This window comes from Strigops habroptila, chromosome 3 (assembly GCF_004027225.2).
Source record: "Strigops habroptila isolate Jane chromosome 3, bStrHab1.2.pri, whole genome shotgun sequence".
Lineage (NCBI taxonomy): Eukaryota > Metazoa > Chordata > Aves > Psittaciformes > Psittacidae > Strigops > Strigops habroptila.
The window spans coordinates 75601228-75672839 of NC_044279.2; the positions used below are offsets into that span (position 1 = coordinate 75601228).

General features: G+C 50.1%; 1 protein-coding gene across 1 annotated transcript; it reads right to left on the bottom strand.

Annotated features, from left to right (window-relative positions):
* Positions 1-6468: 6468 nt before the first annotated feature.
* ELFN2 (extracellular leucine rich repeat and fibronectin type III domain containing 2) lies at positions 6469-59550 on the bottom strand. The gene is made up of 3 exons (XM_030479003.1): positions 59048-59550; positions 42089-42269; positions 6469-9832 (listed from the first exon to the last, which is right to left on the bottom strand). Exon 3 carries the CDS (start codon positions 9189-9191, stop codon positions 6765-6767), a length of 2427 nt encoding a protein of 808 aa, XP_030334863.1. The 5' UTR covers positions 9192-9832; positions 42089-42269; positions 59048-59550; the 3' UTR covers positions 6469-6764.
* Positions 59551-71612: the final 12062 nt, after the last annotated feature.

Consider the following 71612-nt stretch of genomic DNA (forward strand, 5'->3'; position numbering starts at 1 on the left):
CACACCCCAGAAGGAAGCTCAGAAGCCACGGTTAGACCCACCTGACCAAAGCTGGATGTGCAAGGGCAAAAGAAGAAACCTCCTGAGCCAAGCAGCCGTATCAATCTTGGGAGAAACCAGAAACAACAACAAACAGGAGGCAGAGAAGATATGCAAGGGAATGGCTGCTATGTCACCATACACAAATTGGCCTAATTATGTGTATAAATGCACCAATAACCACGGATTAGCTGGCTGTATTCTTGACTTTAAATATTGATGCTTAGGAAGACCTGAGATCAGGATATCTGCTGGTGGATTAGGCTACAGATTGCTCAGTCATTACCCATGGCTGAATCACCTGGCTCAGACTGCCTTCCTCCAGAGAGTTCCGGAGCTTGGGCACAGGACACCTCTCACCATCAAGTGAGGATTTGTTGTGCAGGTGATGGGCGAGGAAGCGCTGCCCTACACCATGCCCAGAATGGGGCATCAACTGGGTGCTGCAGGAGACCAGTATCACGGCAGAACTGAGGACTCAGTAAAAATGAGGATGTGTCCAAACAAAGTGATATCCAAGGGCAGAGAAACAGTGTGTTTGGGGGTAGTAGATGGCTACAGGGTGCCTGGGAGAACCCAGAATCCTTCTCTCATGCCCTGACCCAGCTTTCTCAGTTTTTCCCATACCCCGTTCCCTCCCATCCCATCCCACCTCCTCTACAAGACAAGGCTGGGACAAATGGACTCAGAAGCAGCTTTTCATATTTTTTGTTTGTTGTTTTTTGGGTTTTTTTGTCATTTTTTCTTTTTCTTTTTTTTAAATAAGAAATTTATTGCAAATATAGAAATTGATTTTCTCCATACAGGAATCTCCAAGTTGAGGAAAAATGATTTCGTGCCATTCAAAACAGGAAAAGAAAAGAAAGGAAAAAAGAGGGAAGAAAAGAAAGAAATACAAATCCAAAAGAAGAAAAGAAAGAGGAAGGAAACAAAGAAATAAAAAGAAGAAGAAAACGTAACTCCAACTCAAATTTGTCCATACACAACCAAGGGGGGTCACAGGGTTGTTACGGAAGGAGGAACACCAAAAGAGGCCACAAGGAGCCAGTCCCAGCAGCTGCCTCCCAGGCCCTTCCTTACATTCGAGGGCTGATGCCCCCAGCTCTGTGCCTGGCAGTTTGCCTGCCCCTTCCCATCCCCTCGCCCCAGGTGCTGTGCTTGTGGATGGACCAGTCGTACCAGTCCTGGAGGGTCTGGACTGACCCGGCTGGCCTCTCCCAAGGTGGAGAGCAGGCCACGGGGGCAGGACACCCAGGAGCAAGGCCTCACAGTGGCGGTGGTAGTTATGGGGGAGGCAAAGGCCAAGCCAAACGCGTGAGGATGGGGCAGACAGTGTGGGGACCATAAGGGCGAGAAGGGGCAAGGAGGACAGGAGGTGCCCACGCAGTGGAAGAAGGAGAAGCCGGACAGAGACTGCCCTCTCTCCACCCCAGGGACAAGGGGTAGGGTTGGGGCAGCCCTGGGGAGAGCTGCCCTGGTGGGACTGCATGTGGAGAGCTATAGAGACGTCTCTCCACAGCAAGAGGAAGGGGAGGGGAGGCAGACCGAGAACACCCCTCACAGTACAAGGCTGGAGGGACGAGGTGTGGGAGTGCGTGTGTGTGTAGGGGGAAGGCGACAGACGCTCCCCTCAGCCCCTTCTTCACAGAAAGACCCAAACCCACCTGCCCCCCAGCCAGGGTGGGCAAGGGGCAGCTGAGCTGGGGCAGGCTCCCACAGCCCTACTAGACACCCCACTCAGTGTCCATCCCGCACCAAGCCACCTTCAAGATGCTCCCTCCTGCTCAGATAATGGGACAGCAGCAGGCTGACTCCAGCAAGAGGACATGGGTCCATGAGGCTCTTCTTGCATGGGGCTTGTGCTGAAGGAGGTGGTGGTGGTGATGGAGAGGGCGTTCTCCAGGCTCCTGGAGGCTGTGTGTCCTTCCAGACGCAGCTGAGCTTTCCGGTCAGCAACAGGCATGGCAAATGTGCTTTTCAGGGCCTTGGGTCCGGCTCCTGCCCGTGTGGCAGCTGCCCACCCTGTAGCGCTGAGCTCTGCCCTACAGAGGTCACAGCTTCTACACCATGAAGTCTGCCCAGCTTTTCTCTTGGGGCACTGCTAACCCCACCTCCTCTCAGAGAGCCTCCAGCCCTGCACTCAACCCTTTCTCTCTCTGGTCCCTTTCTCCCTTTACCATTCCATTTTTTCCAGTATGGCCATCTCTTCCCCTGTTCTTTGCAGCCTGTCCCTCTTCTTCACCCTCTCCATCTCCTTCTACCTGTCCCTTCTTTGTCTCACGATTTCTTGGTCCCCCCACACCTTCCTCACCCCTGTCTGCCCCTCCTCTTTCTTCCTCAGCTCCTTCTTCCCGTTCCCTCCTGCATCTCCCCCTCCTTCCTCCAGGCCCGTATGGCAGAGCCTCCTCCAGGAAAGCAGGCTGATTAGCATTGCAAACACACACAGGCCTCCTCAGCCCAACATAAATCTTCATTTGTCAGTCATGAATATTTCACACCTGCCTCGGGAGGGATTTATTCAGCATGGAAGAGTGGGGAAGGGGGAGAGGGAAACGGCAGCATAAGCTGGGGCAGCACCGGCAGGGATGGGGAAGAGCTCTGCCTCATGGAACAGCACACCTAGGGTCTCACCTTCACTCTTCTGGAGGAACCCACCCCAGGCTCCCCGCCAAGCCTGTTCCTGGGGGAAGAGGGCAAGTCAGCACCCAGCCTCTTTCCTCACCCTTCATGCTTTCCAGTGAGGTGAACTAAATCCCTGCTTTCCATGCCAAGACTAACCAACCCAGAAATAAAGTGTGAAAGGGCTTGTCCTGGTTCTGCCCAATGAATCCACTTTGCCCTGGGAGAAGGCAGAGGTGAGGGACTCTTGCCAAAGCCAAGCCACAGGGGGCTTACGAACTTCAGGCAGTCTCTCCATGCTTTTTACCATCACAGAGGTCTTAAAGGTCTCATCATGCCCTGCCCTCTGCCAGAGCCACCCACAGGAAAGGAGGGGTAGGACAGACCTAATCCAGAGCTCCCTGCAATCAATGAGAGGAAGGTGGTGGGAGGTCTTCAAGTGATTGCAACCAGCTCCACATCAAGCTTTCACTGTATCAGAGGTTTCCCTGCAGCTGAAGCACTCCTTATGCCCCCAAGAAAAGCCTTGCTTGTAGATCTGGGAAAGAGCAACCAGGGCATGGGGATGGTAGTGACCCATTTTCATAAAAGAAATGATCCCATTTCTTTTATGAGATCTATCTTGATTGGCCTCACTCCTGTTTCTAAATAATTAGGAGAAATTATGACCACTAGAAAGAGCCAGCATTTGGTATATGACACATCCCTCTTCACACACAGAACCCTGAAAAGCAGCTGAGAGACCACATTTGGGGTAAGGGAAGGGAGACACTGGAAAGAAGGAGGAATATTTCTTATGCAGCTGATTGGGTTGGGTTCTCTTTGGGGTGTGTACCCTCCCAAACTGGTAGGAGCCTCTCATAAAATCACATCAGGGATGAATGAAAGGAGCAGGGAAAACAGGGACAAGGACAGGAGAGACTATGGGGGAGAAGGTTAAATTCCAACAAACTGGCACATACACAACAGGTGTTTGCTCAGAAAAATACAGTAAAATCGTCATGCAAATAGAACGTTAAATCTGCTTTCCTCCGACAGGGCTGGCGCCACTTTGCGAGCCCTTGTCCCTGGGGAGGGAGCAGGACAAGGAAGAAGGGAGGAGGAAGGAAGGTGAGACTTTTTTTTCCCTTCCTTGCCCTCTTCCTCCCACAGAACAGTCCATCTTGTGCAAACTTCACCCACTGGTTTGGAGTGGGGGGCTACAATTGGGAGAGAAATGGCTTGTCCCTCCTACCCAGCCTTACTCCCACTGCAGGCAGAAGAAGGGCCTGGTGATAGCTGTATCCCTGACCTTTCTTTTCTGCCTCGCTGGGGTGATGGGGGAAGTGAGAAGAAACTATTACAGGTTAACACTCCCCACAAAAGTGCAGACTGAGCAGAACTGATTACAAGACCATACAGCAGAGAAGCACAGGGAGGGAAGAGGTGGGGAGAGGAACAGCACTCCATCCCCCCAGGCCTGTCATTCCCCTTATCCTGTCCAGTTCTGTGCGCCAGCCATTAGTCTTTCCTGCTTGGATGGCTGACATGCTGGAAGACCACTGGGCCTGCTCCATGTGGTAGCTGGAGAGATCTCTGCTGTGCCTAAGCATCACTCACAGCATTTACCTGTCTTGATTTGCTGCATTGTCCCAACATGGAGGGACAGCTGGCAGCAGTGATGTGACTTCCCTTCATCTTCCTGCACACACACACACATTAACAGACACAAACGTGTGCACACACACCCCTTCTTCTGGGTTGGACTGGCTTGTACAGTGTGGAGTCAGTCCCATGAATACTTCTGGACTCAAGGCAAAATGATGCTTTGACTGTGGGGAAGCAGGCTGACAGTGAAGGAGGCTGAGGCAATGGGATGAGGACCTAGCTTAGGATTGTTACCATCAGCATCCCTGCAAGGAAGGAACACCATAGGTCTTCACAGGTTTAGATCTTGGAGATCACCCCTCTGGTTTTCACACACAAGTCTCTGCCTACTGCTGTTCCTCACTTGCAGAAGATGAAGTCATGTCTCCTGTGGCATAGAAACCAGCTGGCATAGAAACCAGTTGGCAGTGCTACTGCCTGACAGGCAGGTTTTCCGCAGGCAGCATGGAAATCCCTCCCATGGAAGCTCCTACACCCTTATCCTTCTCCCAGGTCCCCCAGAAAACTGGGTCTTCTCAGAAATGCCTCAAAAAGGAAACAGCCACATAGGAAAGGCCAACTCAACACAGGCCCTCATCCTTATCCTGACAGAGGTGAACAATTATCGAGAATTGGGGTGTGCAGCTTATGCAGAGGAGGACCACTGTCCTGCATAAAGATGCACTCAGCAGGCAGCATCCCTGCCTGACAAGAAAACTTTGGGGAGATGGTGCCAAGATTGTGCTTTGTTGGGCTGCTCAGAAATGGGATGATGTGGAGAGGGCAGTAGGTTCATTCCCAACTCTGTGACAGATCTTCTATCCAAGGGACGGAGGTTAGGAGCTAGCAAGTAAAACTGGGGTTTTGCCAAGGCATTAAAAGATCCCTAAGAAAAGCTTGTCATGGCTAAATGTGAGGAGGTGGAAGATTTAGGAGGTGATATGTTGTTCTGACTCTCACAAGGAGAGGACACTGTCATCCAGAGGCTGGTATGCTCTTCTATCCCAGCACACACAGCATGGCTGCACAAACAAACGGAGTTTCTTTTGGAGCCATCCCTCCTGACCTATTCCCAGGCCTCATGCTCACATCCCTTTTGTTTCCTGTGCTCCTGCCTCAATCCTAGGCCGTTTCCTATCCATGCCAGAATGTCCATGGCTTATTCAAGAGGAAGCCACCTCATGGCTTTTCTGTCAACCCAGTGAGATATGCAACTGAAATCCTATTCCTCACATCCACCTGCAAGTGAGAAGGTTGAGTGACGCTCCTATGAACAACCACCCACCCCACACCCCTGGTGTAAGTAAGTCAGTTGGGAAGAGCTGCAGAAGCTTCGTGTAGAGCTTGTTCTACTGAGTTCCTCTCCAGGTGCCTTCCTCATAGTAAGGGAGATATGAACAGAGAGTATCAAACCTACAAGGTAGCAGTAGGTTTGCCTGAGCATAGGTGTGTATGGTGGGGACAACCTCTGACCTGTAACATTCATGAAAAGATGGGAACCCTTCACACCTCTGAGAGACCAGACCTTCCTGCCTTTTCCTCCACCACTCCTTGAGGACCTGGTTTGCCATGCCAAAGAACACATTCATACCCTGCCACCAACTGTCAGAAAACTGTCTCTGAGAATTCTGGAGAATGCCCATTACTCCAGAACTGCTGGTGCTCATCAGCAACAACATGGTGGGAGAAGGGAAGGAGGAAGAGCAGCAAGGGCACAGAGCGTGTTGTATGGCAGGTCCTACCTCCCATGGTCCTTCACACCTCCTCTCCTTTGTCTGAGGAGGATGGAGGTTTGCAAAGTACCTAGACAGAAAGGGTGAGCCTAAGGACCCTTAAGCAGAGAAGGGTAGGGAAGAGCGAAGGAAAAGAAGCGAGAGAACTTCTTCCAACAAATCCCATCTATCTTGGAAGGGGACAGGAGAGAAAGAAAAGACTCCACTGCCAAAGGAAATGAGGGAAAAATTAGTGATGGAAGATTTGGAAAAGCAGGTGTATCAGGAAGGCAGAGAAGCTTTCTAAACCAAATCCTCTCCTCCCACCCAAAAGAAAAATCATCCCTCAACAGGAACAGAAAGAGCAATAGTTCACAGCTGATTTTCATGCCCAGTGAGCGTCCATCCCTGCCTTTCCCCTGCCACCACTGCCACCCCCTCCCGGGCCATTCCCACCCACCCACACTCCAGTGTTGTTACCACAGTGTCAGAGCAGGACGCTCCTCCCAACCATCTGCAAGCAGAACAATGGTCCCCATAACACAGTAGAGACAATTCGGCATGTGTGTGTGTCTGTGTCTGTGTCTGTGTGTGTGAGAGTTTTCTGCTGTTGTTGTTGTAAACTTTAAGAAACGATTTTGTCAGTTTTGTATTTTCAGGAGTATTTTGTTGGTGGTTTATTTTTCACAGTCAAGTGGCATTTTTTTTTTCTGGTTTTTGGGGGGGGGTCTTGTTTTGTATCGTTTCCTTGGAAAGAGCGAGGGAGAGTCACAGCTTCTGCTGAGCAGAGACTCCTTTCCAGTAATCCAGGATGTCATGCAGATCCTCATCCTTGGCAAACTGAACTTTCTTCCGCAGGGCATGCCCAGCTGCCATGTAAACCTCCTCCCTGTGGTGCTTCTTGTAAGGCCGGAATCGCTCCCAGATCTTGTGGGTGCTCTCTGATGAGTACTCAGGGCTGGAGGAGTAGCCTGAGAAGTAGTGTCTGGGGGAGAGCTGGGAGTACGTGGAGTCTCGCTTGGACCGGGAGAGTGGCTTGAGGAATGACACCCTCTGGCTCAAGGTGTCAGCACTTTCCTCATAGTACAGGGCTGGGAAGGAGTGACGGTGCTCACTGCAATGGTAAGAAGGCTTGACCTCCAAGTGGTGAATGGCGCCCGGGGACACCAAAGGAAGACGATCCAAAGGGCTGTTAAGTGGACTGCCCTTCTCAATGTATTTGGAGTCAGACTTGCTGAGTGGTGGGTGGTCAGGCACATCCAAGCTGAAGACCTTGGCGCTCTTGATGGAGCCACTAGAGGAGACACTGCAGGTCTTTCTGGCCACGGCAGCATCAGCACTGAGCTGGCGCTGCAAAGGGTGGTGGGAGCTTTCCTTGTAGGGTGGGGAAAGAAAGCTGGGCCGCTCTAGCCCACCCGAGGAACTGGCTGGGATGGACTGGCACTCAAAGGCCATGTCTGAGTCAACACCAGTTCCACCACCCAGGAAGGAGGCTGTGTCCAACTTGAGGGCATCAATGCAGTTGTTGATGATCTGGTTGACCTTGTCTACCTCCTTCGCTATAGTAGAGATCTCAGCAGCTGAGCCTTGCCCATTATCAAGCTCCCTCAGGTCCTCATCCCGCTGGGTTCGCTCCAGCCCATCCCCACCACCAGTCCGCACCTCAATGTAGTTACCTTTAGTGGTGACTTTAGGAGTCTCCATCCCAGTCTCTATTGACTTTGATGGGGGCAACTTCTCCCCAATCATGGAAGGGATGGAGGACATCCGTGAGACAGGGATGACTGGTGGCTCACCCAGCTTCTGGGAAGGATGGACCATGGTACTGGTATCAATATCTGATCCATAACGCATTTCCAGAATGGTCTTTTTGACATTGAGGGACTTCTGTTTCTCCTCCTGCATCCTCCGCTTCCGCAGGCAGTAGTACACCACCCCCAGGACAATGACCATCCCAAAAAGGCAACCCAGGGTGGTCATGATATAGTGGGTAGTGGTGGAAGTACTGGAAATAGGGTCCTCCCTGCCTTTGCTCCGGGTTGCAAAGGTCAGGCAAGTGTGGTTGTAGCGCCTGTTGTTGCGGATGGACGCCACACAGAAAGTATAATCAGTGTGGGCCTTCAGCTTGTTGACAGTGACATATTCCTTCTTGCTCTTCAGCGTTGCTATGTCAGAAACGTAGCTATTGTTGTATTGGACCAGCACATACATCTTACTGTAGGGCATGGGGATGGTTACCATCAGGATAGCTGAAGTGATGGTGACATCATGGAGCTTGATGCTGGGACTGAAGGAGGAGTCAGTGGTGGAGGATGCTGGAGGCTTGACTGAGAGGAAGTCCCCAGGGCTGATGGCTGAGCCCTCATCCAGGTCTCGCTGGGAGTCAGGGGTATAAGGGGTGGGGTTGACCCTGGAGAGGGAGGGGATGGTGCCACCTCTGCACATGGACTGGAAGATGGTGATGGCGTTGCGGTTGTGGTGAGGCCTAGGTACCAGGAGCGGGTACCCAGCGAACTCCCGTGGACTCTCACACTGGAGCCGGTCATAGTTCTTGGTGACATTGTTGAAGACCGCCAGCCAGTTAAGAAAGCTGTAGAGGCTACAGTCGCAGTTGAAGGGGTTGCCAGCCAGCTCGCACACCATCAAATTGCTCAAGCTGGTGAAAGTGTTGCCCTCCAGTCGGCTGAGACGGTTAGATGACAGGTCAATGCTAATCAAGCTGGGGCACTCAGAGAAGGCAGTAGGGGTGACCAGCTCAATTAGGTTGTGCTGCACAAAGAGGAACTGGAGACGCGCCATGCCCCGCAACATACCCTCTGTCAGGTTGGTGAGTTTGTTGTAGCCCAGCTGTAAGACCTGGAGGTTCGATTGGCCCATGAAAGCCCCATCCTCAATATAGGAGATCTCATTCTTGGTCAGGTTCAGATCAGTCAGGTTGCCGAAGCGGTTGAGGGATGAGTACAGCACCACTTTGAGCTTATTCTCGTTCAGACGCAAGTCGTGCACCGTGCTGTTGATGTGCTGGGGAATGGTCTCATATGGGGGCTGGTTCTGGCTGCAAATGGCCAGCCACACATAACCTTTGTCCCCCTCAATCAGCCAGCAGTCACCTCGCACGGTGCCAGGGGAAAACAAGCAGAGCAGGGCAGCTGCCCACAACCCCAGGCACATCATGGTCTGCAGTGGTGCCCTCATCAGGATGGGAAAAAAAAACCCACAAGGAAGAACCCAAATCTCAGGACCACAGCAAAAAGAAACTGAGGGGCAAGGGGAAGAGAAAGGGGCAGTAACTGGGCTTTAGCAATAGAAGGGAATGAGCACCCCAGTCCTAGTGGGTGTCGTCACCATTGTTTCTTCTTGCCCTCTGGGTCAAGCCAGGAGCATGGAGCAGGGGGAACACGTGCAACCCACTTCCAGCACACACAAAAGCTGTGACTGTGAATAATTGGTCTGGAAGGGAACTACCTTGTGCTTCTTTTCTGAACAAAAATTCAGACCGAGGGTAATGAATCTTCTTTGATGCTCACGAATGACTCGCTCACCTTTCCCACTTTTCTCCCTCCCACCCACCCCCCACCCACACCGAACACACCCCAAAATCAACCCAAGCCCTCCCCCCTCTAGTCTTCCCTTGCCCCTCCACGGTGTGATTTGGAAGAACAAGGCAGGGTTGCCTCCTCTGTCGCTCACGCTCCCTCGGTTCCTTCTCCTTCTCTTCCTTCTTCCCCAGGTTCCCTCTGAGACGCTTCAGAGCTTCAGATCAAACATGTCGAAAACAAAAATACAGAGAGGGAAAGAGCAAGTGCATATGAGAGAGATCCATCTGTCACTGGAATCTGGAAAAGAAAGCACACAGGAGACAAGAAGAGGCATCAGTTGGAGGGGTCTTTGAGATAAGAGTATAGACAGCAAGGTTTCATGAGAGGAGGGAGATGGGGAAGAAACAGCATTATGGGGGATGCAGGCAAGAGAGGAATGATACTGTCTGCCATGCTGATAAGCCTTTGAGAAGGGAACCTTCATGACATATAATCCCTTATCAAGGGTATGCAGAAAGGTACCAGGGCTCCCTCAAGTAATGTGATCACAGCTAGGGACCTGTGGGAAGGCAGCAGTATGGGGGGAGAAGGGGAAGGGAAGGAGGAAGAGGGATGGAGAACATAAGGCTGTTATTTCAGGGGCTCAAAACTCCCAGGGTAAACAAAAGCAAGCCCCAAGCACAAGCCAAAGCTACAGATTTCCAGCCACCTGAAAATGATGTACACGGAATGTATGAAGCAGAGAAAATGCGGACAAGTCTTCCCTCCTGGAAAAAAAAAAAAGAACAAAACACTTTTTTGTTTGTTTCCTTCCTTCCTTGATGCAAAAGGGATAAATAATTCAAGTCATGTGTAACCACTGTGCTCTAAAAATTGTTCCTACCTCTTGATGCATGGACAAGGCTCTTGAGGTGAGCCAGCCCAGCCTGAGCATGCTAGGGGGCAGGGTGTAGACATTGTGTCGAATACCAACCTCTCAGCCAGCAATGCCAGCAGTCCTGAGCTGGAGCACATCACCCATCTACCCCCTACACATCTCCCACCTTTGTAGTTTGCCACCCACCTCTCCTCGGGGCTGTGAACACTGCCCCTTTGTAGGAAAGGACACCTTGCAGGAATGCTTCAATGCATTTCTGGGCTCGGGGCAAGCTCCTGGTCCTGGCTGGGAAGGGCAGCCTGGAGCACCCTTCCCTCCAGCTACAGCTTCAAACCTTCTCCCACTGTGCTGAGACACGAGCCTGGCAGGGGTATCCTCAGGCAGCACAGAGGAAATGATTTCATACAGCAGATAAAACATGTGGGCACCGCACTCTCTTCATTTATTTATTTATTTTTATGGGAAAGACAATAAAAAACAGAGAAAAGGATTCTTAGTTAATGAAAAACTAAGGTCTCCTCTTGCCCCTTTTATTGGTGAGGGGAGGCTGCTCACTAAAGACAGTGACAAAGCTCTTGCTGAAAAAGCTGAACCGATTTCTAGCACAGAGACACAAAAGGCAGAAATAAAATGAAGGAAGATAAATGGAGGAGGAGTGAACCCTTGAGAAACAAGGCTTACAGTTGTGGAGAAATCTGAGCTGATTTGGGCCTGTGGAATTACCAGGCCAGCTGGATTAAAGGATCAGAGATAGTGTCATAGAGAAACACTTAAATATTCAATAATCCAAAAAGTAAAGCCAAGATGGAAAAGGGGAGGGGGAGAAGAGCTAGACCAATGGAAAAGGCAGAGAGAAAGCCTCTGTTCCCTACAGCTCATCATCTAAGGCCACCAAACTCATGTCACTTATGGTTGTCATATGATGGCCTCCAGCTGCTGCCTCAGCTTTGCATCAGTCAGAACTGCAGCAGAAGGCAGAGGTTTTTACAGTCTGTTGCTTTGTTCCTCAGCCTTATAATCCAATGAGAAATAACTTCCTGACACTATCTCTCCAGATACATCAGATAGGATGCACATCTGGCTCTCCACAGGTTGTGACCCACAGGCATCTGATACTCCTCAGTACCAGTCCCACCTTTTCCAGAGGTGACTCCATATAGAGATACAGCCAATCCCCCATACCATCTCTGTCCCTTTACCTTTCTTTCTAACGCTTCTTCACTTTGCCCAGTCTCTTCCACTGAACAGAAGAGTGATCCATACTATCACACTTTTGCCCATTTGTGTCCAAAGTATGTCCATCCCAGGAGAGGCTGGGGCATCATTTCATTCACTAAGCTAAGTGAAAATCTTAGCTAAGGTTTTAGCCAGCATCCATCTCTGAGCATTTTGCTTTAGCCTGTCTGTCTCACCTTGCCAAATACGATGCACAATACCCAGCTCCACAGAGGAACATCTCAATCCCCTTGATTTGACCCCTTCTGGTAGAGCAAACTGCTCCAAAAGCTGTGCTGAATTCATCATTGCCTGCTGTATCTTGTTCATGGTGCACAGGGAGAAAATCTGACGACAGGACTGCATTGCTCTGCAGCAGCCCCAGCAATCGCAGAGAGCCACCCCATCCTACTCAAGTTGCTGCACACAGGCAGCACAGAGAGGGCTTGGAAGAGGAGATGTCCTAGCAGCCTGGAAAGGAAGGAGGTGGCTGCGTTAGGGGCTGGATGGAATGAAGGTGGTGTTTATCCTTGCTATGTGTCAAAATCAAGGGGACCATGCAGAGAAGACCTGCTCCCTGTCTACCTTCCACCTTGGCTGTGCAACCTTGCCTCAGCCACAGACCAAAGGAAGGGCCAAGCTATTCCTCAAGCCAAAGTCATTGGTCTCTTGGGTCCCCAAGGTGGCAAGCAACTCCATCCCAGAGGAGAGACACAAGCAGTTGTGGAGAGCCTGGTTTGGAGCGGGGCTGTGGTTACAGGCAAGAGGAACAGTTGGGATATGGGATCTGTTTTATAGGGCACATGAAAGGTCACCACCCTCATGTGCTGGGCCTACTGTCTGTAGAGTTCTGATGGTCTTCAGCGTAGCTCAAGACAGCTCTTAGAACATGCCCTTGGCTCCTGGCCATCCTCACGAATGCAAAAGCATCAAGTAACAGTAGTGGCATTGTGCCCATGAACGGCTGTACCCTCCTTGGCTGGCACAAAGTCAACCCATCAGCTCCGAGCTCCCAACGATTTCCCTCTGGTTTATTCCCTATTAATGGATGCATCAATGTTATTGGCATTTCCTTGCACCAGAGTGTTTGGAGAAGAGCAGGAGGCCATGGGAATGGTTCCCCTGCTCAGAACGAAAATGGAGGGAGGAGACCCCCAGATCTGAGTCAGGAGCTGGATGTTGTGACAGACACAGGCAATTCTGATAGCCTTTGGCTTGAGGATCAGGGTGGCACAGACAGTGACACAGGAGTACAGTCACTAGTTAGACGGCAGGGTATGAGGGCGGCTTAAAATACAACCACTAAAAGTGTGGACAGACATGATATGAGCAACAGAGACGAGCTGGGGGCTGAGGAGGTGGAAAGACTATGACTGAGAAAGGATACAAGGTCTAGAGGGCACGGTGTAAAAAAGCAACCAGAAAAGACTCATACAGCAGCAATTTGGGCCTGAAATTCTGACCTTGTCAACCTTGTCCTCCTGGGGCCCAGTTCACTGGGAAAAACAGCACTTAATTCTACCATTGCTTAAACGGTGCTAAGAGCCTCCTATTAGAAATGCATGCATTAAAACCTGCCAAACACTCTTGGTTCCTCTGGGGACACCCCGAAACCAGGCCAAAGCTCCTGCTGCTTTCTTAGGCTTTGTGCTGCAGCTGGGCATCAGCCTTCTTCCCAGCTCAGCATGCTGCCTGCTCCCAGCAGGCCGCAGGGCACAAACACCATCTCCAAGGGGCTCTGCCTCCCAGGGTTTCTCTACTCACCTCCTAGAAAGGAGGCCTTTCCCAGGGGTGCCTGGTACTGAGGGCTGGTGCCTTATTGAAGGGCCTCTCCACATCTGCTGGATAGTTCCTATAATACACACTGGTCTTATGCATCACTGCAGCTGCTTCAAATCACCACCCAGAGATGGCCTTTGCTTTTGCCCCTGGCTATAGTGAAAGGACAGCGCCATGGGACAAGTTCACAGCACAGCTATGGCTCTTACACAACAGCAGCCCAGCAGCCCCTTTCCTCTCAACCCTGCTGATTCCAGGGATGCTCCCATTTATCCCAGGAGTTACCATCAAGTCACTCAGCAAAGAACCTGTGGCTGTGCCCAGAGGTTCTCCAGAAGGCCTGAGAAGTTTGGGACCAAGAGGAAGCCTGATGACCTGTGGATTTGTGACAAGGAAGACATGAGAGAAGAAAGAGAGTGTCTTACACTGCAGCTTCTCTGATGTTCACCAAAGGTTGAACTCACACAGCACTCTTTCCTCTAATGGAGCTCTGTTAAGGTTTCTCTCGCACTTACTCCCTTCTCTAATTTATGCCCCTATTTTCATGAAACACAATCAGATCTCAGCATCTCTGAAATCCACTCCAATGTTACATTTTTTTGAAATTGGCCCTGTAGCTTCAAAAACCTAGAGGTCAGAGGAGCTGGCTTAGGCAGAAACATAAAAAGGGGGAAAAGAGCTGTAAGGCCACCCTAAAAAGTCATGCAACAAAAGGTGTTTTCATTTCATTAACCAGACAAAGCCTTCATCCCTTACAGGAGTTGAACTGGTATCAGTGCATCCTGCTGAAGGGTGACCACTCAGTGTTAGAGGCTCTGTGAGTTTTGGCAGAGTGCTGTCACAAGAGAAATCTTGTGCTTCAACTCCGGGCAGGTTCATTTTGCCACATACAAATCCACAGTGCCTGCTGGGAGGAAAATCATCCCTCTGAAAGCCGGGGTGGCCCTGCCATGAGTGAGGAGGAAGCTCACAGCTCCCAAACTCCAGCTGTACCTGACACAAGGAAGCCCAAAGCACCAGGATCCTAGCAGGACACTGCAGTGGGGAAACCCATAGAACCATAAAGGATCTCAGCTGCTTCTCACAGGAGCTGCGAGGATGCTCACAGTGCTCCAATTCCAGTGAGCAACTATGGGCCCCTGCACAGAGGAAGGGCAGAAGGCTGCAATACAGGCTGTAGGACTGTCCCAAAGATATGCTCCTCTGCAGTCCTGCCCTTCGGCAAGTTCTGGACACAGGAAGCATTCAGGTGTTAACCCAAAGTTACCATCTGCTATATATGTGCACATATATGTGCTCAAGCAAACATACAAACATTGACTCCAAACCTTTGCTGAGCCAAACAGCTTAAAGATTAACCATGAAAAAACCCAACATAGGGCTGTATATAAAAGCCCTGCCCTCCCATTGAGCCTCCCCAACAGTGATTAGATGCCTAATTTGTTAGGCAGCAAGAAAGAGAGAATGGGAAAGCTCAGGGGAGAAAAATGAAGCTGCTCAGAAGCATGAAAGGAGAGAGAGAGCTTTAGAAGCGTAAATCTTATTTTCGAGTGATAAATACTGGCAGAAAGGTCTTTCATATGCCAGTGGTTCCCTGGCAGGCCAGAGAGCCTCTTTTGTTTTCCAAAGTGAAATTTTATATTAATATGATTATTGAAGATTAAGGGTGATTTGCATCAAGCCAGCTCCACTTAGCCCATGGCAGCAGCCCACAGGAGTGCATGCGTGGGGTTAGCTGGGGGAACAGCCTTCTCCAGGTAGAATAGGCTGTCAAGAGATTACAGGTTCCATAAAAAATACTATGAGCAATAAAGCCGCCTTCACCAGTCTCCCTCCAGGGGTGAGGGGGGCCTGGGAAACATCGCTCCCCTTGGTGTCATCTCATGAGCCCAGACATGAGGCAGTGGAAAAGCTTAGAAATAATACCTGTTGGTGATGGGGAGGGACTGTGGGGTCTATGCGTCTGCAGGGACCTGCCATAGGGAGCACAACAGCAAGACTGGCTCTGCCTGTGCACATGGATGGGTATGCGTGTGTGTGAGTCATGGTAGAGAAAGGGGTGGCAGTTTTGGCTCTGGGGGTGTGAGGTAGAGGAGGAGTATGTGTGGAGGAGTTGCTATAGGTGGATGTAGGGGGCTGGGTGTGGATGTGGTTGATCACTCTGTGAAGCAGAGAATGAATGCTGGCTCCTCAAGGGAGGACGAATTGCCATGGGGAACCAGGCAAAGCGCTGGTTGTGAGCGTATATGTGCGTGCGCATGTGTGTTTGCATGAAGCAGTCACTGTGGGAGTGTTGACTGTGTGTGAGGAGCCGTAGGGAGCTGGGTGGGAGCACAGGCTGCAGGTAGGCGTGCGTGGATCATGGGAGACAACCACGGCGAGTGTGTGTATGGGAGAAGGGCTGTAGGAAAGGGGTGGGAGCACTCCTTCTGTATGTGTCCCCCAACGTGAATCACAGCAGAGAGCAGGGTCTGAGGCCTGGCTCTATGCATGTGCCCGTGGGAGAGAGTTGCTGTGGTGGACAGGGAATGACCTGTGCTCTGCATGACTGTGTGTGTGAGCTGCTGCTGGTAACAGGCCAGGAGTAGGGCTCTGGGGACATGGAGGGAGCTGCTTGTAGGGAGCAAGGTGGGTGCACTGGATCCGTCTGTGTGCAAGGCATTGCTGCAGCAATGTCCCAGCACGAGGCCAGGAGAAATTCTTGCACTCTATGTGATGTTACTGCAAAGATCTCCATCCCCTAAGGGTCACCATGATGCCTCTGCTGTCCTGTGCTGGCCTTGCTGCCCTATTTGCTACAACAGCAGCTCTTGGCTTTCACTGAGCTGGCTGCGAACAGGTCCACAAGCAATTTGAGAGATGCCCTCACTCAAACCAAGCATACCTCCAGTATATCTGAATGCTAAATACATCTCCAGCGACCAAGTGGTACCAGTTTGGAGTGCCCCCAAACATGCTATGCTGCAGGTAGAGCAGCAAAGGGGCACAGAGGGGGTTAGTCCTTGCACTGCAGCTCACTAGTGTCTCTTGCTGGAGGGACTCAGGCTCACATAGGTCCTGGGCTGGCTGAGGGTAGCAATCACTTTACAAGGTGCACTGGCAGCCAGTCATCCTGTGGAGGATACCTCCAGGCCTGGAAACTCCTGCAGGGCACAAGCATTGGCATTCCAGTAGCTTCAGTGTGCTTTTGCCTTCCAGTACAACTCCAGATTGAAAACTCCAGAGGTCAAGCCACCATTCCAGTGACAGAAAGGGGCTGCCCTTGCCTGGCCTTCTCAGCCAGGGTCTCTGACAGTCATATGTTGTTATCCCAAGTCATTAGTCTGCAAAACGTCAAAAGATGGGGCAGCGCCTGTGCTCAGCCTTCCCACAAATGGACAGTCAACCAGAAGCAGAAGCTCCTACAGATGGTGGTTCAAACGCAGCAGATGCAGTCCTGATCTGGTGTGGGGCAGAAGCAGAGGAAAGGTGTGGGGGGACATGGAGGAGCTGTTTCAGGTGACCCAAGAGTGAAATACTGTGGCAGCACAGGCTAATGGGAACACTTCAGCCCCGCAAAGCTCTCCCTCCCATCAATGCATGCCTGAATTCAGGAAGAGGAGTAGCCCCATGCATTATGTTTCCACACGGCTGCTTCCACCTTCACTCCATCCTCCACTTCCAAGCACTGGCACAGCTCAGCCCCGCTGGGGAGGGGCCCTCCTCCCAGCCAGCTCGCCTACCTATACTTCAGGCTAGATCTGACATGCATTTTGACACAGCCGTGCCTCCCCTCTCTTTTCCCCACTACCTTACCTTGTTTAGAGCCTGTTTTTTTCTTCCATTGCCAAAACACAATGACTGTTATAATTAACAGATTATCTCAGTGCGACAGCTGCAGTCCTTTGAAAATTAGGTTGAATAACAGGATCCTGCCGTATGGTAATTTCTTTTCATCTCTCAAATATTTTCTCTCTCTCACTCTCATTTCTGTCTTATTTCTTTTTCTCTTTCTTTTCTCTCTCCTTTCTCCTACCTTTCATCAGCTCCCTGACTGCATGAGTGATACCTTTGGGGTGAGAATGTCTGAAGGGCTCTTTCTCCCTTCATCAGCTGTTTTCATTCCTCTTCTTTTATTATCACACCTTGCAGAGAGGCAGTGTTTGCAAGTCGGATCATAAACATGTCGGGAAAAAACGTGCCCACCAGAGGCCATGGTCAGGGGCCCAATAGCTCAGAAACGCTGCCTAGGTAATTTCATGGGAAGGGGAGAAACCGGGATGCAGTAACCTGAACACTTCCTGCAACTTTCCCACGAGGAGCTGAATGCAGCGTTGTGGCTGAGTGGTTAGTATTGAGCTAACCCGGGAGCTCTACCTACCCACCTACCCACCCGCCTTCTTGCTGACTCAGCATCTGCCCCTGACTCACCACTTGCTCACTGAATGGGGACTGGCAGTACTTATACGGCATCCTTCCCTCTCGCTAAGGCAGTAGCTCTACCACTTACCACCCCCTCTCCCCATTATCCACCTACATCTGTCTCTCTATCGACTCAATCAACCCAAGCCAGCCAAAAAAGCAGCTTGCTGGAAATTCAGGGTTTCAAAACCAAAATAAGAACTAGTGCTGCTCCCAGCTGGACCCAGATTCTGGGCTCTGGAAATCTGCCCCTCCAGGACTGGAGATTCCCTGGCCCCTGCTGCAAACTGGACTGATCCATTCAATGAAGTGGCAGGACTCCTTTGCCTCTGCTTGGGCAGACATGCTAACACAGCGTTTCAGGCTGTGAGGATGACCAGCCAGACATGCGGGACAGGTCTGCTGGGATGGTGCCCTGGATTTGGCAACTGAAAGGTTTCAAGTTCAACATGTTCTGGACTCAAGAAATTTGCAGCTTTGTCATCTACTGCACCAAGAGCATTAGTTAATTATTCTCGATGCCTGGCTTGAACTCCTGCAAAATGCCTTGATCCTGCACTGCTCATTTCAAGCGTGTCCGTAATCTATACAGCATTGTCTGTTACAATTAAACACTGCTTTTTCCTTTTGAAAAACAGGGCAGTATTCCTCCACACCACTCATCCATCACAGCCTAACCCACCTCTGCAGAGACCAGCATCAGCTGAGTCCTGGGCCCCCCTCTGCCTCCTCATCACAGCCATTTCCTCTCCTCTCATGGAGTTCCACCTCATTTATTTCCTTAATCCTGACTCAGTAGAACAGAAACATGTTGTCACCATTATTCTGCCAAAAGCCAAGTAGAGTCTTTTAACAAACACTCATCTGTTCCATTGTGTTTCAGCAGTCTCCAGTAATGCTCCTCCTCCTTGTCCATGATCTCTCTCCTTTCATCCTTTGCTACCCTCACCCTGCATTCTCCCTTTGCTTTTGCTCCAGGCCCCATGTCGGCTCGAGGCACTTATAGCGCATCTCCTCATTCATTCACTGTCACTTACCCAAATGCTACCTTCAGTCATTAATTCTCCGCTTTTTCTAGTAGCATCCCTCCTCTGGGTGCTCTGTACAGTCCTACTTACGTATCCAATAATAGTATTTTCCCAATGAGTGAGTCATATACCCCTTTGCTGACATTTAGAATTCTCCTTGTTCTTTGAAATACGTTTATTCATTCCCCCTCTCTACAATTATATATGTCTACTCATGATGTTGCATTTTCTACAGCAGCCATGCAGCAAACACTTCATCCATGCAAATAACTCAACAAAATAATTGTCTCTGCTGGTACCTTGTCATCCTCCATTTTAATTATGTAGGACAAAGCTAATTCAAGCTATGAAGCAATCAAAAATAGAGGACAACTTAATTTAAAAAGCACCCTACCCTTTCCTTTGTTCTTGCTCAGTCCAGATTTCAATCTTTTTTTTTTTTTCCCCCCACTTATTTACTGCTCTGCTTCTTTCAATGCTGTTAGTAGCAGAGGCTGCAATGGATATCGAGCCTCTGATTTCCTAGGTGCTGTAAATACCTTCAGTGAGAAACAAACTTTGCTCCAGACTATTTCCAAGCTGAAGGGACAAAACAAAAGGAGTACCACTCAGCTAACGGGGACACGTAAGTGTCTTACCTGCTTACCCAGGTAATATACACTCCATGATCGGGGAGTGATACCACATCCCCCTAAATCTGTCTCCAGGTAGCCCTAGCAAGTAATTCATCTGGCAGTCCCTCCTCATTCCTCACCATAGCCCTTATTCCTTCTCCCACGCTGTTCTTTGCTTCTCTTCTAGTCACCCTTGCATATGCCATATTTTATTTATTCCTTACTACTCCTCTTAATCTGCACAGGCCAAACCCTAAACTCTGTAGTCACCCTGACTCACTTCCTACCCAGGAAAAGCAACAATATAAATCAGTGGGAAAGCCTGTGATGTCAGTCTGGACAGAGACTGATACTGCACGGGGACTCCTGCACGATTATTTCTTGTTCTCTTCTCACTCATTCAGGTCTCCATTTATCAACATACTTAAGCATGCACCCAACTGTAAACCTATGCAAGTCTCATTCAGCTTCTCCATTGCCTTATTCTGCAACATCTGTGTTGATGGTTCCCACATCTTCCAAACACAAAACAGATTCCCCTTCTGTGCTTTCTCTTTGTAACCCACCCACCAACATCTTTAATCTTGCTTTGAGAAATTTAACTTTTCCTTTTTTTCTCCTTTGCTTGTTTGGATTTTCTTATTTTCATTGCTGCCTGAAGACTCCAGCTTGTAATTTCACCTCCCTTTTCCTGAGATCACGATGTTGAATAAAATACCACCTTCCCCCTCTGCTCTCCCGTATTCTGAAATACCGAATTGGACCACTGAGGAGAAAAGCTATTGGCTGGGACTGCTGTCTCTGATATTGAAACAGAGCTGGCAGTAATATTTACAAGCTACTTTGAAAGCTCCAGGGATGGCTTGTGGCCAAAAAAGATGATATCTACTCCCTCTTTTTTTTTAATGATGTCTTCCTATGACTCAGTCTGGTCCATAAGTCAAAATGAGATATTTTTTTTTAACCATTCTCCCTTTAAGCAATGAGAACAAGAGCCTAAGAACAGAATGCCATAGCATCACGGACAGGATGGGTTACGTCACGAATAATGCAACTTTTGGGGTGTCCTTGGTGGCTTTAAAAGAAACAGAACAAAAGGCATATGTCCTCTTTCCAGAGAAATGAGTCTTGGCAGGCTAAACCGGCAATTGCCTGAGTTTTCTAAACTTAGTTTGATCTGTAAGCAAAGAAAGAAACACGCGGGAAGCGGGGACACCGTGACCTCAAGGGGCTCATGACTACCTGGGCTCAGCAAGGAGCTACCATGCCCTTTATTATCCACCATTGTACGGAGGCAGAACCTTGAATAGAGGGGATGGTGTAGGGGGAACCGTGGCAGCTGTTTCCAAGTGGGGCTGAGGCGAACCAATGCAGGCTGCCCACACACTCTTACCTCTGCCTCCAGCTATACAGTCTGCAGCAACAAACAGACATTCAAATGGTTGATAAATGAGCAGTTCAGCCGGAGACCACTTAATTTGCTCCTTGCCTCCTTTGCCTGCTGGTGGCAGGGAGAAAATGCATGTTTGGAAATTGGCAGTGGTGCGTATAGCATTACCAAGCTGGAGTTATGCTGACTGATATTGAAAAAAAGGAGAAGCGGAGAGAAGAAGGGTGCGGTGGGAGCAGGAGAGAGTCAGGCAAGGAAAATGGGAGAGAAATGAGATGGTTTTGTACCCAAGACTAGATGCTATGATGATGAGGACACCAAGAATATGATAGATAGGCAGGAAAGGAAGGCAAACAGACAGAGGCAGGCACAGAGAAAGAGACAGAGGCAAAAGAGGGAGGGAGAAGGAAGACAGAGAACCAGAATTAATTTAGGAGGAATATACTGAAAAACATAATCTTCTCAACGGAGAGAAAATAGAGAGAGAGAGAGAATTAAACAAACAGTGACAGGAAACTGGGAAAGAATAACTTTTTTTTTTTATGAGCTTGTTAACATTTGTGAAGTTAAGTAACCCTAAATTTATGCCATTAATTTGCATGTATTACATTTTTTTTTCTCTGCTGCCAGTTTATAGTCTCTGTGAAACCTTTAAAAAGTGGCTTTTTTTCCTCCTTTTCACTTCACTTGTGTTAATTAAGGCTTGTGATATATGTATATTTTTACACTGCTGCTGTGCTTTAGCATTTAATCATCAAATGGCCCTTTTTGCTTTTGCTTTGTGTTGCTCTTGCCTCTTCTTCTGCCATCCACAGAAACATGAGGAGACCTGTGGGTCCCTCCATCCACAATGATCTGTAAGCATTCCTGGAGCCAGGCTGTGCTCCCACCAACCATCTCCCTGTGAAACAAGGTGTCTTTCACAACAGGGAGATGTGGGGAGGATCTTCAGCTGCTGAAGAGTTAACAACTCAAATCCATTCAGGCAATCACATTGCCATGCTGAAGCACACTGTATTTACACATTCTCAATCACTGGCGAGCCTTAAAATCGGATTCTCAGGGGAAATCCAAAGCCAAAGAACACAGTGAGATTCCTAATGAAGTCAGTGGCGGCCAGAGCTGGGGGAGGCACAAGTGATGGATACGCTGCCTGCTGGCAGAAAAGGGGATGCAGGTCATCCTCCAGCGCTTTAGTAGCACCCAAACTAGGATGCACGTAGAAAGAGCTGCTGTAGAAAATGCAAGTCCTGCTTCTCCCCTGCTCCCAGGGGACTGCCCCACAGATGTTCCAGAGACAGCCATCCCTCCTCTCCTCCTAAGGACTCTCCTTCCTGGGCAGACAGATCTCTCTCTTAAGCACATCACTGACTTTGGAAGTGCCCAAGGCCAACACAAAGCATAGCTGGTGGAGCCCTTTTGGCAGCTGTCCCAGCGAGCATATTTCTGAGCTCAGCTGGACAGGAGTCTTGGTCCTAAATGTGCTTTGATTGCTTTGCTCCTCTCTAAAGGCTCTGTATCTCCCAGCTGTAAGCAGAGTTTGCTGAAGCAAGAAGCAGGTTGCTAAGTCTGGTTTGGATGCTGTTTGGTCTCTAGTGGAGCTGACGGGACTTGTCTTGTTAAAAGCCAGCTGAGCTGAGACCACGAACACTGAACATTGACTCAGACCTAAACACCCGCCATGGGAGACACAGCAAACGGAGCAGGGAATAAGGATGATTGCTGGTCACAGAAAAGATGGCATTCCCTTCATGTCCTATGGAGGAGCTTTGTGATCTCCTTGGGGATCTGACAGACATATGACAGGTCTCTGGAGGGTCTCTGCTGAACTGGAGTTGGGAAGGAGGGGTAGGGGAGACAGACCAGCCTTTCCATACTGTCACTATTATTTTGCCATATGGGGGTGTTGAGCACCAGAGAGGATATTCTGATTTACTCCCTGGCTTACTGTTGCTGTGGCAACGGGAGAAATACAGGCCAAACCAGGCTGCATCTGCAATGTGGTGGTAATAGGGAGTTTGGGTTCCCATGTGTGTTTGTTTGTTTGTTCAGCTGTTTGCAGGAGCCACATGGTAAAAAAGCACTGTCGCGATGAAAAGGGAACAGGGCCCAAATTGTACCCAGACAAATACGCCCTCCTCTCATGCAACAGCAAAACAGTCATGCATGCAGTCATATTCACAGCAAACAGCCTGAGGAACACTAGCACATACACATCATCCCTTCCTACCACACATACACCACTGGAACTGGGGTTCCCCTGGCTATTCTCCCCCTGTCCAAGAAGCTAGACTTTTTGTTTTCTACGTATGAAGCCCCCATTCACCAGGCACTTTCTAGTAGGGCTCTGAAGTGCAACAAAGAGTCTGGGGCCCACCAGCTTGTGTCAGCAAGAGAATCTCCTCTGCTATCAGGTCCACACATCCCAGTTAGCCATGATGTTAAGAGATCACAAACCACCCATTGGCTGCTGAGAAAATATTCCCCCCTGAAAATGCTCCTCCAGCACATCATCGTGACTAGTTCTTACCTCCCCAGGTGATCAACAAAACAGACTCAGCGCCGTCCCAACAGTCATATCCCCAGTTGGGAGAGATGTCCTCCATTCCCAACATCAGAGCGAGCCCTCGAGCCACATACATTGGCCTGTTGCAGATGCCAACCTCCAGCTGTGACATCACCATCTTTTGAGTCTGCCAGCACAATTCCCACCCCAGAAAGCAAGCTGTAAAGTGGAGTTAAGTACTCCCTCTCCTCCAGCCTGCTGGGACCAAAGTATTCTCAACTTAAACTGTAGCCTTTGGAAAAAGGCTCAATGTCCAATCTATCCAAAGTGCTGGTCGCAAAGATCTCCTTTGGATCAAGTGGAAAGAAGAAGATAATTCTTCAACTACATTTTACAGCCTCAAAGCTGCTCCCTGTAGAGCTGGAAGCACAGAATAGCCCTACAGCAAGGCAAAGTTGCTATTCAGTCACACCATGTTCTGTTCTTTATCCCACAGACCGTAACAGGCTGAGGGTAGCAAGGGGGCAGGGGAGAAATGGACTGATGTCAGGGCAGGAGCAGGGTTTGCTTAGGCATAGGGGCCGTGGTGTTCCTGGAAATCAAACTCCTAATAAGCTTTAGGAGTCCCGTGTTGCCAGCTTTCGCAGTGGAGTGGCAAAGCCCATGGCAAAGGAGGGCTGAATTTCCTCAGTCAGGCAAGGCTGTGAGGTGGGATGTCTCTATGGGGACAGTGCACATGGAGCTGAGACACTGCCAAGACAAGGGGTGGATTTGAAAGGGTGGTGATGCCTGTAACCTGTTAGCTGCTGCTAGGGGTGACTTGCAGGACATCGAGGTAAAAAAAAGGGGGGGGAACGAAGGGGTTAAAGTTGAGCTGGAAAAGAAGAGGTGATGGAGATGAGAGGCTCTGCAGGCATGAAAAGCTTCTACAGAACATTGTGCAGAGAGAAGTCCATCTCAATCACAACAAGGACAAGACAGCCTCAGGGCACATGTGGTGGCTGCATGTGTGCTACAGGAATGCTATGAGCCTGCATAGCGCCTGACCACCCAGGGCCCTGTGCATGCAGGAGAGGCGAGGTGGGGCACAGGTTCCCCTCCTTTGACTCCTGGCTGCCTTTTTTCCCATCATTCCTGAGGCTCCATCTGGCTCCACTATTTTTACACACACACACAAAGAAGAGAAAATAAACACTTAATTTCTAACCTAATCAGCCCTTCTCTCACTAATTAGCACCCTCTGAGCACATCCACAGGCTGTGAAAGATAACTCTGGAGCTGATAATGACCCCCAACCTGCAGTTGCATATGCTGAAGGGTCAGCAGAGCCAAGAGCAAGCCAGAGGGAGGCAGGGAGCAGAGCAACCTTTGCCATTTGTTGTTTTTTCCCTCAAATCTGGGATGCTGGAAAGGGGATGTCTCCTTTTTTTGGCAGGATCCCTTGTGTGCATGTGTTTTTTGGTGGCAGAGAGAGTGTGTGTGTGCACGCGTGTGTGCTGTGGAGGGGGGAAGATGGAGCGTTTTGGAGGGAGGGGACTGGCACTGAGCCCAAACCCAAAACACATGCCAATTTGTGTCTCTTGCTGGTGGTAATGAAGGGCTCCGTTCAGGACACACGGGACACTAATTAAGGGGCTTCAAAGGCGGCTTTCTGCAGAGTGCTCTCTGAAGGGGGGCTGAGGGGAGGAAGGAGCACAAGAGGGGGGTGTTCTCCACTCAATGGAAGACTTCTGGCTCCTAGTGCTGCTGGGGAAGGCACTTTTACTTCCTCCCTGTCTCCCATAGCAACTCCTACCCATGAGAGCTGAGAAGGTGCAAGCATCTGGCAGCTCCGGACGAGCCCTCAGCAGCTAGCAGGCAAGGCAGGCTCCTGTACAGAGTGTGTGCTGCCATGGGGAGGGGAAAGCTCCCTCTGAAAGTGAAGGGACACCATGCTGAAAAGAAGCAAAGATGGACAAGCAGCGTGGCAGAAAGAGAGAAGGGAAAGAGCTGGAAGGAGAGAGGCAGGGACTCCGTATGATTTGCAAAGGTAGCACCTATAGGAACAGGAGTTGCCCTTAGCCTCCAGGGATTTGGAGGGATAAAGCTTTGGATCACCACGGATCCAGGTGATCAGGTTAGATATAAGGAAGAAGTTCTTCACAGTGAGGGTGGTGAGGTACTGGAACAGGTTGCGCAGAGAGGTGGTAAATGCTCCAATCCCTGACAGTGTTCAAGGCCAGGCTGGACAGAGCCTTGGGCTACACGGTCTAGGTGAGGTGTCCCTGCCCACATCAGGGTGTTGGAACTAAATGATCTTAAGGTCCTTTCCAACCCAAACCATTCTATGATCCGGATGATCTGGATCTGTGGCTGAGTCTTGTTGACTGCATGCCATTGGATTATTTCTCATGAAAGATTGGATGAGGCAAACTCTGTGAAGAGGACAATGGGAAGGGCTGAGAATGTGCCTCCAATTTGTCCATCTGGGCACAAGGCTCTGGGCTTAGCTGGGCACTAAAGCCCTGCATGGGCACCCAAAGAGCTCTAGCCCACTTCCACAAGCTTCACAGACTTCAGCCCTACAACCTCTAAGCATTGCAGATTCACTCATAGCTATAGCATTCCCATGTCAAAGGGAAGGAGCCAAGCCACAGAATGGGTGATGTGACTCAGCCATGGCCATCAAAGAGGTCCAGCTCGGCTGTCCTGCTTCCTCCCTGGTACTTTAACTGAACATCTGCCCACCCTCGCTCCATAGGAGCAAACATGAAACAGCAGCTCTGGTGGAAAACAGGCCTGTGCTGAGATTGATTAAACGGGGACAGAGTGTGGGAGGAAAGAGAAGAATAAATTGGCAGAGAGAGCAACAGAGTGTTAGTGAGAGACAGGAAGAAAGGATGAGTGAGAAAGATGGTAAGGAAGAGAAAAGAGAGAATGGAGGGTTATCTATGGATTATATTCACTGGGCCTTGCACCAAGCACACAGAGAAAGTGAGGGAAAGAAAAGAGAGGTGATATGAGCACATGAGAAGAAGCGTGAAGAGACTCACAAAGAGCAAGAGAAACAGCTTAAGAGATAAGCAGTGCTTCACTGATCCTGCATGACAGCATGCTCCCTGCCATCACTCACCATCCTACAAGCTGCTAGAGTGCCCCACAGTTCCCCTTAGCTTCAGAGGGAGCTGCCTTCTCTATGCCAGGCTGTCTCAGCACTATACGTGTATCACTTGGACACTGCTGTTTGGGAGTCAGGACCAGTCCTGACATGGTGAGCCATGGTTAACACAACGTTTAACCAAGGTGAAGCAGAAGGCTAGCTGAACTCACCTTCCTGTAGTCCTCTAATGCTCCTCCATAATTGTCCAGATCCTTGGTTTTTCTGAACTTTCTGCCCTCTCCTGTTCACTACCCTCTTATGCACCAGCCCACACTTAACCGCTTATTCTGGTTGACCTGCTGCATGTCTCCTGTGTTCAGTGTCACTCAGTCAAAAGCACTGTCACCTGCAGCCCAGAGCAGTTCAGCAGGGCTGTACCTACCACTAGAGACAAACAGGGGGAAGACTTACCCTGGGAGAAGCACCTGGGCCCAGGCTGATTGAGATGTGGCTCAGCCAGCAAGGAGAGCAGTGCAATGCAGTCCTTAACATCAGATTTTGGGCAAAAGTCTTCATGTGCTTATCCAGCAATTCCCTTACTACCTTCTTACTACTGCCCAACCATGACTCTCACTGCCCAGCCTAAGCAGTTTCTGAGAAGAGGTGGTCAGATTCCTAAGCAGACAGAGTCAAAAGAGTTTGGATGCAGAAACACATTATGGTGCTGGAATAGGCCCCACAGCAGGTCTTGCAGCTGCCTGGGCTGAGGAACATCTGGGGTCTAAATAGAATCTGCAGAGAAAAGAGGTCAGCCTCAAGGAGGTGCAGACACAATCTCAGGTGCAATTGCATGACACAGCCTTGGAAGGGCTGAGCTCTGTCACTGACTCTTGTCTCCTGCAAGTGTAACAACCACAGCACAGTCCAGACAAGTCCGAGGCACTCATGCACCCTACCTCCTTCCATCTCACAGACCACCAACCACTTCCCATCAGCTGCTGAACCCTTACTAAGAAAACTACAAAAGATCTAAATCAAATAGGAGAACATAGCTGATTACCAACCTCTTCTGACCATGGGGGAAAAAACAGCCAAGACTTTCAGATTCACAGGAAGATGCCAGCCTTAGTCTCTATGAAGAGAGGAAACAGGGGCACTCTCCAGCCTCTCCTTTCCTCTCCCAGTTCTTCCTTTTCCCCTCCCATCCTTCTACCCTGTGCAATCCAAATTGGATGCTGTGCCAAGGATAGATGAACAGGCAACTAGTGAATCACTCCATTAAGTTTGAACTGATTATTATAAAAAAAATCGAAAGAGAGGGAGAGAAAATCAAAGCTGGGATTACAGGCTTAGCAACCATGAGTGCATATTCAGCCTACACTGTTCTCTTTGTGCCTCTGTCACACCGGTAGACTGCTAAGAGAGTTATACCATTACTAACATGACAGCATTGTCCTACCCAGCCTGGATTAGAAATCCCAGTGGCTGTGTGGAAGGGAAAAGTCCCTTGGCAGTGGCAAGCACTTGGCCTCATGATGCCTTCTACTCACAGCATGCTGGCCAGGCAGGGAGAAGTATTCAATTATCAGACAGGCTCTGCCTTTTCCTAGGCCAGCTTTCCCTTATTGTCTGAGTGCTTTCTCCCTGGCCAGCGATGCTTGAGAAGTCTGTCACGCAAGAGAAATTCAAGATGGTCCAGGCAATTCCTGAATCAGGCGGATTTCTCACAGCTGAACCCCAGAAGCTGCCCCACCAGAACCCCCCCTCTCCTCCTCGCGACTGCACAGTCTTCTCTATACAGATAGGCTGCTCAGTCCGCAGGGGATGAATATCTCCTTCATCAACACAAGACCTCCAGCAACTGCCTGGAAAACTGGATCTCCCTGTTCCCTGCTGGGAGCATCAGACGGTTCTGATTCGTTAGTGCTTCTCTGGCCTAAAATCGTCTTACAGTCACACAGCTAAGACTGATTGCCCTCATTACTTTTGCTTCTTAAGCAGGATCCAACCATTTCTTAAACACATTAAAGACATTTATGTTGCTCTGATACATTTCTCAAACATTTCCTATTTCAGGTAATCCCCTTATAAACACTATCCAAAACACCGTAGCAATCAGACCATCCACTCTCTTATCCACTGCTTGTACCCTTATGATGTCCCTGGGGACTGTGTTTCCTCATTGGGACAGTGCGGTTACAGTGTGTCTGGCACAGGCTGGCAAAAAAAGGCAGTTTGCAACAATAAATGCATCACCTCATCCATCATGCAGAAAGAGGTAAAGGTCATTGAGTAACGTGGTCTCTCATTGCCCTGGCAGCAGCAGAATTTCTGCTAATGCGGTCACCAATGCTGGGGGACCAGCTTTGGTACCACTGAGACAAAATTAAATGGATGCTGTGTGAATTGGCAGTGGCAGTCCACAGATCTTCAGAGAGGGAAGGAGGAGCCGGGCTTGGAGTGAGAAAGGCGATGACATGAGAGCAGGAGAGAATTAGGTATGCAGTGCCTGGAGGGTGAGGGTCAGGACCAAGAGCAGCAGAAGGAGCTGCCGAGGACAGCTGCTCACCCAGATGGTCTCCAGTCTGCAGCCTTCAGATCTTGTCTTAGCTCCAGCCCATAGCTGGTACTTGTGGACTCATCTCCCCACATCCCTGTTCTGTAGCCACTAAAGCTACTGGTGGGGCAGGCGTTGTACTACTGCAGGAAGTGGGACAGGGACCATTCCTCATTCACAGTACACCAGTACTACTTCATCTGTCTCAACCCAAAGAGACAAGGGAATAAACACACTTTTTTTTCTTTCCAGAGCTGCCCCAGGGCTAGACTACAACATTTTATGGCCCAGTTCTTAGCCTATTTGCATTTTGTATTTTTACTTCAACTGCTGTTTGTTTCCAGGCATTTGGGATGCCTAATGATTTTCAAAGCACTGTTTATTTTAATCCCTCTAATTTATTAATACATTGGTTGGCCTCAACGTGCTCGGGAAAGAAGAGTAAGGAACTTGTAACCAGCGCTTTGAATAAAGCATCAAACTGTCATATGATCACATCAAAGCAGCAGCAAGCAGCTCACTTTGTTGGCTACATCATGATACAGTCCCATGGGTCCTCCGGTTTAGTGTCATGTTTCCTCATGCATGTCACCCTGCAACACTACCAGGATCACCAGCCCCAAGGATGAAGTAAAGAAACAGCAATGCCCAGAGGCAGCTCTTCACGAAAAGTCTGATCCTTCTCAACCTCCCGTGTGTTGCAAGGATGTAACACACCACCGTGGTGCAGGTAATATAAACCATGCTGACATTCACATGGATTTGCAGGCAATGTTGCAATCTTCCAATAAGTCAAGGATGCGCTTGGCCGCTGCTCTGCACTATACTCTCTTCAGCACAGTGTTCTGTGGTGAGGATAGTCTCACATACAGGGCAGTCTGAAAGAGCAGTGAGCATAAATACTGCTAATCATGCAAATGAGAGGGCTTTGAATCTCTTCTAGTCAGTCCCAACAGGAAAATGACAGATTTCCTCAACACCAGAAAGCAACTGACAGGTCCTGAACATCCTAGGGGCTGCCCTCAAATAACTTTTCATCTCTCCAGGAAAGCAGTGAGTGTGCCCCATCGTGCATTTATGAACCTCCCCTCCTCTAAGTCAAAGCCTGAAGACCACTGTTTTTTGCAGCTGACAGCTTCCTAGCATCCTTACAGCTGCAAAGCCTGTGTGATTTCAGTGGTCCCCCTGGGCTGAAGAACCCCTTTCTTCCATCTCACACCTGCTAAGAAAGCTCACAGCAGCACAAGTTGCCTTACCCATTGCCACTGGTACAGCTCTGATAGCTACCCTCTCATGTTAGCCATGGACCAGCACTTGCCAGGGACACACCACTTGCAGAAAGCAGAAGCCTCTCTTGTGTAGCAGCATGGCTTCCTGCAAGTGTACATCTTGTGCTAAAGGGCTGAGGTGATCCCACAAACAGCTCTGTGAAAGCAGCCTGAAGTTGCTGCTGGTTGTCATGATGCGTTAGTTGTGCTAGATGTCCTCCAGAAGCACGGTTCTGCCTGGGAATAGACAATGACTACTGTTTACAGGGGATGAACACATCCTGCCTGAATGAGCTTATTACAACAGCCAGCACGGCTGTCTGGCAAGGAGAGGGGCAGCTGCACCAATGTTCTCTTTGCACTTGTGGATAAACCGATAGAAACAGAGGTGCCTCAAAAAAGACAATGGTGGGACAGAAGCTCTTTCCCCCAGGATGCAGGAAGGACAAAAAAGCTTTTACAGTGCCAGTTGCAAACCCATTTTTGGAGTGGCTCCCTTTGCTGAGATATACAGGCTCTGTCAGTCCGATGCAACCAACACAGAAGCGTGCCCCATTCTCACTGTGTACCCCTATAAAGGCAGGCCCTGCATGCCCAGCAGCTCAAGCGGAATACGTTTGCAGGACAAGTATATCCTCAGCAGTGGCAGGTCAGACACCGTCCTAGGATAAGAGGTCACAGCAATAGATTTACTCCCTTCCCCACCACAGATGAAGCCTGCACCTCCAGGTGTAGCTCCAGTTCCTGCCCAGATATCACTGCTGATTTCTCACTGCATATTGCCACATCCCAAATCACTATATTAATGTTTTTGTTTCTAAATCCTACTTTAAAAAGCCCCTCTTCTCTCCAGGATGCAAGTCCCAGATGACAAATGGGAACCCAAGGACAAGGACTGTCTGCCACAATAACCGCTCGATCCCTGCTGCTTCGCGGGTGCCAGCCTGCCAGCAGAGCATCCTCCCTTCCCGCCTCCTCTCCTTGACTCCCTGCACTCCCACCACCTCCTGCCAGCACAAGAGGGCCTCCTGGGGAGGCAGAGAGACTGCTCACTCTCTGTCCTAGCTGTTTCCTCTTTCCCATCTCCTCCTCCCCCTGTGTGGAGGGTGGCATCTACCCACTCACTGGGAGGGACATCAGAGACATCCTGCCTGCCCTGCCCCTGGTGCTCAATACTAAATACCTTGTTTTGAGGGCACTGTCAACCACTCCAGCAGCCTTTCCCTCCCACCCAGCCCTTCAGAGTCAACAGACAGCGACCCATGCTGTATAGGAAGAAAAGGGATAGCATGAATCCCAGCTCACTGCTCCATGTTGTGGATAGGCATTATCTTCACCCTACAAAGAAAGGGTAATTCTACCCTTGGCTTGCCTGCGAGCACTTAGTTGATAAAGTCAGGTTATTGCCTGCCCTGGCAAGGCATCTTGCTCTCCCTCCTGCCCATCTTCCCTGGGGCAGGGAGCTCCCTGCTTTAGCAAAGCCTGATCTCCCAGCCATCTCTCCTAGGCTTCCAGAGGAGATAAAAGATCTTTGAAGCAGGATTTGAATTGAGTCCTCAGATTGATGATGTCCCACTTAAGAGAAAGCCAGCATGAATTAACCCTGATCTCTGCTCTCAACAAGATGCACCAACAAGTGATGAGGGCTTCAGAGAGGGATAACAGAGGGACAGTAGACAAATCGGCCCTCAGAGCCTTCCTGAGAGGAGCATAACCAGCTCATGTACTGAAGGCCAAAACCCTTCTCACTCCCCTTGTAGGTCTCTTCATGTCTTTTCTTCCATTGCCCCTATGATGCCTCAGCAAAGAGCACAGCCTCGGCAACCCAGTCCCAGCAGGGAAGTCTACAAAAGGTCAAACCCCCCAGGATCATGCCTCTCTTATCTGAGGGCACAGGCAAGGGCCATCTGGCCCCAGGATGCTTTTTCCAGCAGTGACAAACACTGAGGCCTTGCTGAAAGGAACAGAACCTGGCCAACATATAGTGACGCCTCCCCAGGTTGCTCTCTCAGACAAGTTGATGTGGGTGGATTTTGTGAGTTGGACAAAATCCACTATGAATTTACTACACCTCACAAAACTCTTCCATAAAGATCTTGCCCATTCTCCCTGTTAACTGCACCTTACAGTTACACTTCACAGCTACATACGAGGTGCGTTGCTGGTGGGAAGAAAGGAGACAGTAGAAGGCCCATTCATGAAAGAAGAGACTTTTTTGCAGTCCTCCCACCTCAGTGTGTCTCTGTAGGCATGGACCTGAGGGCAGGTCTTCCTCCTCCATGTTCCTCAGTAGGAACAAACACGCTGGGAAAGGTCAGCATCACTACGGTGAGGCATATGAGTCTTTGCATAGGAGAATGCCAGCCAAAGTGAAGAGACCATTACCGTGTTCATTCATGTTTGATGTGTCCTCAAAACTGGCTAGTGGATGTTCACGTGTGACAGGGTCCACACATGTATGCTGCCCGGCTGTCAGGGAGCCTGCCCACTGGGGAACCTTCCATGTGAACCAGCTGACAGCTGCTCTCCTGGGTTTCCTGGACACCAATAATGTTTTCCCGTTTCTAATCTCCTTGATGTAAATCCATTCACAATGAGTGCCTAGAGACTTTTAATTCCATCGGCATTAAACTCACTAAAACCTCTATTACCAAAAGCTTTCAGGATTTTCCCCAGAATCTACAAGTCACATTTGTAACATGACAGAACTCCACCTCTCTAGGGTGCCTGAGAAATTAATTTGTGCTTTCTAAATGCCAGGATCACTGACTGGACATTCAAAGTATCCCTCTTCCCATCAGTAAGCTCCAGTTGCTGATATACCATGGCCATTCCCAGGTGCTGAGCTGTCTTCTGAAGCATCCATAACAGTGCAAGAAGAGCTTCCACCCTGTAATATGCAAGAGCAGATTGTCTGCCACAGCAGAGCAGCACTAGGGGTTCACAGATACTGTATTACAAGTGGAAATGGTCTGTTGCAGTGGTCCCCTGCTGCACTCATAGAGCAAAGGGCTAGAAAATGCATCACAACACCGATGTTCCCCAGTACGATACCAAGTGAAAAGGTAGTGTGGTCTCATCTCAGCGCTACTCACAGTTAGGTACTGTAAAAACACAGGGATTATCCAGCTAAACCTCACTGGAGAAGGTGGCTGGTGCAGAGACAAGTTAAGGTGGTGGAAGAGGGGTGAAGACAGCTGTGAGTCAGTGAGCGAGGTTTCTAAATGCTATAATACTCCAGAGATGGCGCATTTATCCTTTGGCCCTGGAGGTTCATTGGTTGCTGTAATAGAGCAGAGAGATGCAATCATCTTCCGATCCCAGAGGTCTTTTTAGGTGCCGTAATAGAGTAGTGGTGATCAAGCCATCTCCAAAGCCTTGGGGTTGCTGGCACGCAGCAGGGGTGACGTCAGCGTCTCTCAGCCCCTGCAGCTCCCAGATTCCAGATTCCAGTAGAGGTGCTGGAGATGCTTCGTCCACCCCAGAGGCTTGCAGAGGCTGTGACAACGTCAGCGTTGTGACACTGCCAGAATTCCCTCTGGCTTTTAATCCTGTGGAAAGGTGTGATGCTGACCCAGGTCTCTCCGCACTGGGACGCCAGCCTGGCGGCTCCCACTCTATCCACATCAGCTGCCGTGGGTGTAGCTCTGAGCTACCCACCAAAATAAACCACAGCTCTAAGAATACATGAGAACTCCCAGATCCAGCAAAGAGCAGCATGCGAAGATGACCCTCACTGTTTGTTTTTCTGGCTTAAAAACACCTCCCTGTGCAAGGAGTCACTCCACTCACACCTCGTGGGCTGCCCAGAAGAGACATACTTACGAGGAGCCTGAGATTTGCGTGTGCTACACACTGATAGCTAGAAATCAAACTCTGTGAACAGGATCAGTTAGCCAAGCTGTTAATAATGACTTCAGCACCCTGTATAATGTCCCAAGAACTGGGACTGTGCTCCTGGATAGGGAATGCTGTAGGACAAGGAGAAGGTGTTTATAGACTCAGGTCCTTACACTGAAGAGAGTAGGAAATAATCAGATAAAGTTTCAGAGTTTCTATAGGCTCAGGGATTTCTCTTCTTCCTTCAGCCCGGAAGACATTTAATTCTGGGTTCCAGCTTGACCTGGCAAATGGAAAGGCTGCAATACGCCGTTATCCTGGCACCGATTCCCACATCCATAGCTCAGTCAGGAGATGGGGGCATCGGCAATCTCCCAGGAACTTTCCAGCTAAGGCTCCTGTTTCTCAGCCAATTTCAGGAGTTTAGGTGGCTTTGCATTTCTCTGTGTATGTGTTGTTACATTTTCACTGGAATTGAGTTCAAAATCAGAGGCTGAAAACCCTGCTTCTTACTACTGAGTTTGACATGATTATGCCAGTTTATGTTACGGGAGAATCTGACCCCATTCTTCCCTGAGCGTGAGGATGCTCCTGAATACAAGTGATGCTAGGAAGAGTTGGGACATGAACAGAATTTCAGTGCTCTTGTCCCAGCAGGTGTTATTAAGGTATGGGGCATGCCGTGGAACAACCATTCCAGATCAGAGAGATGTCCACACTGACTCTCATGAAAGACATCACCAGGTTTGGTGGGGCGGGAGAAAGGTGGAAAAACTTCAAAGCAGACAGATGAGGGACAGTGTGCTCCTATCTTCATTTGCTTATTTGCTGCTATGAGTTGAAAGTTAATATAGACTTTGAAGACAGAACTTCAAGGTTCACGCTCCAAAATTGGGCTCGTCCTGAGTTAAAGCTCATTTGTGCATTCTCGCTCTTCACAAAAATAAACAAGCCTGATTGTGCCTAAATTCTTGGTCCTGACAAAATCTCATGACTTAGAGTTCCACAGCCCTTGCGAACCTGAATCCCAGACATTTTAATTTCACTATGCATTCCCTCGCTCCTGTGTCATGAGGACAGGAAGGACTGGTGTATTCATAAGTCTCACAATTTCATTTCCTTCCAACATCCACTCTCATTCTGCTGTCTGACACGGGCAACCTCTGTCTCCTCCATCTCTTCACTTGGATGTGCTCATAGGCTTTCTGTCCCACTTCAGAGCCCCTTCAAGTCTCCAGCAATCCTTTGGAAACAGGCTGACTGCAGTTTGGTGTGCAATTCCAAACGAGGCAGCACCGCAGGTGTACCAAGAGCCTCACAGCTCTTTCAGAGCACTCTCTACCCACTGCCTCTGCAGCCAAACAGCTACTTTGCCTGCTCGAGGGCAGCATGACATGGGTCAGAGCTCTCCAAACAGCTCCCTGACATTCGCCCACACTTTCCTTTGGCTGATACCCTTCATTCAGGACCTTTGGGGTTATCTGAAGTCATGAGTCTGTTCTGCAACACACATTATTTTGAATTACTAACACTGAGTCTCGTTTGCCAGAGCACAGTGCCTTCACTTAACTTAGCTCTCCTTCCCCAGCATTTCTCACAGCTCTTTCTGGCCACAGCCAACTTAATAACTTTGTCTCATCTGCAGATTTTTATACAGTATATATATATCTCCTCCCACCTTTTCAATTTATTAAACAATACATTAAACCACATGGGATTTAGAAGAGATCTTGGAGGCCGTGTTAACCTTCCGCCATGGTGAAACTTGACTGTTTAATCCCCTCATTCTTTCAGTCTCCTACTCAGTTTTTGATATATGTCAATATTTTATCTCTCACTGACTACTTAGCTTCTTTAGTAGCTCTTGTGCAGGATCTTTCAAAAGCGTTTTGGAAGTCTAAATACATTATATCAATCGGTTCTCCTTTATCCTCTGCTTTATTGACACGTTCAAAGAGTTGCAGGAGATTAGCAAGATGCAGTTTTCTTCTGCTGAACCCGTGCTGGTTAGGCCCTATCAGACCACAATCCTCCAGATGTCTCCAAGCATTGCTTTTTAATTATCATTCCCACCAGTTCACCAGATACAGATGCAGAGCTTACTGATCTTTAATTCCCTGGATCATCACTGGAGCCTTTTTTAAATATAGGTACAACATTTGGTGTTCTCCAATTCCCTGAATCAGTAGCTTTTTCTTTTTTTTTTTCCACAAGAGATTGCATATTTTTGTTAGCAGCTCAATCACTTAAGCTCCTTCCAAACTCTCAGATTTAACCATCTGGACTTGATATCTTATTGTTTGGAGAAAGGGAAGGGGGGGAGAAGCTTTGTGTTTTACTCAGTGGGTTTTGGGTTTTTTATGATTGGCTTTGTCCCAACACCCATTATTCTGCCAGCATGGTTTCCATCAGTTTCTCATCTAAGCAGATACGGGCAAAGAATCTCACAAACACCGTTGGTAGGGACAGCCGATATAAGAGAAATCATAAGAGAATTTAGCTCCCCAGCAACATCCTAAAAATGGAGTTACTGAGTCACTTTAAACACAGGAGGTGACTGGAATTGATCAGTGCGAGTTTTCTTGGATAACTTCCACCCTGTTCTGACCAACCAGGCTACTTCTGCTCATTTGTTTGGGTCTCTTGCTGAAGAGTGATTTCCGTCTTGACCCCAGAAGATTCAGGGCAGGAACGGAGCTAGCTTGATTATATACAGCCTAAAGTGCAATAAAAAGAAAGCGACCTCAGTGCTGGGGGATGCATGAACCTGGGAGGAGATGAAACCCAGCGAGGATGAAAAGAAGTAAATCAGAAGGTGAGCAGAACAATGCTGAGCTGTTAGCTCCATTGATTGCTTTTCAACTGAATCAGCCACAAGACATGAAATGCAATGGGAAATGCTGGGGAACTCAAATAAGTAGCCCCATTATATGAGTGTTTTTCTTTTTGTGCTGGGCTGCTTCTTGATAGCTGTCACCATGCTGGCTGGCTTTAAAAGGCATGGGAGTTCAGATGAGGGCAGTCTGATGGCCCTGATATGCCACTGACTTCAAGCCACATGGGCCATTGGTCCTGTCACAGGGCGACATGGAGGAAGCTCAAGATGGGCCAGAAGCACCCACAGGTTTGTGTCGCAGTGAACACACCACAGTGAACATATGACCGGCTGTGGGTACATGTTCACCTGCAAGCCTGTCTGCAAGACAATGCAGGTAATCCAGCTTCTGGAAACTGCCACACTCCCATCAGAAATGACACTCAGAACACCTGCATGAAATCTACCTACCCTATGACAGACCTGGCATACAGACCTGACAGATGTGTTCTCAAGTATATTTCGTAAAAGAGGAAGAGAAACTTCCATAAATACCTCTTATCTAATCGCTGCTATTCAGTGCTTATGGGATATGTTGATGGGGCAATTGTAGAAAGAAAAATCTGCCTCAATGTAACACACTGAATTCATTGCCTATGTGAGGTAATGGGACCATAAGCACTCTAAAGACAAGTCTGTGGCTCTAAGACATCACCCACATCCCTTCAGTACAGAGCAAGACAATTCCCAGCAGTGCTGGGCAGCACACTCACCTATGACTCCACTGGGCTAGGGCCAGGAGGACAGAGGACATGGGGAGGGGTTTCTCAGCCACACTCCCTCCTCCATATCAGAGCAGGAGAACATTCACAAAAGACAGCTCAGAGCAGGAGAGGAGCATCTCAGGCTGGTTATTCCCTGTGTTAAGGAGGTGGGTGGGAGATGAGTGGTCCCCCATGCAGAGCTGGCTCTCCTGCCACACTCCATGCCCAGTACGAAAATGGTCAGGTAGAGCTCTAGCCTGAAGTGTCTGTATAAGAGACTGCCACACCACATTGTCACCCCAAGGATATGCTGCTTTCTTCCTGCCTCCCTCTCCACCCTTCCCTTCCTTTGCTGCTTCTGCCCTTTTTCTGTCAGGTCTTCCCTCTTAGTGTCTCCATCCCCTCCACACTCCTATGTGCCTCACAGTCCCCTTTTCCTCCATGACACCTCACTCCACTACCTGCAGGTCTCCACCTCCAAGAAAAAAGGCAGGGCTCACATCTGAAGAAGCACAGCAGGGATGAGATGAGGGAGGAGCTCAGGGGAGGAAGAGATCTTCTTCATCTCCTGAGTTAGCCCAACACGACCTCCCAGCCTGTGACCCAGCCTCACACACCAGGCACAACCCAGTTGAAGGTGCCTACCTGGGCTGGGATGAAGCAGCATGGACACAGATGCTGTGCTACCTTGTGCGGGCTAAGCCAGGCAAGGAGGTAGCACAAATCCCATCCAGCTGCTCTTCTAGCAAGGCTTTTACTTCTATCTCTCTTCTCACGCTCATGGGTCTGTCATGTGTGTGCATCTTGAGCCTGTTCTCGACTGTGCAGGGGGAGGTGAAATGACAGGGGCTGGGGATGGCCGGCCACTAGTCATGGCCTGTACCAGGGTCCCCTTTTCTCCCCTTACACACATACAAAGACACGCAGCGTGGCTGCTCAAGGCCAAGATTCCCCACTGCATTCAGCCCTCCGCCACTGAATCCCCACTCTGTTTCCCAAGTGACAAGCCACAAACTCCCTTTCTCTTCCCAAACAGAGGCTTGAATGAATCGCTGCCTCGGCCCTGGCACACAGCACCCCAGTCATTACGGATGCTCCTCCAGCATCCAGCCCCCTGTGAACGTCAGCGTGCAGCCATGTCAGCAGAGTCCGCAGGCTGCACCTCTCTTTCCCCACAGCACCCCTCTGTGCTGCCCGAAGCACCATGCAAACAGTAAGCATACCTTCACATCCCTCCTCCCCATCCAACTCCCTCCCCCAGTGTTTGTGGCAACAGCCTGCCCCATGTAAAAGTAGGGGAAACTGAGGCACAGCGTGCTGGCCAGTGAAAGTCGTTGCTGGGATTAGTATTCAGGAGTCCTTAGCAACAAAGTTGTGTATGCAGTGTCATCTCTTGCCTTCAACCCCAAAAGTTAATCATCTCCTCCTTATCACCACAGACATGCACATGTTCACACATAAGCATGAGGTGAACCATCCCTCACCGCCTTCCTGCCCTTTCCCCCATTCCACTCAACCAAAACCACTTCCCTCAGCAACACAAGCACCTGAGTGACTGATCTGGAAGGACTGTTACCCTGCAGTAACAGTAAGGGTTTGTGCTCGTACTCTGTCCCAGGTGAGCACATTGTCTCAACTTCCACCCATGGCGCAACCCCGTTTTCTGCCAACATAATCCTATGAGGAAAGATAACACCTCTCCTGGGCTCCATGCAGTGACCATGGGGCTGCGGGATGGTCAGGGCTGGAGAGCAACATCCTCTTGCTAACACACCACTTCCTTTTCAGCATGATGCCTGTCCTCCTCCCAGCTGGCATCCTCTCATCCCTGCACACATGCTCTCCAGGGCAGTGGGCAGCCCTTTTCAGTGTGAGGCACTACTGAAAAGCCCTTGGGACAGCCAGGCAGAGATGTGGCCACCAGCCAGAGGACATACTTATCCCTCTAGGATGTTGCTGGACCCACGCTGGTGTTAAGAGAGATGGAGCTACGGAAAGCTGGGTTTCTGTCTTGCCATGCATCACTTCTCAAGACGCCTGGGACACCAGAGCTGTTGTAACTCCTGAAGGGGAGGGCAGCTGCCTGGTGTGGGGCATGGCTTGCCCCCTGCTAAGACTGTAATTCAACCCTCTTTCAAACCAGCTTGCCCAACAGGAGGGACTGAAGCCGCCTGGCTGCGGTGTGCAATTGCATCTGTCAGATTAGCCAAAGCACACACGATCCAGCGTACGTGCCAGATGTAGAAGGACAAACACTTGAGCCAGCATCCAGCTAGACTTGTGCAGACAAATATTACCCAATGTAACATAAACCTTGCCAGTACAGAGTTAAGCCAACATTGTTTTCAAACAAATCTGAGCAGTAGAGTGAGTTCATACACGATCAGCATTTTCTACCGTGTAGCAGCAGCAGTTTTGACCCAGTACCAAGCTCCCTAGAGCTGGATTTATTGTCTTGTCCACCCTGAGCTGGTGCCAAAGCCATGTCCTGAGAGGGCTGAGGAATTTAATGCATGCCAAATGGCTTTGGAGGCTCCATCAGGAAAGAGCTTGCTTTCTGCAAACTCCCCAGTAATGAAACCGAGAGCGACTGCATGGTGTTGCTCCCTGCCGGGCCCTGGCCAAGAGGAACAGTGACACATCAGCATCATTACAGTCACTCCATCACCCACAACACACACACATGCTCACGCACCAAAGGGTGTGAACCACAGGGGAAAAGATCACTTCACAGTATTGTCAGCTGGCAGCAGCATCCAGAAACAATCCTGCCGGGGGACATCAGCCCTTCCCGAGGATGCCCAAAGCTGCTCCTACTCCTGCACTGAGGGGTCATGAGGGATAAGGAGTGCTGGAGAGGGAGCGAGGAAGGGGTGCTGTTGAAAGAAGGAGAAACAGAGTTCAGAAGTAACCCCAAAGAGGAAGAAAGACAACTGGCACCACTGGACAGAAGTTGAAGGCAGTAGTTCAGGTGGAGGGGTAGTTGCCGGGGTAGTCAGAGAGGGGGCATCGAGGAAGTGAGGGCTGATGGCAGGGTCCTGCCACAGCAGTAGGGAGATATAGAGAAAGATGCACACTACTTGCCGGCATCATCAGGTGGGACCTGGGCAGGAGGGGAGCAACCTACCACCTCCTTCAGGGGACACCACACCAGTACCACTGCCAGGGCTGCACAACAGCACAGACCCTACCAGCCGCTTCACCTTGGAGGAAAGCAGCAGCCCTAAAACCTGACACAGAAACCCTCAGAGCCTGTGCACAGCCTGAATCCTCAGCCCACCAGGTGTGAACCCCCAAACCTCCCCTCTAAACCCCACTCTCAGCACGCCTTCTGCCTGCCACCTTGCCAGCAGCTCATTGCTTTAGGGTGTTATTCCGGGGAAAAGCATCTCCAGGCACGTCCATGCTCCTCAAGGGCCGGCGGCGCATCTGGGCCTGCCCAGGCGATGGGAGAAACAGCTGCTCCCTGCTCCCATCCTCACGCTGCAGCAGCATCAGCAGCACAGAGGCATGCCATGGAACTAGTGCGGCTGATCTTCCTGCCTTCCCTGCAGAGGAGCTGGGGAAAGGGCCACTGAGGGCAGCCCCAGGCAGCAGGAGGCCCTTTCAGGTGCTCCCAAGAGCTTTGCGCCCCAAAATGGGTCAGGCTCGGCACAGGGCCCCTCCACTGCCTGTGCAGAGCACACAGTGTTCCCAGCTTATGAAACATACTGTCTCCATCAGGAAAACATCCCTCCTAGCTGGGCAGGAGCACCAGGGGACAGCAGCTAAGCAGTGACAAAGACCATGCCCATCACCCCAAAAGCTGTGCCAGGATGGGCTGCGTATTCAGAGGAGGTACCTGGCTAGGAAATGGAGGCCAGTGCCCTCCATGGGGAACTGGGATACCCAAAATATCCATGAGATGAGGAGGGAGGGGGAACCTGTCCCCTGCACGCCCCACTCCCAGTAGCATGGTGCCCACTGCTGCTCTGCTGCAAGCTGCATCCCCAAGGGGACTCATTCCAGGGCCGCGGAGCCCAGCCATGCTGCTGGCCAAAGCAGCCTGCTGCTCCGCTGCAGCAGCGTCAGCTTGGCTGCCCCTTCTCCCGAGAAACAGGGGAAAGGCAGGGAAATGCAGTAGGGAGAGGAGCAGACAGGTGTGTGCCAAGGGAGGGATGGGAAAGGAGGGGAAATCACTTGGGACTGCGCGCAGGGGACCCACAGCACTTCCCCCTGCTGCTCGGCAAACATCCCCTCCCTGCACACACATGCAGAGCTGCAGCAAAAGGGGGTCGGAGAGAGGGAGCAGCTCTCCATTACGGCGCGGGGGGGGTGCTGATGGATGCCTATATTTTGTTCACAGCATAGCAGAAACCCCTGCTTTTCCCCTTCCTCACACCTCTGGAGAACAAGGAGGGATGGAGAGAGGTTGGCTTACCTCGCAGTGCCAGTGCTGGGGGTGGCCGGGTGTGTAGGAGGTAAATCCAGGGCTTTGCTCTCCTCGGCGAGTGCTGGGAAAGGCCTCTCTTCAGTCACATCAAGGAGTGGCCTGTGAGTAGGTGCTCCAGCTCACCGCTTGATCGAAGCTGCCATGGATTCATTGCGAACGACTTCGCCTTCTGTGAGGAGAGGAGGAAAGGGGAGGGAAAAAAAAGGGAAAAAAAAAAAAAGGGAAAAAAATCACCAGCTTAAGACTTGGAGGGTAGATTCACTTCTTTCTTAGGTTTCCAATGGCAACTGAATATACCACAGATGAAGATCCAGGGTGCGTGTGCATGTGAATGTGTGTGTGTGGGAGGGACGGAGAGATGCACAGCTGCTGAGTCCACAGGCAGTGTGAGGTGTGAGCTGCTTGGGGCGTACCGGTGGTGATGGGCACAGACAACTGGACACGAGCAGCAGGGCAGACAGACAGACGGATGGAAGTGGATCTAAAGGATGGGAAGAGGATGGGCTGTTTCCTAAGAGCCTATCTGTCCCACTGCATGCAAACAGGAGACAGCCCCCGGCCCTGTGCAGGATCAAGGTGAAGCGTGCCTGCACACGTGGCCGCACGCACGCAGGGATGCCGCCTCCTGGCCCTGCTCACATCACCCCCCTGCAAGTATGCTGTTCACACTCAGACTGCAACACACATGCTGTATGCACACACATACTCACTGGCCTTTCCATACCCCCATGCACCACCCTGAATACACCCCCTAAATATTCAGAGTCCCTCCAAAGGGTGAGGTGCTGCTCTTCTTCATGTACATCCTGCTTCAACAGGGTTGCACAGCTGTATTAACCTGCATACGTGGTGTTTCAGACAACCATCACACAAACACATCAACTCCACCCAGCCTGTTCCACCTCTCACAGCAAAAGCACTTCTATACAGCACAGTGAATACTGACCACTGCACAAATGCATGCTGAATGTCTGGACATATCTACCACACACAAACTCCTGACCGCTTATACATAACTGTCACTGAACAGGTGCACATCATTTAATAAGCCCACCTCCGCATCAAAGACCAGAAAAAGTGCCCATGTGTACACACACACACACATACACACCATCTATATGAGCGCAAAGAGCACAGCAGCAAATCACAACGCATACATCTATAAGAAAACAAAGGCACATAAAACATCTCCACGCGCTTAGGAACATAAGTCAAGCAAGCACCACTAGCTGCCTATCACACACAAATGTACTATACTTACGAATTGCCTGCAGCATACAAACTGATCGCATCAGATACTGTTACCTACCTAACTCAGCCCACACAGCAGCATACCATTCTGATGGATCCTAAGTGCTAGCCCCAGCACCATCAAACACCAGCCATGTTCTGTCAGATGGAAAACACAAATACTCATCAACATCCAGCACAGGCAGAAAAACACAAACTGCACATGAAATGCAGACAGCCAGCATCACTCACCCCCCAAAAATTACGTTCTTCAAAGTTATGAATCTGGAACTCACCTCAGAGACAGCTGTATTGCTCTATGTACCTGCATGGGTGTATGTGCACACACACACACACCACTGACACACCAGCTCTGCTTAAACTGCCTCCATCTCTCAGATCTTCCCTTTTTTTGCACTTTCTCTAGTTCTCCTCACTCTTCCATGTGTTTGTCCGTTGACACATGTTGCAGCTCCTGGGAGCAAACTCTCTGGAGGAGAAAGCCTGCAAAAAGCCTGCAAAAGCATCCACACTCATCCCTTCTCCTTTTCTCCTTTCTTCTGGTGCTAGATGTGCATAATTTGCATGCAAAGAAGAGTGCAAGGTCCCACCAGCCCCGAGTGCTCTGAAATTGGCTGATGCTGGCATCAGGGGACGTGACTGCAAAACCTAAGCATGGTGAAGAAGTAGATAAACCCTTATGAGAAGCAGAGATTTGGCTGGGATAGCACCAGCTTCCTCCCAAGCCCCAGGAGAGACAAGGAGATGAGCAAGGTGGGTAAGAAGGAATGATGGAAAGAGAGGAGTTTGGCCTGGCACCAGGGATGGCACAGCAAGCACTCTGCCAGACTTGTTTAACAAGTACGGTATTGTCACAGCGTGATACTGCTATCGATGACTGAGAGCGATCAGGGTTCGGCATCAGGGCAAGCCTGTGCACTGTGCGCTGCTGGAATATGGGAGAGGCATGGGAAAGCATGGGGTTTCTAGGGGGGGAAGAGCAGCTGGGTGAGGGTGCAACTGCAGGCATGTGGTGCAGCAGTCTGTAGCTATACTGGGAGCAGTGGGTACTGGCACAGGTACAAAAGGAAGAGCCTACAAACACAGAGGGGCTGGCATCGGTGTGGCTTGGACCCAGGCAATGCAGGGGTTGCATTCAGGTCTAGCTCCAGCCACACAGAAGGAAGATGGAGGGAGTCCCCCAAGCTCTGTCTGGTGCTGCTGGACATACAGACAGATCTCAGTGTGAGTCAGTAAAGTATACCCTGCAATAGCCTCTTCCAGGAGCTCCCTGCCCTCATGCACATCGTGTGCCCAGCACCCTGCTCCCACAGCTCTTCATCAAAACTCCCCAGCCCCTTTCCCTGCGGATGCAAGTACACCTTCCCTACCATTTCTCAGGCATGCAGACTCTGCTCCCCAAAGCCACCTACTTCACACCTTCCCCCAGAGTGCTCCCACCTTCCCACACGTGTACCACACACATGTTCATGCAGTGCCACAAGAAGAGGCAGAAGAAACTTGGGGAAGCCACCACCACCATCTCAACCCGTCCAAACCATCTCCTCTTCCCCTTCACCTTCACCACTGCCACCAGCACTTGCTTTCCAGAAGTGCTTTGAAGGAGTAAAAATTTCCTCTCTCTCATCTCAACTTGGCCCATGCACCCAGGTAATTTCATCTTGCTAGGAATGTCTGTTCCTCGGCACTGTGCTCAATTGTACCTGCATGGCTCATCCCACAAACATTCATTGTGCATTACAGGAGTTGAATAATGCAGGCTGAAAGGGGACAAGTGAGAGAGTCTTTCTGGGCCTCAGCAAGGCACATATACAGAGCACAGTGGAGATGGAGTTGCCTCATTTGGTCAAAGCTAACAGATGCTGACGAACCTGGAAAAGCCACCGCGGCCTGAGATGCTGCTTGGGTTAAAGTGCGGTCATGAGGGCAATATGAAGAGGCTTTTGGACCCAGGATTTCTAATAGGTGCTCAGAGGTAACAGAGGTGTCGTCTGTGGATAGGCTGGGAAGATCTTAATCTCTGAGATACTTATTACTGAGCTAAGCAGCTCAAGAGAGCCACTAGTGGAAAAGGGAACCATCATCCTAAACTGACCTCCAAACCATCTGCTCTTGTGCTTCAGGGGCATGGAAGAAGCACCATGACTGGCTAAACAAAAGAAAAAGGAGAGCAAAAGCAAGGCAAACAGGAGCCAAGGGGGATGCATGTGTGTGTTTGCACATGTACGTCAGTGTGGTGTTCACCACAGGGATGTGTTTGCCTCACCTTCACACGCCAGTTTTGTGCTGGCAAGCAAGGAGACCTGGAAGCCACAAAACCATGTGTGTCTGTCAGTATTGCCATGAGTGTGTCCATCTGCATGGGATAATACTGAAAGGGGGCAACACGGACAACATGGTGTCATGTGTGCACATAGGTGTGCAGGAATGTGTGGCCTCTGGTGAGCACCTGTGTGTTGGTGCTGTGCATGTGCCTGCTGTGGGCAGTGGCTTCCCGGTACTGATGCATGGAACATGTATGTGTACATGTGTGCATCTAAGTGCTGTACTATATGTAGGGTGAACTGTGTGCAAATCTGATCTTTGCTAAAAACATCAGTTCATTTGTGAGATGTCACAGAGAACGATGTGTCGTCTGTGGTTGTCTCATATGTGTGTCACAGCATTTAAACTTCCATGCAACACCAGTGTGTTACTGCACGCCTGCAGAGTGAGCATCCTTGTGCAAGCAACGCTATGGGTACAGCGCAATGAGTATTGCATGCAGCCCTGGCTGCACACAGGTCTGCAGGGAGGGGATCCCTCTTGGCTGGAACAGTCTGTCTGGCTCCTGCAGTGCCTCTCCTCCTGGTCTCTGCTTTTTGTTTCTCACCTCCCCTCAGTTCCCCTCGCTCCCTGGCAGCAGTGTACTCTGTCCTAGGAACCAACTCCCACACACCAACACACAGCAAGGGAACTCCTCTCCTTGCAGCTCCCTGATGTCTTCCCCTACCAAGAGCCAGAAAACAAAGAAAAACCTCACTGGGCAACCTGGACTGGACCTACTCCCTTTCCAGGCCTTTGTCACCCATTTCCAACCCCCACGAACTGCATCACAAACCCAACAAGCTTTCACCCAAAACCCCAAACCTCGCACACTACAAACCAGACTCATGGCTCACATCCAAGCCGTGGGCCATCTAAGGTGACACAGCTCAGGTAAGGCAGCTCAAGGTAACAAAGCCATGAGATAGCAGTCCTTATAGCCAGGAATAGAGAGGCTCCCGCAGCTATAGAATCATAGAATCGTAAGGGTTGGAAAGGACCTTAAGATCATCTAGTTCCAACCCCCCTGCCATGGGCAGGGACACCTTGCCCTAAACCACGTGGCTCAAGGCTCTGTCCAACCTGGCCTTGAACACCGCCAGGGACGGAGCATCCACAACCTCCCTGGGCAACCCATTCCAGTGCTTCACCACCCTCACTGTAAAGAACTTCTTCCTTATATCTAGTCTAAACTTCCCCTGTTTAAGTTTGAACCCATTACCCCTTGTCCTACCACTACAGTCCCTAAGGAAGAGTCCCTCCCCAGCATCCTTGTAGACCCCCTTCAGATACTGGAAGGCTGCTATGAGGTCACCACGCAGCCTTCTCTTCTCCAGGCTGAACAGCCCCAACTTTCTCAGCCTGTCTTCATATGGGAGGTGCTCCAGCCCCCTTATCATCCTCGTGGCCCTCCTCTGGACTTGCTCCAACAGCTCCATGTCATTTTTATGTTGAGGACACCAGAACCGTACGCAGTACTCCAAGTGGGGTCTCACAAGAGCAGAGTAGAGGGGCAGGATCACCTCCTTCGACCTGCTGGTCACGCTTCTTTTGATGCAGCCCAGGATGCGGTTGGCTTTCTGGGCTGCAAGTGCACACTGCCGGCTCATGTTAAGCTTCTCGTCAACCAACACCCCCAAGTCCTTTTCTGCAGGGCTGCTCTGAATCTCTTCTCTGCCCAGCCTGTAGCAGTGCCTGGGGTTGCCCCGACACTGATACCTGTTTGACTTTCAGTTCCCAGCCTGAATCACCCACAGCTGGGTTGGGTGTAAGAAACCCTTTGCACAAATTGAAGTCAGCACAGCTCAAACTCAAACCTCTGGAGCCAAAACAACGTGTCCAAGCTGCTCTGCCATTGCGCCTTCATCAGAAGGCTAAACCTTTAGCCAGATCCCACAGGAACTGAGTAACCTCCAGGCTAGGATCCAAAGCATGGAACCTGCTCACTTGAGATACCTCCTGGGGCAATGGGAGTTGAGTAAGAAGAAAACCCCAAAGATAGTTCTTTATTCCTTTAACCAATTCTGCATATCGCCACTTTACTCCCAAACGTCCTACCCTGAGCTCCCTACATGTTTGTTCTTGGGCTGATCTAAATTACTCAAATTGAAATGCAAACAACTGGCCTCCATTTCAGGCTTTGCTTTTGCCCTATATCCCACTCAGAGCCTATTCCCTTTGGAGGACAAAATTAGCACACAGGAGCCAGATGTAAAAGTATGCACACCTTCCCTGGAAGGCTTCATGGGCTCCCAGCAAGACCCAGTTTCATCCAGGCCCAGGATCATACATTTTTGCCCTGAAAATGCAGCCTAACACTTAAGCTTCATTTGTTTTGCCTCAACTGCAATCCTGAATCTGTGATATCAGTGAACTTCACCCAACCCTAAACACTGAAAGCCTAGCCTCTAAGCCCAGTTTTGCCCCCTTTGTTTCCAGGTTTCTTCTGAACAGAGACCCAGCCTTTCAATTGTTGCTCACTCTTTACACATAAGAATCTGCCTGGTCAGATTCCTTCTCTAACAGTGTGTTTTCCCCACACTGTACAACAAGATAGGCAATTCATCACTTTTATCCATTGGGCAGCAGCAGCATCCACAACCCACAGTACAGATCTCCAGGAGCCAGGCTAGGATCTTCCCATGTTTTTTTTCCCTACAGAGGATCCCTGCTCAATCCTAACGCAGTTTGGGTGACCTTTTAACTGCTGGAAGTCACAACCAGGAAATATAGCCCATTGTGTTAATATTTAAACACCCACCACATAGAGCAGGGGGCCAGCCTCAGGACCTGTTCGGGGCTCTCCCCTGGGCAGCACCACCCTGTGCAGCAATTACTCCACTCACCCCAATTCTTCCCCCACCTCGAGGTCTTCCCCTCCAGCCCCGCATCCTTCTCTTCCCTCCTAGGCTTCACCAACAGATCCTGCAGATGCCTTTCCTGTGTCCTGCCCTGCAGCCTCACCAGCTACACTGGGCATGTGGAGAGCGAGCCCCTGATTACCATTCAAGCTGGATTCTCATTAGGCAGAAATGCCCCTCCAGGAGATCCATTAACAGTCCATAAGGTTAACTTAATCCAGCCAGTCTTGTGTGGTCTCTGCCCAAATTCCCTATTACATTAACAATCTTGAGCCTTAATTAGCATGTGAGGCAGAGGTGGCATTATTAATGGAGATAATACGGAGCATTAAGAATAAACAGGCCAGGCAGTCTCTCCCCGACCATGCATGCAAATCCTCTTCTGTGCGGAAACAGCATGAGCTTCCCCCATGGGCAGCACACGCTGAGAGGCTGGAGTGCCCCACACCAAAGACAAGCCCTGGGATGTATGGCCAGGCTGGTACAGGAGGACAGTGGGGAGGAAACGGGATCCCAGAGAGACCCTTCATCCACTTGGGAGAAGGGCTGCCAATAAGAAGAGGACAGTGTGGCTAGTCCTGCGTGAGAAATCCTTGTACTGGAGAGGAGCAGTCGTGTCCCTGACTAATCCAGCTATCTCATTGTTCTGGAAGGCTTGGGAAAGCAAAGCCAGATTGCGTGAATGTGTATTCCCTTAAACGCTTGGTTCAAACTGGCATACATGTACACATAGGATAAGACTATGGGCGTACGCCCTTGAACACTATGTGCAAGGAAGGGGTGTCTGCCTGATGGGGAACAGACTGTAATTGCTAGCTGCAGCTGGGGAAGATGCTCCTCATGAGTCTCCTTTCTGAGCCCTGGTACACTGAGAACACAGTCCAGGACAGAGGGGGTTCAGGTGAAGGAGGGAAGCAGTCACCTGCGGGATCAGAGAACAAATGGGCTGGGGCTACTCCTCAGCACAGATTCACTGTGCGGTGGGGAAGGGATGGGTACCTCTTTGGACACGCTGGTCAAATCAGCTTGGTCGCCACAAGTGATGGGGCAGCCTGCTGCAGACACTCTCCCACCCCAGGTGGAGCCAACTGCTCCCCCTGGTGAGAGATGGGGTAAACTGGTGCAGCCAGCAGCAGTGCGACGCTGGGCGAGCAAAGGCCGTTAACTGGTCAGGGCTGCACAGTGAGCCAGCCAGGCTGTGCGAGGAGACCTTGCATATAGCCTGCTGCCCTTCTGCCATCCCACAATCCTGATGCTTTCTTCTCAAACACACACTTGCAAAAGCATAAGATAAGCCAAAGGACGAGGGAAGAAGAAGCAGCCAAGCCAAAGAAGCAGAGTCTAATGACAGCACCTCTTGACTGCTAATTCACGCCTCCAGCAGCACCCAGCAGACTGGGAAGGGAATGGGAAGCTTGCCACAAGGACCTGCGACTGCAGGGAATGGCATCCTGGCTTGTTCCTGAGGCCTGACCCACGCTATTCCAGCTGTACATCATTCTGTTGTGATCGGCATGTCTCTCTAAGCTTTGCGGAGAGGCTTGAGCTGGGGGCAATGGTCCCTGAAGCACAGAGACATCCCCTGTGCCTTGGCCCTAAAGCACCCAGCCGGCACCAAGTAGCCTTGCTTAGCCAAGAGTGGTGCTGCAGGCTGAGACTGCTCTCTCCTGGGCCAGCATCAGGACTGTGCTCAGCATCAGCCCAGCTGCCTTCACTGCCCAGAGGCACAGAGGGCAGCAGGCAAGGAGCTCTTCCACTTTCCAGCACAGCATCTCCCACTCCCCCAGGCCGACCAGCCAGCCCCTGCCAAATCCATTTGTCCGATCTTGCGCTTTCTACTAATCCTGTTGAGCCATCCTTTAAGTTGCTCTGAGGCAGAGATAAAAAATACAAGCGATGCTTTAAGAAGCTTCCCCTGACCTTGCTCAATTCAAGATAAAGGGCTTTGATTTAAAAAAATTGCAGTGGGGGTCTGTTACTGATCCATCGCATGGATTAAAGGAAAACAGAGACACAGGATGCAGCTGGTGTTAGGTGAGCCAACAGGGAAGGGAAGAAAGGTTACAACCAGCATGGGGGAAGAGACAGAAGAAAGGAAAGGACAGAAAGTGAGAGGGGAGGCAGAAAAGAGACCTTCTCCCTTGCCATCCCTACTCTTGCTTTATACACATATGGTGTGATACAACAAGTCCCACCACCTTCCTTGGTCTGTAAGGAAGAGGGAGGCAGCTGCACTGTCCCGGTGTGTGACCAGGGTGGCAACAGGTTGCTGAGACTGAAGAAGACTTCCTTGCCCCATGAGAGGCACCCAGTGGGGAGCAGAGGCTGAAATCTCAATGGCTGCTACAGAGATCTCACTGCCACTGTCTCCCGTGATGCTGTTCCTCTCTGCCTTCACCCCTTGCCCCTTCCTTCACACCAGACTTCTCCCCTCATCTCGTCCCCTTGCTGCCTGTCCTAGCCCTGGTCACATCTGGCAGAATCTAAGCAGACTTTCCACCACTCACCTCAGTCACCTACAGCCTTTAATCCAGAAGTTACCCAGAACATTGTTTCTCTGTAGCAAATATCATGAGGGCTACTAGGGCACCTTCTTCTTTCCCTCTGCTGTCCAATACCATGAGGTTGTTGCACCCCACCAGGGACTTTTTCTTCCTGGTGTGAGTTTCCTCCTTCTGAACCTGTTCTGCTTGAAGACCACTCACAAGATGACTGATGTTTCATTTTCATCCATCATTTCTCTGTAACCTGGATGTGTGTCTCAGCTAGCCAGGAAATATGAGAAAACCTTAATTTCAGCAATGGTTTTGTTGCTGTATCTCTCAATCTGCCATAGGAAAGCCTAGTCCTGTCCTAAAAGCTGACTCTTGGGTGTCTCTTTCAAGTGGGTCAAGATGACTCTGTGCTGTGCTTAGGCCTGAGAGCCTCCTGATAGGCAGTCCATGTCCTCTTACCTCCTCCCTTCACTCTCTTCCACCGCCCATCACACCAGCAGAATATCCAAGCCATACTTTCCCCTTGCTTCTGCAGACTCTCCAACCATCAATTGACTTACTTCAACATGCTTCAGTCAGAGCCCAAATCAGATCTCTATCACCTTTCAATTCCCTCACTTGCTCTGTATTGACCAGTCCCAGCTCCTGCCTCTGCTGACCACCAACACCCATGCTCAGAGAAGTTATCCTTACATCATGAGGTTCACTTCAGGAGGTTTTCAGAGGTTTTGCCCAGCTTCCTCACCTCCTACACCATGCCACTGCAGCTGACACACAAGTCTATACCTGTGTGGGACTTGGCACAGCTCATCAGTGTGATGTCTCTTCCCATCTAGCAATGCCTCATGTCCTTCTGTCACTACAGAGATGAAATGCTATAGCCAAGAAAGAGGGAGCTGATATATACAGAAAGATGAAAGGTGAAGGCATACTGGAAAAGAGGCAATAGAGACCATAAAATAAGACAGGTCTATAAAACCAGAGATGACACAGGAAGGCTAGAGGGGGCAGGTGTTAACTATCTCTTCCCACCCAAGAATCGAGAGCCAGGAAATTAAACCAGAAAATAACAGGTTCAAGACAAATTACAGGAGGTCTTGCATTGCATACTGCCTGTTTATGCTGCATGACTTCCTACCGTGAGATTTTGTGGGCGCTAGTACTTCACCTGATTTCAAAAATTGACTGGACAAATTCAGGGAAGAAACAAATCCATAGAGATCTATGAAGTGTACAACAGATCTTCCAGCACAAGGTCCCTCAGCCACACATCACTGGAGGCCAAAAGAGTGTTCAGAGGAAGTATTCCTAGGCAGTTGTCCTGTCTTTATGCTCTTCCCTCTTTCAGCCACTGCTGGGGATCTGGAGACTGGAAGGACCTCATACCTGGTTCAGTAAGGTCCTTCTTATGTTCCTATGGCTTTCCATAGCTAGGCTGATGCAGAAGTCACGGGCATATAGTATCTCTGAGTAACAATATCATTTTGGTGCATTAGATCATAGTGGAGGTGATAGACAAGGGAGCAAACAAGAGAGCCCATTCCAAGAAGGACTTTTTTTCCCTCTGCCCTAGAGCTGTATGGAGGCCTGAGGCCATTTAAACCAGTCATCCCCAGTACAGATCCTTGCTGGGGATAACATCTGTGCTTGAGTCCTACCCCTCTCAATACCTTGTTCCAGACTTTTTAAGACCAAATTCATCTTCCCTGTTGATAAACATGGAGCCCTTTCAGCAGACCATCTGTAACAGGGCCAACCCCCCTGAATTTCCTTCGATTTCACTGACCTGTCTATCACACTATTCATGGCAGCCTCTCCACACTAATCCTTTTATTATGAACTGACTCAATTTTCCTGGCCTGTGACTGCAATAGGGTAAAAAAGGAGAGGTGTTAATCCTTCTGACCTTGTTGTCCCAATTCTGGACCATCTGTAAGTAGGAATTCAGAGGAAGGAAGTCTGATCCTCCTGACCCCACTGTCCCCATGCGAAGCCATCTTTGGCTGGAAACTGGGAACCACTCGCTTTGGTAGGTTCAGCCTGTACCCTCCTAGAAAGTTGTTGTAGGAAAGCCCCTTTTCAGCTACAGGCTTTTCCTAAAGGATTGCTTCCTAGGCTACCTCTGCAGCCAGAAAGGATGGAGAGACGGAGGAAATAATGTCCTCCAACTCCATCAGACTCCATTTACTCATTCCTCCTGTAACACCTCTCTGCTCCGTCAACAACAGTTGAAGGAGGTTCTCCCCAGCGGTGAGACAGGGTATCAGTACGAGGTGAAAGACAATCAAACATCTCTCATAATTTTCTTGACAATACTGCGTATGAAGAAGAAGCCTTGCAGATCACTCCACATCCACCACTGGCCAAGTCAAGCTTGTTCCCTCCACCCCTTTTCACCATCATGTGTTTCCTTGTTGCAAGCAGTTGTCTCCATAAACCTGCCAGACTATTTCATAGTCGGTCTGAGCACTCGCACCAGGAAGGTTGGATGTATCCTCAGAGCCAGCCAGATATTCACCTTTTTGCTCAGCCTCATCTGGTACTTCTGAGTTTGCCCATCTTTTTCCACCTTAAATAATCTCTTCCTTTCCTTGGTGTTTACAGTCCTCAAATACTTGTAAACTGTTATAGTATCATCATTTAGTCAAGCTCTACATATTTAGTTCTTTTAATCTCTTCTCATAAGTCCCTCTAGCCCTTTCATAATTTTTGATGCTCTTCTTTGAATTCTCTCCAATTTATTTATTCACCCTCCTTCAGCTAGCATAGCACCCAGGATTGAATGCCAGGTTTTTCAGACTGGTCTCACTAAAGCCTTGGAAATAACATGAAATGGTTCTCCTTGTGCTTCACAGCTTGATGTTTCTGGATGTACTTGAGTACACAGATGTCAGGAAAGCTAATTCACTTCATACATGTGGCACCAGGTAATACAACTCAAGACTCTCTCTTGAAGCACAAGACCTCTCCCCAGCAAGAGGAAGAAGCAGAATCACAAGAGGTGGGGAGAAGAAGATAGTTGAACAGGTAGGATGGATGTCCTGCAGCTGAGCATGACACACAACTACAACCACTTACATACTTAGATTGAGAAGAGAAATCAAGTTCAAGAGATGGAAAATGCGCATATACATACCCATACACATGTGCTCACTCCAGAAATAAACCCACATGCAATTACCTGCATCACACACAGGCACATACACAAATGCACACAGGAACACATGGATACATGGATAACACAGATGAAGCTGGGGAGGGAATGAGACATACATGTGCACACAGACTTTGTGCGCGTACAGATGTAACCTAGGCATACAAGAGGAATGGACAGACAAAACCTAGCAGAAAATAGTTCTCTCCCTGTTTACAACATACATGTTCTCATGCATAAACCAATGTTCCCAGAGGAAGGATAGCTCATGGAGTGCTCACAGTAACCTAAAAATACACGGGCGACTCTGACCCATCTGGTCTACAGATTGAGCACATGAGCCATGGAAGGAATGAATACAAACATATGATACCTTGCCTTAAGGCAACTGGTAGCCTGTACACCATCCTGAGACACAGTCTTGCATATCTACAGTGCCTTCCATGGTGATTAGCTTATCGCCCAAGCCATTCAGAAGTTAGGAGGGAAGGAAGGAAGGGACTTTCCCACAGGCCAGTTGTACCAGGATCCCTCCTGGTACTTTGTGACACTCTCCCCAAGTCATGCTACTGATGATCCTTCCTTACAACACTATTTGCTCCATATCTCTGCTGTCAGACTAGCTGACACTCACAGGAGTCAAAAGTACCCACAGTTTCTTGCAAACAGTCCTTCCTCTACAGCTTACCGAAACCAGATGGGTGCTAACCTTGTGTGAAAAGCTGGAGATGCACTCCCCAGGGTGACTGTAGGCAGGAAGGAATGGCCCTATCTCCATGGTGTCTGGTACTATGCTATAAGGCACCATCTAGCCATACCACAGCTGCCTGGGAACCCTGAAGACTCCCTGCAAGAGGCAACATCTAGGGGACAAACCCATCAAGTTACTCACCTCAACCTGGCTCTTAATAGCTTGTTTCCCACCCCTTATAATGCTGTGGAAAGAGTGACAACTGCCCTTCCCTCCTTCTGTACCTCAGCTGGTCAGTTGGAACTGGGTTTCCTCTTGGCTTATGAGCATTGAGCAAATGAGGTCATTTCTCCTCAGTGACAGAAAACTGTTTGGTCAGTGCGGTCTGTGGGGAAAGCAGTTCATCTCAGGCAATGGCTAGGTACCCCTGAGCAACAAGGAGACCCAAAGAACTGCTATAATCCCTTAAAGAGGAGGTCAGACAATGGCAAAGCAAGCTAGCAAACTAACACTGGCTGCGGAGCACAGGGAAGCCAGGACACGAATGCAGCTGTAACTGCTGCCAGACCATCTAGCCATTGAATCAAACACTACAGCAGTCCCACAGACACTGTCACCTCCAAAGCACGAAGCTTGACCCATCTGGGGATTTAAATACAGCCTTCATCTGGATCACAGCTGACCCAGCAGAGAGAAAGAGCTGGAGGTGGGTCACAGCCCTTTGTTCTGTTCCCTGAGCTTTGCACTCTCCCATTCCAGCCCCAAAAAGAGCACCTTGCACGCACACCCAGCACAGGAGGTGGCTCCTGTGCTTCCAGCCCGCTTCCCTTCAGTGGCTGAAATCCATGCCTTCCTTCACCCCTCCTCCCAGATGGAAAGGCACTGGGGAACACTGACCTCTGCACCTGAAGAACCCCAAAGAGACCTCAAGCCCCTGCTATAACTCAGCATCAGGACCAGCCTGGACAATCCCCACCAGCAGAACCCACAGTGCTACTGAGAAAGCTCCAGCTTTCCCCATACGTGCTGGCAGCCTGGGATCCCTCACTGCTCTGCTCCTCCACGGAGGAGGAAAGCAAAACTCCTCTGTTCCCAGAAAAGGGGGTATTTTCCTGGAACACCCAACCTGCTCCTGTCCTGCTCTGGTGCCTAGGCATGTGTGAGGGCTGCAAGTGTGTTTGGGGAATATCACATCCTTCTCCCAAAGCAGGGTGCCGCTCATCAGCTCACAAGAGTGTGAGGACAGGGGTGTTCCCTGCATGTCCTCAACCCTCCTTCACACTAATAAAAGAAACAACTTACTCCAGGCCCACACTTGGAGACCTGGGGACCTGAGGGGAAAACTACACAGTTTGAGATGAGGGAGAGAGCAGCCGGGTCTCTTCCTCTCAGCAAACGTGCTGATGCTTTCTGACACATCTACTGACAGCACTGGGAGGTTTCAACAGGCCCTGATGCGACCACTAGCTTTTCTCCCAAGTGAGCAGGGCTCTCCACTACTCCTCAACAGAGTCAGATGAGGCAGCCGCACTCTGCCTGGAGCTGCATCTGGCTTCTGACATGACCCAGGTAGGAATAAACATCACGGACATCACCACAGCGATGCTTCCCTCGCGTCTGCCTTCCCCCCTGCCTGTGATTTCCACCTTTCTGATTTTAACCACAAGCTGCCCCCCAGCAAAACCTCCACTTCCGTATGTCCCGTTTTCCCAAACGCCCTCTCTACCCTCCAAGCGGCTTCTGCTCCACAGTTTAGCTTTGCACCAGCGTGGCAGATCAGGCAGCATATTCCCAAATACCCACTTTGCCTGGAGCTGGGTGAAGGGAGGGAAAGGCCATGCATTCACAGTTCTTCTCTTCGTGTCGTAGTTTTTGAGGGGGGGAAGAGCAATGAAAGCAGCTTGCTTCATCCTGACATATCTACATGCTTGTGGGCTGGATGCCCCGAAAGCAAACCACCTCCCAGAGGAAAACAACAGGGTGAGGAGGGTGGCAAGTGGGGAAGGGGTTGGGGGAGGAAGATTTCTAGGCTGGGGAAATCAGTGGGATGAAAGTGACTGTTTCTCACCCCTGGCACCATGTCAGCACCCCTCCACTCCCTGCAGCTTCCTCACTGCTGCTGATACGGTCTGCATAGAGCAGGGAGGCAAAAGGGGGGCTCTATTTAAATATATTAATAATGCATGTTCCATGCACATGAAGCTTCCTTTGAATATAACATCAGTGATGCTGTCAGGCTGCGCTTCCTGGGACCCAGGAGTGTGTGGGGATGGGGCGGGGGATGCAGGTCACCAGAAATGCCCTTATACCCTGGCACAGTCCCCCCTCTCCCCCTTCACCCCAGCTCCCCACATCACACACACTCTTCTCCCTCCCACCTCCCGGTGCATGACAAATTCCTTGGCTCACAGCATGCAATGCAGCCAGGCTCCCCAGTTCCCTAGGCCCCCTCCAGGGACATGGACCCCCCCCTTCTCCCCGCTCCCTACATAATCTTTACCCCCCCCCCTCCGGCTCCAATCTCAACAATCCTCCCCCTGCTCCATAGTTTGGTTTATAGCTCCCTACCTCCAGGGTGGGGAGAAGCGTTGTGCTCTCCAGCCTTTAGGGGAAAGGAGGGGGAGCAGCTCCTAAGTCTGGCCTGCACATGTGCACCCACTTTTGCGTGCACACACCAGCCCCCAGCAGCGGACGCTTGTGTGAGCCCATGGTGGGTGCCAGTGGACCGCGGGCTGTGCATGGCTGCAAGATGCACGCGCCCGCAGCGCCCAAGCGATGCTTTCCTCTCCATCACCAACACTTCCTTCCCTGGGTGCTTGCAAGGTTTGCAAGCATATTGTTTGTGCACAGCCACCCCTGCCTCCACACACATACACACATGCAATACGCACACGTGTGCTCACATGCATGCACGCAGAGGTAAGGGGGAGCCACACCAGCACGCGCAGGAGAGGGCATTACGTACAGCAGCTCCCAGATATGCTGCCTGCTGCAGCATTAGCAGATTTGTGCTGCCTTTCCCCAGCCAGATCCAAGCACTGGAATGGGAACAGCAGCAGCTGTGCACTCCTGCCTGTCCTGGGATGAGAATAGGATGTGTCTGTTCATGTCTCCCCCCCCCCCCCCACCTCCTCCTTCCCCCTCCTCTTGCTCCCATTCATTCATTCAGCTTCTCCTCCCCCATCCCATGCTCCAAAGCAAGAGGATCCTTATGCATAAAAATGTGGGCATGCTTTTTCTGGTGATAAAAAAAAAAGAAAATGGTCACACAGACCCCCTGCAAGCAATGCATATAGACATACATGTGCATTTGAGTAGCTGTCCTGGGCCCCTACATAAATACCCAGCTCCCACCGCCACCACACGCACACTCACACACCCGACAGACACCACGCAATGACTTTTCTGCAGCCAGTCAGCCTCCCGGCAGAGCAGTGTAAAAGCAGAGCAGAGATTTACTCACTCCCCTGCATCCAAACCAGGCGAATGTTCACACACCACACACAGAGACAACACACACACACACATCACTGTCTGCTCCCCGGCAAAGTTTTCAAAGAGACAGGGAGCAGGGGGGCTGTGGGATGAGGCTGTCTCCTTCTGCGGGCAATATACCTATCTGTCAGTGTATCTCTATCTGTATATGCACATGCATGTATATAATGTACATATGTAAGATACATATATAAGTATACACACAGACAGACGCACACATACATATACATACATATACATGTATCCCTCCTCTTGCAAGGTCTGAGCAGAAGCAGACCAGTCAAACCCAGCTGTGTGCAGCAAGCCCTGATCCTATTCAGCATCCTGATCCTAAGCGAGTGCACGCACACACACACACAGAAAGGGAGACCTTTCTCCAAGCCCTCCTCCCTCCCATCACCCCGTGTGGGCATCATCTTCTCACCCCTGGCCACTTCCCCATCTCCCATGCACTCACCCCTTGCCTTCATCCTCAGCTCAGAGACATCCACCCCCCCAGGGAGTGCACACACAGGCTGAAGGAGAAAGGCAATCCATCCATCCTGCCTTTCTCCCCCCACCACCCCGGTCCTCCCCCTCCAATCTCAGCCGCTTCTCCGAGCAGCGACATGGACAACAGGGAGCCGAGGGCACACAAGACAGCTGCACAAGGACCGCACACAGAAATGTGTCACACACACACACATGCAGACATACCTGCTTCTGGAGGGGCGATTGCTCCCTGCTTCCGTACCGGGCATGACAGAGACGAAGTGGAGGCACAAAAGAGCCCTGTCTTCGAGCAACTTGGAGCCCCTCAGGGGTGTGTGTTTTTAAGGGGGGGATCTCCCACCTTGTGTCAGTCACCCCGTGGAGCTGTGCTGTCCCCTGCCCCACAGCTGTCTCATTCCTGGCTGCACCTAGGCAGCGCTCCCAGCCACGCACACACGCGAGCACGGCGGCAGCAGTCCAGGGAGGGCACGCACAGCCGGAGGATTTGCTGCCTTCGCCACATCCGCATCACTGAGGGAAGAAGGCAGAAAGGGCTGTATTGGCATTTAAAACGCGAGTGATTAATTCGCCACAGGCTCAGCTGATAGGGCTCTGGGAGCAGAGCCGGTACTGCTTCTCCCAGCTGGGAAGGCTGTGACAGGAGAAGGTCCCTCTCCTATAGAGCCAGCTCCGAGCTCTCCTTGACTGCACAGCCACTGCTCGGGTACAGGCAGAAAGGGGTGGGCCTCCACTGGAGACATGAGCACACATGCAACAGCTGCTGGGGAACTGCACACATGCACACACACCATTTCCTTCCAACAGCTGGCGAACAGCTACACACAACATACAACAGCTTCCCAGGGACACACACAAGCAACAGCTGCTTGGGAATCACAATCACACACACACACAGAAGCTACAGCTTCTCAGAACCAAGTCACCCACATGAAAATACAACAGCCTCTAGAAATGATGCAGGTATGAGTAACAGCTCCTGAGGAGCTACATACACACACATATGCATGCGACAGCTATACGCCTACTGACACAGGTATGTGCAACAGCCGTGGGAAACTACAACTTAATACGTGTCCCTGTGGTGTTTACTAAGAAAATTGGCATACAGAAATGCAATAGGAGGTGGGAGAAACCTTTCATACGCACACAAACACATGCATGCGACTGCTCTGGGGAGACTGTCTTTCCTACACCTCCCCAAATCACCACACAGAGAAATGCAACAGCTCCTCAGAAATCACCCACAACCACATTCCCTCATGTACATGCAACAGCTTACTGGAAGACCTTCCACCTCCCCGTGCCCAAACCCACACATGCCAGTGCTGATGAAGATCTTGCCTACAGTCAGCAACAAACATCCATGTGCACCTGGTGCTGGGGAGCCAGCCACAGCTCAGCCCCCACATATAGCACACAGGCAATTCCTGCTAGGAAACCACCTTACCAAAACACAGGGTCACTTAGGAGAAATGCCTGCCCAGCCTCTTCACGGAGAGCACAAACACACATGACAGTTAGACATAAACAATCCCTGCGGAGGGATATTTATGTGCAGACACACAGACCACAACTGAAGGGACACAATGCATCCCTCGTGCTCACCACAGCTGTGAAGGGACTGCCTGTCTCTCTCAGACATGCAACAGCTGCACAGAAACTTAGGAACATAGGGCATTGGATGGGAGCTGGCTTCCTGGGATGTGCAATCCAGTATCCTGCTATTCCAGGCAGCCACATCATAGAATCGTGCTCATCAATGTCTCCAGGTCCATCCTAGCCTTGTGAGACCTCTTGCTCCCTGCTCACAGGCTGTTCTGGCCCCTGGCCATGGTGATGTTAGAAACTTTCCCCAACACCTGCATTTACTCATGACCAATTCACACCCACATGTTCTTGTACCAGCTGTCCTTCATGAAGGTATGAATAAAGGTTGCAAGAACAAATGGAAATGCTCCAAAACCTCCACTTGCAGCTGAACAGACACCATCTGCACCCCTGTCTCACACAGACATATGCAAAACACCCAGGTGGAGACATTCCTCCCAGCACAAAGATCAACAGCCTGTAGGAAAAGACACCTAACCCTGCCACCACAGCAGTCACATGCACATGGGTATGGACATACAAGCACAGGTAACCTCTGGTGGGAAACTAATGGCTTTCTTCATGCAGTCCAAGAACTGTAGAGGAATTACTCTGCCACACACCTTCACTGCAAGCAGCACTATTATTAAATGTGTTAAATTGTGATGTCCAGTTGTGTCTAATGCATCACCTGTGGCCCACCTCCCCATTCTACTAGTTATTGTTTAAGTACAGAACTATGTAATTATCCAATCTATCTCACACCTGCAGATCTATAGGGGGGGCAGTGAGCTCCTTTGACCCACCTGCGGATTCTTCTTTCTGTTGGGAGAGAAATAACCTTATGCAAATCCAAACCCAGCAAGTATGGGACTGTTCCCAGCCTTCTCACATGCATACAACAGCTTCAGGGATGGGATACCAAACCCACAGGCTGAACGGGAGGGATGGGGACTTCAACAGTGAGTAGCCCTACAGGAATGAGTTGCCTCCCTCAAAACACAATCAAGGACTCATCTACAAAACCAGGCCCAGGCACCACACATAGCACCTAGATGGCAGGAAGAAACAAGTTGGTCCATAAGGTACAAACACTCAAGGTCAGCCAAGTTGAAAAATGGCACACAGGAAGCTTGCTGTAGCCTCCTTTACTCCAAACCTGCAAACCCAAGTGGGAAAGAACACACAGCCACACACGCTCTCCTCGGAGAAACAGGAGGTGAGCAGCTCTGAGGACACTTCTGGATGTTCCCTGAACCATCTGTAGATGTCTGTTCTCATAGATTAAATGCCAGAGCTACTCGCTCCACCTGGGATGAGAAGAGAAGGGAGCTTATCTTGGCAACTCCAGACTCCAGTTTTCTCGCCTTTATCACTTTGGGGGTTATGACTGTAGGGTTTTTCCTCCAAGCTCTTTTGAAGCTAAAAGCTAAAGGAACAGAGACTTGTTTCCATCTTTCTCTACCTCCGCCAAGGACAAACACGATCTAATCTTGGAGAGTGTTGAAGTAGGAGAAAAGGTTTCCAGCTCCAAATTAATGCAGGATTTGCTCCTGCTTGAGTTCCTCCAGGATCATCTTGAAGTCTGTTCAGGATGAGTCTCCTAGAGGCTCTCCTGCTGGCACAGATCGATTCTGGACTGGGAAGTGATGGGGCAGGATCCTTGTGCTGCCAGTGCCCGTGGGGGTCAGACAGTACTTGCTCATACTCCCACTAACCTAGGAACGACACTTAGATCCAGCAGAACAGAACTGCCCCAAGAGACAAGCAGAAGCAAGCACCACATCCCCAGTGGTGTGGGACATTTGGGTCCTCGATCTCATTCGAAGACAGACCCCCTGATGCTTACTTATCCCACTGCAAGTGATCATTCAGAGAATACCGAACCTCACCCTCGTGTTTATGTTGCAGAGGCTCTGACCTTGTCAAAAGTGCTGGAAAGACTCTGTTGTTTGTTACTTCACAAGTGGGAAAAAAAAAAAGAAAAGCCTTCACCAAGGAAAAAAAAGCCTCCTAAGGACGTCACAGATACTTTAAGTCAGCTGCAGAGGCACCTCATTCTCAGTGTCCAACACCACGGAAGAATAATCACCTCCTAATTCTTTTGTGCCAACGTCTCTGAGACCACCACCCTCCAGCCAGGCCTGACCTCTCTGCCCCCTTAATGGGGATGGAAACAGCCCCGAGAACTGCCTTGGTTTACACCTTTGTGCTCAGCTGCTGCTCTGTTAGGCTGCTACATCCTCTTAAGACTGAAGATGCTGTTAGGGGTGAACAAGGGAGCTGAATTTATTAGAGCGATTCCCTAGTGTTATTCCAACATACGCCAGGGAGCTGTTAAGCCCTGGAATAGCCCGGAATCTGAGAGTCACAAAGGTGATGATAAACATGATTTTTAACCCTCTGTGCCCAGGCTGCAGAATACTGGAGGTAATGTTCAATGTGGATGGTACCTCTAGGAGAAAGAGTAGTGCAGACAGCCATTCCCCCTCTCCCCTCTATCACTTGGCCTGTGTGCCATTTGCCTGCACAAGGAGGGAAGAGTCAGGCAGGGAAGGCAGTCACGCAGTCTGCCTGCACTGCCTTCGGTGTGTGCTGCCAGTGAAGGGAGTCTCGCTGGGAGCGTTTCCAGCTCATGGAGCCGGCAGATCAGCCCTTCTCCCTCTCCGCCTCTTCCCTTGCCCATCTGCCATCTCCCCCAGAGGTACCACCGGGTCCCTCGGCTGGGGCCCCGGGAGAAGGCTGGGCTCTGCCCTCGCTGCAGTCAGAATCTCTCCACTGATCTATACTGCGGTGAGCAGTGACAGATTGATTTTACAGCTCTGCTTGGAGCCGGCCGCTGGCCCTGGGCTGTGGATGAATCAGCTTTCTCTGGGCCTTGGCTTTTATTTCATTATTTTACTGCAACCTCTCTCACAGGCAGCTAAAGAGGAGGAAAGGCGAAGTTGGCAGATTTTCTGCCTTGCTCATGTGCTCCCAGCCTCACAGCTTGGCTTTGAGACTCCAGGAGGAGGGAGAGAAGGGACTGTTCTCCAGGGACTGACAGCTGTCAGGAATAAAGATGTGAGGAACCTTCTACATCAGTAGCTGCACATTGCAATGGCTGTGTTGCACTACAATGGCAAGTAGTGCGTAAGCGCTACGTGGCATGAACAGTAATGTTATGCCGATGTATGCCGTTCTTTGCCAAATGGAGGAGAGCCCATTTTTCATTACACGGGGCAGCATGTTTGGAATTCACATCCCATGAGCGCATTGGGCATTAACCTGCCTACAGCATCCAGGTTGGAAGTGCTTCCAGGTTCTCCCCTAACAGCTGTGGACCTAGAGGAGAGGGCAAGGGCCGTACGCTGCTGTCTCCATCAGGCCGAGAACTCTCTGAGCATACCGCAGCTAGGAGGTTCTCCTGGGGTGAGGTAGCACCTCCAGGTATGGAATCAACCTTCTTCCTTCTCCTGACTATGCATATTGTAGACATTGCCCAGGGGGAGCCAGACTCAGTCCTAACTCTGTCAAGTTATTGTGCTGTCAAGAAGAGCAACTGTGAACTCAAGCAAGGAAGGAGCAGGAAAATCAAAGGGCAGAAAAGTGTTGGGCTTTCCATCCCTGGGGTGGATCTACAGTGGGGCAGTTCGAGCCCTCAAAGGCCCCATTAGCAGAAGGCAGTCTGGAGCAACTGGTATTCTGAGGAAGGGCAAAGAACAGAGGGACCGGCCCAAAGTGCAACAAACATGTTCCTCTCCACACCCCCAATACCTCAGGAGTGAACAGGAGCAAATCTCTGCTCTGTCAGACTTGCTGCTGAAAAATACCTTTGTCAGAGCGAAGATCTACCATGGGGTCCCTCACCTGCCCTACAAGAGGAGGAATAGCCAAAGGAACCCATAGCCAGTTGGGTCTGCACCAGCCTTCTTCCCACACACTCACCTCCCAAGAGGGGCTTCACATCACCATGGGTGGTACCTTCATTGCGGTGGGTTCAGGATGCCTTGGAGCTTTTCCCTGCCTTGTCACAAAACTCTCTAGGAATATAGGCTGCCTGGGGAAGCAGGGTTCCTCAGAGGAGAAATGCTAAAGTTACTGAAGATGGACAGCTAGGACATCGTGTCAGTGGCTCCCCCAAGCTCACACCTATCCTTTCTCCACCTGCCTATGAGCGAGGATCAGAGAGCTGCCTTGAAGATGGACAGAATGGCTCAAACCATCAGAAGGCAAGGGCCATTTGATCTTCAAAGATCAAGGAGTGAGAGGGGAAAGAAGATGGGAAAAGCAGGAGAGAGAGACGTTTCTCAGAGGTCTGTCCCACCAAGAGGGAGGAGGGAGCAAAGTCCATCTCATCCACTTCGTGTAATCTTTTAATCTCTTGGGTTTTAATCTTTCACATCATGAATGAGACACATCATTAAGAGTAGAAGAAATCCCAGTTGAAATGGAGATGGGGTTAGTGACAGAGATAAAAAGGTCTCTTATTTCTAGGCCTTCTGCCTTGTTCCCTTTTTCTGTGTCTCTTTCCTCTTCTTCCTTTTTTCTTCCTTGCTTACAAGCAATAACAAAGGTAGTGACCTCACAAACACAGAAACACACTGGAGGCCTCAGCATCTGTAGAAAGGGCAGTGCCGTGGCCTCTGTGGGATGAAGGTCGAGCCCTCCCATGGTGACAGTCTATGGCGGCATGGAGGCACAAGGCTCAATGCCCCAACTAGTCTTTGAAAGTCTTTTCCAGAGCCAGAGACAAACAGCAAACATTGCCAGCAAGGTCTCTTCTTGTCATAGACAGGCTGGCCCAAAGAAGCCCTCTCACCCCTCACTGGGAGAGGAGACACAAGTGTTTGCAGGGCAGGGGACTGCCCACAGCTTCAGGCTGGGCGTTCTACATCCCAGCTTCCCCCATCTGTCCAATTCTGTGGATAACAACCCCAACCTCAGAGGGTGATTGTGAAAGGTTAATGAGTTAACATTCGTAAAAGCTTTACATAAAGGGCTAAGGATTATGACTGTTGTTATGCATGGAAACAGCTCCAAACAGAGTATTTCCCACCTCCTTTCTCGTTTGAGCCTGGGGGATCGTCTGACACAGATCCTGCCGCACAGGAGCTCCCCCAGAGATGGAATTACAGGAGAGTAACAGAGAGGGCTCCAGGCTGCCAGAGACACTAATCAGGGGAAGACAAACTGGGGACACTCCATCAACCAGCAACCCCTGCTGGGCTGTGGGGCCAAGAGCCTCTGCACTTACTCCCTAAGCATGGGTGAGAGGTCCATCACACTCCCATCAAAGTTCAGCAGAAAACAGCGGCTGGTTTCTGACCATGGCAAGCCTGCCCCTCCTCTTATAGTTTCAAGGCTGCCAACTTACCTGAGATAGTTGCTCAAGATACATTTGCTTTAAGGAAAGCTTAATCCCCAAAGGAAACATCTGTGCTGCTGGTTTGGGGCAAGATTTAAAAAAAAAGAAACACACAGACCCTTCCTTCATAGCCCTAGGAAGAGGCTAGATGGAATCTGATTTTGGTGTCTTAAATCCTGTACAAAATGTTTTCCAGGCTGGGGATGGGAACTAATTCAAAGCAGGAGTCTTAACATCATACATCTCTCCCTCACACACAAGCATAACCTCGAGAGAGAAAAGCCCTCCCTAATTCGCCTACTATAAATACACCAAACCACTTAAATGGCTACGTTAAAAGAGAGCTGGTAATTTGATAGTGGTCTCCACTTAATTAGATTAGGCTCTTCTTGAACTCAAGGGCTGCAAGCAGCTGATCCTCCTTTCTTCTTCAGTATTATCCTGTCAGCTGCCAAGCTGCCATGACCATCCATGCTTGGTCCTCATGGGATGCTGACAGCGAAACCCTGAGGGATCAAGAGCTGTCGTCAGGCAGTGACCCAGAAGAGTATTTAAGTATGTGCCCCCAACCCTGCACGGAAGTGTGCCCACTTGATGGAGGAGAAGTGTTCTCTCAGTGAGGGTGAAGCTTTGGAGCCTGCCCTGCACCCAGAGTACAGGGGGTGCAGCTGGGACAAGCTTTCTGCTGAGACAAGAGCTCTTATTCACTGGTCAAGGGATGCTCTTCATGGCTTTCCTTGCCACGTTCGCGTGCCTTTTGCCTTCACTTTCCAAAACCTGTGTATCCATGGCAAGAAAAAATGTGGACTGGAGTACAGCAATGAGTATGAAAGTCATGAGGAGGCAGAGCGAAATTTTGGTCAAGGTAACTGGCTGAGGACCTTTAAATAACCACACATGTATGAACATCTCCATGACATCCCATACTAATGAAAAGGGAATGGATGGGTTAAGGGCAAATCATGTAATCACTGATGACAGGAGATGAAGTCATGGTGTCACCCATGTTCTGGGCAGCTGGATCACCAACCCGTCATGTGCCATGTCTGTGCCATAGAGTGCAGAGCTGCAGATCCTAGAGCAGAGTGTCTGGCCTCGTACAATGCCCTGCCTGGGCTGCTTAGCACTGCTGAAAATAAACTGTGCTGTGCACAGCTTGGTGACAAAGATTTTCAAGCACATCTAGGGTAAAAATCAGCCTCTCTACACTGCAATGTGTGGGAATTTGCCCTTGAGCTAAGCAAACAGCAAACACGTTAGTCTCCCCTGCAGTGAGAGACCAGGGGACAGCAATACCTTGGTCTTCTCCTCAGGAGACCAGAGCAGATGTTAATAAACCATAACATAGCCAGAAGTTTTCTCTAAATATCTTGTTTTCCTGATTTCTCACTAGGAGAGAAATAAGTGACCTGTTTGTAGGTTACTGGGGCTAGCTGGCAGAGTCTGTGGCCTGAACATCATTGATAAGACAGAAAGTCACCTGTAAGGGAGAGGTGAAGTTGTTCTGATCTTAGAGCAGGGGATGGACTTGGTCAACTCTTGAGGACCTTGTCAAGCCTCCCTAGCAATGCAGTCATCCCGTCAGTACCTTTTGCATAAGTCCAGGTGCTGGTATCCCTGGAGTCTGATCCAGCTCTCACCCACATACAGGCTAATTGTGGCACTGCTCTTCAACTTCTGTATTGGACTGGGACCCGTCCTACCCAGAATTTTCAATCTCTGCCCAGTGAACTTTATTCTGTCCCTAGCAGGGCTGTATTCTGCACAAGTTCTCCCTTCCACAGAACAGCCCCAGATTTGGAGAATTAAAATACCCAGACCCCTTGCTCTCCATCCGCAATGGAGGAAGTTGGCTTTAACGACAGACAATTTGATATTCAATATATTCTTAATTAATATTAAAATCTCTGTCAGGTTGTCTTGTTGTGGCTTTATGGTTTTTTTTTAAATCCTCTACATCTTTGTTATTTATTCAGTTTGATTTTTTATTTTACCTCGTTAATGTAGTGGTGATTTAGATGCAGTTTCCTCTCCCTGCTGCACTTAATGAGTCGTCAGCTTTATTCACTCTCGCCCGCGTCCTCATGGGAGCATGCTTTGATTTTCTAGTGGGTGCATGAAAACACAGATTAAAGCAATTAGACAGAAATAATCTTAGGGAAAGGGGAGAGAGATCCAGAGCGCCTAATTATACCATTTTAATCAAGATACAATTATGCAGAGACTTTTATAGATTATAAATTAACCAAACTCCAAAGGCAGAAAAAAAAAATCATTTTAAATATGGTTCATTATGCTTGTTGTTTCTGCCTTGTGATCTCTCCTAGACTGGACTTCAGGGTTCATTTAGAAAAAGTTCTGGATGGGGCTTTGCAGAAATGGAGGAGAAATAGACTCAGGAGACCCTGCTTGCTAGGACCAGGGTCTGGAAATGGCCTCTGAGGGAAGGCAGGGAACTACAGCTGCACTTCTCACTTGCTGATCTCACCAGTCTTTTCCCAATGAACTAAGTGCAGCTGACGATAGGCCAGATTTGACTGAAGACTTCAAGCTGGCTGCATGGTTCAGGTAAGGAAAGACCCAGTTCAGAGGTCTGGATTTTACTTTGCCTGAACATGCTATACTGAGCTGCCAGTGAAGGACTGTGGGTACTGTAGTCTAAGAAGCAATTTCCTAAGCTACAAACATTCCAATTAGAAGCACAGTGAGTGGGCAAACAAAACACATCAGGCTGGATGTGTTTTCTTCTGAACCCCGGAGGAACTTAAGCCAGCTGCTCCAGATTTATAGCTGCTCCAGATTTATTGCAGCAAAACCACAAGGCGCTCAGGCTCTCAGAGCACGTAGGAAGGTGCTCTGCTCCTGCTGTGTCTGTAGAGGAGCCAGAGAGACCCCCCCTTCCCCAAGAGCTCCAGGAAACCCTGGTTTCCCATGTAGCTGTCATACTCCTTTATGATGGGGAAGGTGTCCTGACCTCAGGTTGAAAACAGGGAGGCCAGTTCAGGCACCTCTGATTTTGTGGCTGCAGCACAGTGATGCCTGTGCTCACTTCTGCTGTGAGTGCAGCACTAGCAATCCCTCCTGCACCAGGTGTGCAGCACTCCTTGTGCTGTTTGCAAAGAGCTTCAGGTGTTAAGGAGGCAGGAGAGGGCTTACTGCAGGCATCCTTAGCTTCCTGTGAGGTTTGCCAGCGAGTGCCCTGAAAGGTTTTGCTGTGCAAAACTCTTCTCCAGAGGAGTCTGCTGCCAGGCACCTCTCACAAGGATGTCTCAACCCATCAGGGCTTCACCAGGCCCTTCTCCATTGCCAAGGCCACCCAGTGTCGTGAGCAGCAGTGCTGAAACAGCTGCTGTCCTCTCGATTAAGAGTAATCCTCTCATCTGCCAAGGGACCAGCCTCAACCATCTTCCATCTGCAAGTCAGTCCTGGTGACATTCACACATGCTGTCTGCAAGGTGGGGATGGCTGGAATATGCCCAGACCTCATCTATCTGAGTGACAGGGACACCACCAGGATAGGCAGCCAGGGAAGGGATCTGATGGGTCCTGCTATTGAGTCCACCTGAGGTGGGCTTGCTGCCTGAGGCTCAGCAGTCCTTCCAAGGAGTGAATGGCAATACTTTCCCTCAGCTGCCCTGTGCTGGAATCATGCTGCACCCATTGCCTCAGAAGGGAAAACCCTCTGCTCTATGCACTCTATCCACCACCCGTGTCCAAGTGGTGGGACTGCTGTAAGATGATGGAGGCATGCATGGCTAGCAGGGAGATACCTGGGACATCTCTCCCTTGCAGCCTCCTCACCCATCTTCTCCTTCCCCTTCCCGCAGTGAAGAAAGCATGCCTTCAGGCTGCTGCCCTTGATCTCTGCTTCCTCCTACAGCCAGGGCAAAGCCGAGGAGGGCTGCAGGGCTTTGGGGATGGCCCTGTTGCCCACCTGAGGGCTCAGTCCGATGGGTGAGCGGTGGTATCGGAGTGCCCTCTGCTGGCCCCATTTCTGGACTATTTGGATTGCCCAAGCCTTGCACACCCCCATTACCCCTGGAAAGTTGGTTCTCGGCTTGCCCCCTGACACCCCTGCTATGGTGGGCACTGCTCCAGCAGCAATACAAGCCAGCACACAAGCCCCATGGAGTCCTGTCAGTGCTGGGTCACAGCCCCAGAGGAGCCAGCATGATGGGGAAGCCAGGACAGAAATGACTGAAAGTCAGCATTCAGCTCCGCATATGTGGGTGAGTGTGAGTGAGAGTACAGGCATAGCTCTCACACTTACTGACTGTTATTTCAGAGATGTGGTGGGGACTCCCAGGGGCTTTTCGGATATGTTCCCAATTCCATGAGAGGAAAAGTCCTTCCCCTGCTCCTTTGCTCCAAGAGGCAAGAAAATCAGATGTGTGGTGAAAGAGGCTGAGGAGGAGCACACTCTCTCCCTTTAGGCTTGGTGCTGTTCAGATGCTTGACCCTCTGATGGGAGAGGACCACTTTGAATGAGTCTTCACAGAGCTGGGGCAAAACAGCTCTGCAGCATCCTGGCCATGCATCTGCTCTGGGTCACTGGGAGGCTCCCTCCCACTGGGATGTGCATTCCTTTATTCTTCACCTTAAATTTCCCTCCAAAACTCCCCTAGATATCTCCCTGTGTTTTGACTACCCCAATATGGCGAAACTGGCAGGGAAGGCTGGAATCATTCTGCCTGGATCCAGGACATCTGTGTTCGGACCTACCAGTGGGTTCCCAGGTTGTGCTAAGCAATCTGCCAGGACTCTGCACACTGAGTGGGGGTCTGCAGTCCCTGTGTATCTATGCTCATTTACACCAGCAGAAAACCTGACACACTATCTTGGGGCTCCAGAACTACAGCGGTGACCTGTTGCTATCAGCAGAGGAAAGAAGGAGAGAGCAAGATTACAATCCGAGGAGTTCAGGTCCTTCTGTGGAGCTGGTCAGTTTGTGCTTTGGTATCTATGTCATTCAAGCAAGCATAACACTGACTTGACAGATAAGATGTGAGCTAATTAGCAGCGCTCTCTTCGAGCTCCTTCCAAGCTTGAGTGCTGCAGAAATGCTGAATAGCAGGTCTAGTTACTGTTCAGGACAATTGTTAGTTGGAAAGAGGCAATGGAAACTGGATTAGCCAGGGAGGTGGCTTAGGTTTGAGACTGGGGTGCTGTTTTAAGGTATTTGGGGACCTATGAGGGAGAGGTGCAGTGAGGTGCTGGACATGCCAGTACAAGGGAGCCTGATGGAGCAGAGAGGAATCCCAGATGAGCCTTGGAGGAGAATCCCTGAGGAGAAACTTCCTCCCACATGTCATAGGTAGGCAGCTGAGCCCTGTGAGCGCTTCCCTCAGGAACTGCCTTTTGTAAATATTACAAAACAGTGACAGCAAAAAAGAACCCAAAACAAACAAACAAACAAGATTTCCACAAACATATGCAGGAGAAGGAGTTTTTTGGTTTGTCTTCTTTTTAAAGAAGCAAACAAAGGTGTCCTGCAGCCTCAGCAAGTGGAACAGTGCTGCATCCTGCATTGGCAGAAGACATTGAAATTGCTTAGACATGCAGTCCAACAAAAGACTTTGGCATGGGACTAACACATAGAACACATAGTGTAGCCACGCTCCCTGGGGCTGCTTATGGTCTTGAAATGCCGTGCATGGCAGCTCTCTGCCAAGGAGAAAGCTACACATGGATATCATTCTTCCCTGGCCTTCATTAAAGTAATGTAAAAAGCAAGCTGATTGCATCCAAGGTGAAGTAAAAACTTTCCTTTTTTTCCTCTCAGCCTTTCATTACGCACTGCTGAAGCCACTGCCCTCTTTCCCCCTCTGACACACA

Bases quoted from the DNA above. Each gene is read 5' to 3' on its own strand.
- ELFN2 (XM_030479003.1), bottom strand. From the start codon at position 9,191: ATGAGGGCACCACTGCAGACCATGATGTGCCTGGGGTTGTGGGCAGCT.